At 32.7% G+C, this 52,389-nt stretch overlaps 2 protein-coding genes across 2 annotated transcripts; one reads left to right on the top strand and one right to left on the bottom strand.

Annotated features, from left to right (window-relative positions):
• Positions 1–397: 397 nt before the first annotated feature.
• On the bottom strand, positions 398–22,470 carry LOC134712490 (ecto-NOX disulfide-thiol exchanger 2-like). Its single transcript, XM_063574085.1, has 12 exons — positions 22,337–22,470; positions 20,542–20,664; positions 19,904–20,280; positions 19,018–19,405; positions 8,752–8,985; positions 8,337–8,549; positions 7,013–7,119; positions 5,758–5,908; positions 5,092–5,258; positions 4,511–4,705; positions 1,993–2,101; positions 398–1,371 (listed from the first exon to the last, which is right to left on the bottom strand). Exons 2-12 carry the CDS (start codon positions 20,651–20,653, stop codon positions 1,145–1,147), a joined length of 2,280 nt encoding a protein of 759 aa, XP_063430155.1. The 5' UTR covers positions 20,654–20,664; positions 22,337–22,470; the 3' UTR covers positions 398–1,144.
• Positions 22,471–29,065: 6,595 nt separating this feature from the next.
• Positions 29,066–46,046, top strand: LOC134712489 (centromere protein I-like). Its single transcript, XM_063574084.1, has 18 exons — positions 29,066–29,222; positions 32,143–32,280; positions 34,283–34,401; positions 34,722–34,829; positions 35,212–35,307; positions 35,895–35,984; positions 36,387–36,530; positions 38,053–38,220; positions 38,673–38,793; positions 39,465–39,553; positions 39,755–39,872; positions 40,230–40,294; positions 40,691–40,806; positions 41,516–41,669; positions 42,538–42,662; positions 43,763–44,039; positions 44,631–44,672; positions 45,601–46,046. The coding sequence occupies exons 1-18, from the start codon at positions 29,147–29,149 to the stop codon at positions 45,712–45,714; spliced, it is 2,160 nt and encodes a 719-aa protein (XP_063430154.1). The 5' UTR covers positions 29,066–29,146; the 3' UTR covers positions 45,715–46,046.
• Positions 46,047–52,389: the final 6,343 nt, after the last annotated feature.

The following is a 52,389-nucleotide window of genomic DNA, read 5'->3' as shown; positions in this document are numbered from 1 at the left end:
ATCCATTCAATGTATTTTAAAAGACCTCTTCCATTGAAATAAACTTAAAATGACTTTCTTTTAGACACCAATCTATAGTTGAGATTTTATAGTAGTGCCTTTCCTGGTCCCTGGGTCCAATGTGTGTTTAAATAGAACTGCATTATCAGGCAGAGTTTCAAACCAAATATCCTGATAAATAAATAACAGATATCCTTAATTATAATAATTTATGGATTAACTGTTTTCTGTATGTAAGATAGATCAGCCATGGGATAGTCCAAGTATAAAGTTTAAGACTTATTTACCCTACCTAGAGTGAAAGGCAAGTAAAAGTGATATCTCAGCCCAAGAATATATTTTGGTGTTAGACTACTGGTAGACTTCAATTTTGGATAATAGACAACTACTAATCACAAAATGTTTATGTCATTTAATATCTAATACAAATGACAACAATGTAAAAATCTGTTGTGTTACAGGTTTTCTAATGATAACAATTCAAATGATAAACTGATCAATGACAAAATGATAGATGGACAAAAAATGATAACAAATTAATTAAGAAAATTTACAGGAAAACAAATATAAAATAAAGATCTAACATCATAAAACAACTGACTTCCCAGTAACAACATCCAATAAAAAGTTTATTTCTGAAATCTATTTTAAGATTAAATTCTGAATTTAAAATCATTCTGCATCTAAAGAATGATCAGGTATTTATTGAACAAATAAACACCTCTCAAAGGAATGCCATGTGTGTAAACTTCCTTCCGTTATATGCTAATAATGTCCAAATGTAAACTTCCTTCCGTTATATGCTAATAATGTCCAAATGTAAACTTCCTTCCGTTATATGCTAATAATGTCCAAATTTCAAAACCACTTTCATTCAAACAGGACACTAAATATGGTTAGTTAATATGAAAATCTGTATAGTCATAAATGGAAGTTCATACTAGTACTTCAGTCATCAAATTGTTATTCTAGAACAAACAAAAATTGTACATTTTGTAACCGTTCATACATTGTGACTGATCCATACACTTTTCAAGACAATGTACTTTGTTCATTCACTTTCATACCATTTTTCTCACTCTTTTATTCTTCACAAGGAGTTTATTCACATACAAATAACTACAGCTTATAAAATCATGGTGTTTCACAAAAATCCAAAAACATTCAAGTCTTTATATCCTGAGAATTGCCACTTCCTTTCAATCAAAGCGCCAACACCTGTTGTCTGCATCCTAAACAAGAATGGTAACTTCTCTAATAAATCTTCTAAGTGGCTGGTCTTGGTGGAAATCCCTAACTGGTTTATATAAGACCAGATGTATTCTACACTTGCTCCCATGGGATGAACATGTAAAAAACATGCAACTAAGCCTGAAAAATATATCATACACTTCGAATAATATATGAAAATAAGAAAATGTGGAAAGGTTGCCAACTATCCATCAGAAGTATATATAAGCAATTATAAGCCACTGTATGGCCTTGAACAATGAGAAAAACCCATACAGTATAGTCATCTATAAAATGCCCTCATATGCTTATTACTGCATAAGATGTAACCATATCTAACACATCAGACCTCCAGAATTTATCTGCTGCATAAATGAGCTCTTACAATTTTTTAACTGTTTTTTTCATTAAAGATGTGGCATAAAATGGTGTTTAAATCCTCTATAAAGTTATAGCATATTCCTTGTCCTATGGTAAAGAGTCTTCAAATTGGAAATCATATCAAATCTCTAAATTTTCTTGCGATGTCAAACTTGAAATTTCTTCTTTTATAAAAAAAAAAAAAAAAAAAGGTTTGTCATAAGTCCATTCTCTTTCTTCTTTCATCATTTAAATTTGCTATTTATTGTTTATTCCACTGTGTCAAAATACCCAAGTAAGTCTGACATGACATGTATGTTTTACATGAAACCTTTTATCAATTTACTGTGTTTATCATTTCTTACGAAATCTGATTTTCAATATTCCATAAATATGACATACCAATAAGTTTAGCTTCCTTTTCTGTAATATTTAGACCAGAACTGCTGACACTGCCATCTGATACTAATGATATCTCCTCCACTTTCTCTGCCTCAGCTTCCTCTTTTTCCTGGGTAAAATAAAGATACAATGTTACTCATCTAGCCATAATCTGATGTTTAAACCACCATCCCATCACACTAGAACAAGTACCGTAACGGTATTAAACATTGGTTTTGAAGATGTATTTTTGACAGAGTGTAATATGGAATAGTTTTTTGATTTACAAAATAAAACAACCAGATGCTTCGCAGGGCGTAGCTTTATACGACCGCAGAGGTTGAACCCTGAACGGTTGGGGCAAGTATGGACACAACATTCAAGCTGGATTCAGCTCTAAATTTGGATTGTGATTAAATAGTTGACACAGCATAGGTTTCTGACACAGAATGAATGTGTTCTAATGAACTTAAAATTTTTGTTTTCTCTTAGAGCAATTCACTATGCTGTTCAATATTAATCCTCTCAAAAAATGTTTGAAGAAATTTTCTTTTTATTTATGATATTTCAAATGAGAAAAATTGAACCCAATTTTTTAATCACATACCCCTTTCCCTTATTCCAAAACTAATCTCAATTAAAATATTCTAATGGAGTTTGCAACAATAACTACTCATTTAAATACATCATAAAATATTAAGATGTAAAAAAACTGCTTGTTATCACTGAATGGTAAAGATTATTTAAATTTATCAGTTGGTAGTAAAAAGTGAATATACATTGTATATTGTATATAATAAAGATTTAAGTTGATTCTGGACAAAGAAAGATAACTCCAATTAAAAAAAATCTTGCAATAAGATATTTCTTGCTTACTATTTTGGACAAAGAAAGATAACTCTAATTAAAAAAAAAATTGCTATTTCACAATATTGTGAAATTAGGTATTTCTTGCCATTGCACAATACTGTGCAATTGAAAAGACTTGCTATTCCACAATACTTAATATAATAATTTTAGATCCTGATTTGGATTAACTTGAAAACTAGCCCATAATCAAAAATCTAAGTACATGTTTAGATTCAGCAAATCAAAGAGGCCCAAGAATTTAATTTTTGTTAAAATCAAGCTTAGTTTAATTTTGGACTCTTTGGACCTTAATGTAGGCCAATTTGAAAACGGGACCAAAAATGAAGAATCTACATACACAGTTAGATTTGGCATATCAAAGAACCCCATTTTTTCAATTTTTGATGAAATCAAAAAAGTTTAATTTTGGACCCCGATTTGGGCCAACTTGAAAACTGGGCTCGTAATAAAAAATCTAAGTTCATTTTTAGATTCAGCATATCAAAGAACCCCAAGGATTCAATTTTTGTTAAAATCAAACTAAGTTTAATTTTGGACCCTTTGGACCTTAATGTAGACCAATTTGAAAACGGGACCAAAAGTTAAGAATCTACATACACAGATAGATTCGGCATATCAAAGAACCCGAATTATTCAATTTTGATGAAATCAAAAAAAGTTTAATTTTGGACCCTTTGGGCCCCTTTTTCCTAAACTGTTGGGACCAAAACTCCCAAAATCAATACCAACTTTCCTTTTATGGTCATTAACCTTGTGTTTAAATTTCATAGATTTCTATTTACTTATACTAACGTTATGGTGCGAAAACCAAGAAAAATGCTTATTTGGGTCCATTTTTGGCCCCTAATTCCTAAACTGTTGGGACCTAAACTCCCAAAATCAATACCAATCTTCCTTTTGTGGTCATAAACATTATGTTTAAATTTCATTGATTTCTATAAACTTAAACTAAAGTTATTGTGCGAAAACCAAGAATAATGCTTATTTGGGCCCTTTTTTGGCCCCTAATTCCTAAACTGTTGAAACCAAAACTCCCAGAATCAATCCCAACCTTTCTTTTGTGATCATCAACCTTGTGTCAAAATTTCATAGATTTCTATTAACTTAAACTAAAGTTATAGTGCGAAAACCAAGAAAATGCTTATTTGGGCCCTTTTTGGCCCCTAATTCCTAAAATATTGGGACCAAAACTCCCAAAATCAATACCAACCTTCCTTTTATGGTCATATACCTTGTGTTAAAATTTCATAGATTTCTATTCACTTTTACTAAAGTTAGAGTGCGAAAACTAAAAGTATTCGGACGACGACGACGACGACGCCAACGTGATAGCAATATACGACGAAATTTTTTTCAAAATTTGCGGTCGTATAAAAACTGTTTACAATAATGAAGAAAGAACACCTTTACTACAAATACAAAGTGGATCATTAAGACATATTTTATAGCAATAAGTTTATACCGCAACAAAAAATAAAGAATAACAAATAAATCTTGATAATACATTTCCTGTTCATAGCTTGAAGTCACTTATCCCCATTATAGCTTGTAGTCACTTATCCCCTTGAACACATGCTGTTAAATCCTTTTCTTTTTTTTTTTTTTTAATTCAATACTGATTGAACTTTATTATATGTAAAATAATCAAAATAAAGTGTGTTTAGCATACTTTTTCCTCTTTTTCTGTATCGGTCTCTGTCCCATCTTTATCCTCCTTTGATTCATCAGTTTTTTCTTCACCATTTTCCTCCTTCTTACTTTTTTTCAAGTCTTTGACTTCTTTCTTTGCGGCTATGACTACAAGTTTCAGTTTTTCATTTTCTTTTTCTATTGTCTTAGATTCCTGTTTAGCTTGAATGAGTTGCTACAACATAACATTTCCTTTATTATCTAACAAAATCTAAATGGTAACTGACTGAGTGTATTCATAATAAGTATTTGAAAAAATAAGAAAATGATTGATCTTTGTAATTCTTTAGGATTGATTTCTGAATATTGTTTTAGTCATTTTTATCAAAAAATAAGACATGACTGGCAAATATGACAATGCCTGAGCTTTTTATATTAACTGTCCTCTGATAGCTTTAAATAACTAGGCATTGTCATAGCCAATGAAGATAACAATTTAATACTTAGTATGGCTATACAAACCTTTTCAGCTATAAAATAATACTGCATTTTTATTCTATTTTTAATAGACATTCAAAACTTAATAAATATATCTCCAACTTAGAATCTAATTAAAATTACCTGCTGCATTCCTTGTAATGCTTGTTGTAACATTTTAATCTGATTATCTTTGATAGTTGTATCTGTAACTGCTTTCTGTTCATGTTTAATCATCTCCACCTCATTTTTATAGGCATCAAGCTGACATTTCAGGGAATCATTCTCACTTTTCAAAAAGTTGATGTGTTCTGTAAAGGAAAATATATATTAGTTATAGTATTATTGGCCAACCTACCTACTGTTATCATTCCATGGTTAAATCATTTTTGTTTCTACTGGGGGGAAATTTTAATATAATTTCATGAAATATTTTTAGTTCATATTAAGCAAAAAATAAGATTAAACATAACAAAACTGATACATGATTTGTACCTACTCTGACAATGTGCAATTACCATCCATATTTACCTTATACCTACAAGGACAGCTAAAAGGATGGGAAAACTCATTTTCTGATTCAAATGATTATTATTAGGTCAAATGCAGGTAATCTGAAATAACCCTCATAGAAGACTGGTCTAAATTTAAATAACAAACAAGAAAACTACTTGACAATTGGGATCAAATGAACTGGATTAACTTTTTTTTTAAATATTTACAAAGTGCGTCATACATGTACACAATTAAATCTGTCATGTCTGTGTGTTGAATAGAGTGATTAAGTTTGAAACTTATTTGTATTCCCACCTTGATTTGCATTAGCAACCATTTCATCCACTGTTGTACCGACTTTCTTCTTTTTCTTAGCAGAGGATGGTTCATCTTCATTGTCAGACATCTCCATATCATCTTCCTTACGATCACTGAAGAACTCATCCATTTGTGATTGTCTTGTTTCCTGCAAATATAAGTGTTATTGAATAATTAAAGAGAAATAGATAAAAATTTGAATATATCAACAAAAATTATACATCCAGGATAGTTTACTGTCCTGGTCAATGAAACTTCAAATCTAAATGACACTTGTGTCTTCCCTTAAAAGTGTCAAAAAACATGAATGATGTATTTTCGACTTACACAGAAGTTAGCATCCATACATAAAGGTACTTTCTAATATACAAAAAGAATATCATCAGTTTTAATAAGTTGATATTCTTTCTATTCAATATTCAATCTATGACTTTTTATACATCTTGGTTTAATCAATTTTACATCATTTAAGTTGACGCATCTTTATATTCTTCAATAATTGATTATGTACTTACCTGCAACTATCCCCAAAATAATAATTACCTTTTTTAAGAAAAGGTCCAAAATTGAGTTTTTAAAATATGCATAAAAAGGTATCCATTAAATAAAAGGTTTGATTCCACACAGTTCATTATGCAGTCTATTTTCATCGACACTGATTCTGTGAAGACATAAAGCTTTACTACATATTTTTGTTTCTGATATGATAATTCCAGGAAAAGAATTGTAATTATACTTACTGTGTTTTGCCTACCTGATCCTTTTCTTGTTGAACATGCAACACTATTTCTTTTGATATTGATATGAACTATTAAACCCCTCAAATCATCAACTCTAATTAACTTCAAAGGATTCAAAGTTCACAATATATTTTGTACACTTCTTTTGTTTGTACTAATGTGATGAGAGAGAGTAGAAAACCAATGACTTAAAAAATTTAGGCAAGTTCTTGTTAGTGCTACATTCAAATTGCATAATGAATGAAATATTTGCTTAATTTGACCCTTAAATGTTCTGATCCATATGCTTCTACTAAAATATTAATTGGAAAGAAAAATAGTACATTTAGGGACATAGTAAATTTGATACATAAGAGTATAAAGACATTTGTAAATGGACAAAGAAATTATATAGAGGCTATAGAACATATGCCTTCCCATTTTCCTTCTTATGCTTATAAAATTGTCATTTTTTTCCACATTCCCTACTAGTACTTATTAAATTGCCTATTTGTTACCTGAACCAAACCTACCTTTATCTGTTTGTACCATAGTTCTATATTCTTGCGCTGAGCTTTTGTAAAATGGTCCCAGTTCCTCTGCTTTTGAGTTGCAGCAAAGACTCTTTCAATCAGTTCGTCTTTAGTGAGAAAAATACACCATGTTATATCATACCAATTGCTAAAATTTTCTATTTTACTCCTGGCTCCAGGACTGACTTAGGAATATTCAGTATTTGACTGAAAATGCCTTCTAAAATTCCCTCATAAAGCGAGAACAGTATTTTTGTTTGAGCCCTGGCTTTTTACCATCGACCTGCTTTCCATCAAGCAAAGGATTTTGGAATATATCTGTTTTTCATTTAAGTTTCTGATACATGAACAATGAATAATATCTTATTACTTCGTTCCATTCTCAGTTCCAAAATCCTTTTGTGTCCAACAGAGCAAACATTACCATTCATTGTATATATCAATGACTTCTTCAATAGAAAATATCCCTCATCCAGGAATAAATACCAAAATGCGACTAAACAGGAAAGATTTATTTCAAATGAAATTGGTATTCCTTGTAATTTGTGAACCAAGGACTACTTACAGAAATTTTACCTGTCATTTGTCCCTAGATGAGAGACATTTCAACTGATTCAGTCCAAGTTTAATCCTCCTATTCCAATGTTTTAATACTGTGCATCATACTATTAAATATTCACACTGATTTTTTTTTTACAGTAATACAGTTATAGAAAGAGTGACGTTTTAAGTCTTCCAATGATAAGTGTACTAAGTTGCCTAGATTACTGATAGAACATTAACTATATATGAATTAAATACTTATCTATATCAATATAATTTATATTTTTTATAAAGTTTTCACTAATAAAATATAATGCAGTGTGAATACTTAAGAAACAAATAAGATTTCTTCCTTTTAAAGTTGTGTTACCTTCCACTGAAAATAATTGGAAAATGTCAGCGACTGAATCGTGCTCATGTTATCAATATAATGCTTCACGGGTGAATCCTGTTTTTCTTAAATGTTTTATATGTTTTTTTTCAAACTCTTGTACTCACCATGGCTCTCCCATTATCTATTTTTTTCTATTACAAATTCATTAGACCCTCACGTCTTTCTCAGCAATTACCTAAATACATTCAGAAACAATGCCCTAGAACTGTACTTTTATCAATCTCATTCTAGCTGAATTGGTAACTATCTATCATGAAAGCCACTGCTTCAAGTTTTTTTAATGACAAATATATCGCCAATCCTGTTACTGCATGTGTAACTGCCTTTTGTTTTACATGTCAAAGAGTTATCTCCCTTGCCTTACATAACTTGCTGTTGAGTACTTACATTGCTGTAGAATAGTTTCCAACAACTGTTTATATCTCATTTTAACTCTTTCAATCTCTTCTTCTCCTGTTTGTTTTTCTGACTGTAAGTTACGGATTCGAGCGTTAGCACACTGTATCAACGTGTAAAACTGTGAAACGTTGCGTTTACTACAGTCTCCCCTCTCTAACCAAGTGTTCAATATGTGGACAGCTGTCACAAAGTTTTCTTCAGCTACAAATATAACAAAAGTTTGATTAATCAAGGGACTAAGCTTTTTATTTCAATTCAACATATTATTAAACAAGTTGTAATTAAGTTTGAAACAAAAATAAGGAGAAAAAAAGATATTTTTTCCAATTTCAAATAATTAAATTGTTTTTCCTTTAGATATCTATGTTTTAAAATAAAACCTTCTGTATGAAACAAATATTACATTTAAGTTTGTCCATAAGCATCATAGCCTCATGGTCATTATAGTGGACAATTGGTGGTGGGCTGGGTGGGCGGAGTCTAGCATCCTCCATTCTCTGCATATGCCTCATCTGTCTGGCCATAGCTCTCTCTTTACATTCAAATTCATACTGATCATCCCGAGCATTGGCATAGTCCACATGGAGACGTCCAGTGTTATCTTTATCATCTTTGTCTTCAATTTTCATTCTGTAACCTGGTAACATTAATAAAAGACTAGCTACTCAAATAATGGTTGATATAATTATAAATCTAACAAACAGTTTCTATAGACATTTGCATACGGAACAATATTCATTATGAAAGCAATTGCCAATTGTATTAGATCTGCAATATAGAATAAATACATAATATAAAGTTATCAATTGACCCTAGTTGACAGATTAAAATAAAACAAGTTGCTTTATTTCACTGACAAGTCTTGCATGTTTGGAATTCTTATATTATTTTTTGTGCCAAAGGTCAATATATTGTATCATTTCTTTACAAGATTTTTTATAAATTTCTTCCCTACAGATTAACTTTTTCACCTACAGTACCATTCAAGAGGACCAACTCTCCCACACCCTACACCGAGGAAAATGTCGGAGTCACTCCGAAAATCTGAGATAATCCTCCCAAAATGTTGGGCGGAATTTGGGAGTAATCTCTCCCAAAATCAGGTAAATGTTTATTGTGATAGCGAGCTCACTCTCTACACCGAGGAATTAATTGCCCTTATCCTTCTTTGATCTCTACCGGCATACGACTGATAGGGTAATTGGATTACCTGACAGGTAAAGGTTGAAGTAATAAAGAATTATATTTCCGGTCTACTGTATCATTTTAAGTGTCAAACAGGTGTATAATTTTAAATGTCTTTTATACTAATTAAATTTAATTTGTGGTAATAATAAGTCAAAATATTTTCGTATTTTTTGTTAGCCAATCTAAAAATATCTTTACCTTTTTGTACTTGCTTATAACTAGAGGCTCTCAAGAGCCTGTGTCGCTCACCTGTTACTGTATTTACTGATGTCGGTCATCTTGGTTGGTAGGTGGGGTCATTAGACACTTTTTTAAAATAGATACCCTAGTAATGATTGTGGCATAGTTTGGTTAAATTTGGCCCATTGTTTTAGGAACGAAGATTTTTGTACAAGTTATAAAAATGACGAAAAGTTGTTCAATATTGACTATAAACATGATAAAGGGCAATAACTCCTTAAGGGGTCCTCTAACAATTTGATCATGTTGACTTATTTGTAGATCTTACTTTGCTGAACATTATATTGCTGTTGACAGTTTATCTCTAGCTATAAAAGTATTCAAGATAAATAACCAAAAACTGCAAAATTTCCTTAAAATTACCAATTTTAGGGCAGCAACCCAATAACGAGTTGTTGGATTCATCTGAAAATTTGTGAGGGGATAGATCTTATTCTGATGTACATCTAAATCTTAAAAGATTTGCCTTTAACGTCTTAGTTTCAAAGATATAAATCAAAAACTGCATTTTACAACTATGTTCTAATTTTAGTCATGTCGGCCATTTTGTTTGGAAGGCAGTGTCATCAGACACATTTTTTAAACTATATACCACAATGATAATTGTGGCCAAGTTTGGTTAAATTTAGCCTTGTAGTTTCAGAGAAGAAGATTTTTGTACATGTTACAAAATATAACGAAAAGTTGTTAAAAATTGACTATAAAGGGCAATAACTCCTTAAGGGGTTGACTGACAATTTTGGTCATGTTGACTTATTTGTAGGTCATACTTTGCTGAACATTATTGCTGTTTACAGTTTATCTCTATCTATAATAGTATTCAAGATAATAACCAAAAACTGCAAAATTTCCTTAAAATAACCAATTCAGGGGCAGCAACCCAACAACAGGTTGTCCGATTCGTCTGAAAATTTCAGGGCAGATAGATCTTGACCTGATCAACAATTTTACCCCGTGTCAGATTTGCTCTAAATGTTTTGGTTTCAAAGATATAAGCCAAAATATACATTTTACCCCTATGTTCTATTTTTAGCCATGGCGGCCATCTTGGTTGGATGGCCAGGTCACCGGACACATTTTTTAAACTAGATACCCCAAGGATGATTGTGGCCAAGTTTGGTTAAATTTGGCCAAGTAGTTTCAGAGGAGAAGATTTTTGTAAAAGTTTACGGACGACGAACGACGGACGACAGACGACGGACGACGGACGACGGACGCCAAGTGATGAGAAAAGCTCACTTGACCTTTCAGGTCAGGTGAGCTAAAAAACTAGAGGCTCTCAAGAGCCTGTGTCGCTCACCTTGGTTTATGTGCATATTAAACAATGGACACAGATAAATTCATAACAAAATTATGTTTTGATTTTGGTGATGTGTTTGTAGATCTTACTTTACTGAACATTCTTGTTGTTACAATTATGAACTTGGCCCAGTTATTACAGTGGAAAATATTTTCTAAAAGTCTACAAAAATTTATGAAAAATGTAATAAATTGACTATATAAAAGGGCAAAAACTCCTAAAGGGGTCAACTGACCATATCGGTCGTTTGACTTATTTGTAGATCTTACTTTGCTGAACATTATTGCTGTTTACTGTTTATCTCTATCTATAATATTAAACAAGATAATACCCCAAAACAGCAAAATTTACTTAAAATTACCAATTCAGAGGCAGCAACCTAACAACAGGTTGTTAGATTCATCTGAAATTTACAGGGCAGATAGATCTTGACCTGATAAACAATTTAACTTTGTCAGATTTGCTCTAAATGCTTTGGTTTTTGAGTTATAAGCCAAAAACTGCAATTTACCTCTATGTTCTATTTTTAGCCATGGCCGCCATCTTGGTTGGTTGACCAGGTCACCGGACACAATTTTGGACTAGATACCCCAATGATGATTGTGGCCAAGTTTTGTTTAATTTGGCCCAGAAGTTTTAGAGGAGAAGATTTTTGTGAAAGATTACTAAGATTTACAAAAAATGGTTAAAAATTGACTATAAAGGGCAATAACTCCTAAAGGGGTCAACTGACCATTTCAGTCCTGTTGACTTATTTGTAGATCTTATTTTGCTGATCATTATTGCTGTTTACAGTTTATCTCTATCTATAATATTAAACTAGAGGCTCTCAAGAGCCTGTGTCGCTCACCTGTTACTGTATTTACTGATGTCGGTCATCTTGGTTGGTAGGTTGGGTCATTAGACACTTTTTTAATAGATACCCTAGTTATGATTGTGGCCAAATTTGGTTAAAAATGGCCCATAGTTTTATAAAAGAAATTTTTGTACAAAATACAAAAATGACGAAAAGTTGTTTAATATTGACTATAAAGGGCAATAACTCCTTAAGGGGTCCTCTAACAATTTTGATCATGCTGACTTATTTGTAGATCTTATTTTGCTGAACATTATTGCTGTTTACAGTTTATCTCTATTTATAATAGTATTCAAGATAATAACAAACCAGATGCTCCGCAGGGCGTAGCTTTATACGACCGCAGAGGTTGAACCCTGAACGGTTGGGGCAAGTATGGACACAACATTCAAGCTGGATTCCGCTCTAAATTTGGATTGTGATTAAATAGTTGACACAGCATAGGTTTCTGACACAGAATGAATGTATTCTAATGAACTTAAATTTTTTGTTTTCTCTTAGAGCAATTCACTATGCTGTTTAATATTAATCCTCTCAAAAAAATGTTTGAAGAAATTTTCTTTTTATTTATGAAAATTCAAATGAGAAAAATTGAACCCAATTTTTTAATCACATCCCCCTTTCCCTTATTCCAAAACTAATTTCAATTAAAATATTCTAATGGAGTTTGCAACAATTACTACTCATTTAAATACATCATAAAATATTAAGATGTAAAAAAACTGCTTGTTATCACTGAATGGTAAAGATTATTTAAATTTATCAGTTGGTAGTAAAAAGTGAATATACATTGTATATTGTATATAACAAAGATTTAAGTTGATTCTGGACAAAGAAAGATAATCCAATTAAAAAAAATTCTTGCAGATATTTCTTGCTTACTATACTGGACAAAGAAAGATAACTCTTAATTTAAAAAAAAATGCTATTTCACAATATTGTGAAATTAGATATTTCTTGCCATTGCACAATACTGTGCAATTGAAAAGACTTGCTATTACACAATACTTAATATAATAATTTTAGATCCTGATTTGGACCAACTTGAAAACTGGGCCCATAATCAAAAATCTAAGTACATGTTTGGATTCAGCATATCAAAGAGGCCCAAGAATTTAATTTTTGTTAAAATCAAACTTAGTTTAATTTTGGACCCTTTGCACTTTAATTTAGACCAATTTTAAAACTGGACCAAAAATGAAGAATCTACATACACAGTAAGATTTGGCATATCAAAGAACCCCAATTATTCAATTTTTGATGAAATCAAACAATGTTTAATTTTGGACCTCGATTTGGGCCAACTTGAAAACTGGGCCAATAATCAAAAATCTAAGTACATTTTTAGATTCAGCATATCAAAGAACCCCAAGGTTTCAATTTTTGTTAAAATCAAACTAAGTTTAATTTTGGACCCTTTGGACCTTAATGTAGACCAATTTGAAAACGGGACCAAAAATTAAGAATCTACATACACAGTTAGATTCAGCATATTAAAGAACCCCAATTATTCAATTTTGATGAAATCAAACAAAGTTTAATTTTGGACCCTTTGGGCCCCTTTTTCCTTAACTGTTGGGACCAAAACTCCCAAAATCAATACCAACCTTCCTTTTATAGTCATAAACCTTGTGTTTAAATTTCATAGATTTCTATTTACTTATACTAACGCTATGGTGCGAAAACCAAGAAAAATGCTTATTTGGGTCCCTTTTTGGCCCCTAATTCCTAAACTGTTAGGACTGAAACTCCCAAAATCAATACCAACCTTCCTTTGGTGGTCATAAACATTGTGTTTAAATTTCATTGATTTCTATTTACTTTAACTAAAGTTATTGTGCGAAAACCAAGAATAATGCTTATTTGGGCCCTTTTTTGGCCCCTAATTCCTAAAATGTTGGGACCAAAACTTCCAAAATCAATACCAGCCTTCCTTTTATGGTCATAAACCTTGTGTTAAAATTTCATAGATTTCTATTCACTTTTACTAAAGTTAGAGTGCGAAAACCAAGAAAATGCTTATTTGGGCCCTTTTTGGCCCCTAATTCCTAAAATGTTAGAACCAAAACTCCCAAAATCAATACCAGCCTTCCTTTTATGGTCATAAACCTTGTGTTAAAATTTCATAGATTTCTATTCACTTTTACTAAAGTTAGAGTGCGAAAACTAAAAGTATTCGGACGACGACGACGACGACGACGACGACGCCAACGTGATAGCAATATACGACGAAAATTTTTTCAAAATTTGCGGTCGTATAAAAACTGCAAAATTTCCTTAAAAGTACCAATTTTAGGGCAGCAACCCAACAACGAGTTGTCAGATTCATCTGAAAATTTGTGAGGCAATAGATCTTTTTCTGATGGACATTAACATCTTGTAAGATTTACCCTAAATGTCTTAGTTTCAAATATATAAATAAAAAACTGCATTTTACCACCATGTTCTAATTTTAGCCATGTCGGCCATTTTGTTTGGTAGGCGGGGTCATCGGACACATTTTTTAAACAAGATACCCCAAGGATGATTGTAACCAAGTTTAGTTTAATTTGGCCCAGTAGTTTCAGAGGAAAAGATTTTTGTACAAGTTACAAAAAATGACGAAAAGTGGTTAAAAATTGACTATAAAGGGCAATAACTCCTTAAGTGGTTGACTGACAATTTCGGTCATGTTGACTTATTTGTAGGTCTTTCTTTGCTGAACATTATTGCTGTTTACAGTTTATCTCTATCTATAATAGTATTCAAGATAATAACCAAAAATTGCAAAATTTCCTTAAAATAACCAATTCAGGGCAGCAACCCAACAACAATGTCCTATTCATCTGAAAATTTCAGGGCAGATAGATCTTAACCTGAACAACAATTTTACCCTTTGACAAACTGCTCTAAATGCTTTGGTTTTTGAGTTCTAAGCCAAAAACTGTATTTTACCCCTATGTTCTATTTTTAGCCATGGCGGCCATCTTGGTTAGATGACCAGGTAACCGGACACATTTTTTAAACTAGATACCCAAAGGATGATTGTGGCCAAGTTTGGTCAGTAGTTTCAGAGGAGAAGATTTTTGTAAAAGTTTACGGACGACGGACGACGGACGCAGGACAACGGACGACGGACGCCAAGTGATGAGAAAAGCTCACTTGACCTTTCAGGTTAGGTGAGCTAACAAGATAATAACCCAAAACAGCAAAATTTCCTTAAAATTACCAATTCAGAGGCAGCAACCCAACAACAGGTTGTTCGATTCATCTGAAATTTACAGGGCAGATAGATCTTGACCTGATTAACAATTAATCTCCCTACCAGATTTGTTCTAAATGCTTTTATTTTTGAGTTATAAGCCAAAAACAGCATTTTATCCCAATGATCTATTTTTAGCCATGGCAGCCATCTGGTTGGTTGACCAGGTCACCGTACACATTTTTTAAACTAGATAACCCAATGATGATTGTGGCCAAGTTTTGTTTAATTTGGCCAGTATTTTCAGAGTAGAAGATTTTTGTAAAAGATAACTTAGATTTACGAAAAATGGTTAAAAATTGACTATAAAGGGCAATTACTCCTAAAGGGGTCAACTGACCATTTAGGTCCTGTTGACTTATTTGTAAATCTTATTTTGCTGAACATTATTGCTGTTTACAGTTTATCTCTATCTATAATATTAATTATTCAAGATAATAACCAAAAACAGCAAAATTTCCTTAAAATTACCAATTCAGGGGCAGCAACCCAACAACGGGTTGTTTGATTCATTTGAAATTTTCAGGGCAGATAGATCTTGACTAGATAAACAATTTAAAACATTGTCAGATTTGCTCTAAATGCTTTGGTTTTTGAGTTATAAGCCAAAAACTGCATTTTACCCCTATGTTCCATTTTTAGCCATGGCGGCCATCTTGGAAGGTTGACCAGGTCACCGGACACAATTTTTAAACAAGATACCCCAATGATGATTGTGGCCAAGTTTTGTTAAATTTGGCCCAGTAGTTTCAGAGGAGAAGATTTTTGTAAAAGATTACTAAGATTTACGAAAAATGGTTAAAAATTGACTATAAAGGGCAATAACTCCTAAAAGAGTCATCTGACCATTTCGGTCCTGTTGACTTATTTGTAAATCTTATTTTGCTGAACATTATTGCTGTTTACAGTTTATCTCTATCTATAATATTATTCAAGATAATAACCAAAAACAGCAAAATTTCCTTAAAATTACCAATTCAGGGGCAGCAACCCAACAATGGGTTGTTCTATCCATCTGAAATTTTCAGAGCAAATAGATCTTGACCTGATAAACAATTTAACCCCATGTCAGATTTGCTCTAAATGCTTTGGTTTTTGAGTTATAAGCCAAAAACTGCATTTGACCCCTATGTTCTATTTTTAGCCATGGTGGCCATCTTGGATGGTTGACCGGGTCACCGGACACAATTTTTAAACTAGATACCCAAGTGATGGTTGTGGCCAAGTTTTGTTTTATTTGGCCCAATAGTTTCAGAGAAGAAGATTTTTGTAAAAGTTAACGACGCCGACGGACGCAAAGTGATGGGAAAAGCTCACTTGGCCCTTCGGGCCAGGTGAGCTAAAAAGGATTATAAAATATAGTGGAATATGTTAAAAACCAAATATTCTACTTCAAAGTTAAAGTCTTTATTTAAAAATTGTGTCTAAAAGTTTTCTATATATGCAAGTAAAAAGGTAAATTTATTCACTATTCATTAGGCATAATAATAGCCCCGTAATAATTGTGTAAGTCTACGGCATTTTCTTTTTACGATTATCTAATTGCTGGAATGAATAAATGATTTAAAAGCAAAAGGTTGTTGTCAATTCTTTCAATTGCATTTAAGTTTTATAAAAAAAAATTAAAACTACTTAATTTTGACCTTGATGTCTTCACAAGTAAATTGATATTTTATTTACGAAAAGAAGATGCTTAAATTGTGTAAAAATAACCGGAAACTTTTCGCTAAATTAATGAGAGCAGTTCATAAAAATAACGTGTCTGAAAGTTTTGTATGTTCAACTAAAAAGGGAAATAGTATTTACCATTCGTTATGCTTAATAATTACGGCATTTTCGTTTTACGATTTGTTGGCAGTTCTGTATGATAATAAGTCATTTCGGTTACATCAGGAATACTTCTACAGCTGCAATAATTCGTTGTTGTAAAATATTTATTTTCTCACAATGAATGTAAATTTGTGTAGTTTAAACAGTGATCATATAAAAGATTTTAAAAACAATTATTTGCCGTGCGAAGACAATTCCACGATACACATCTCAGTTGTCAACAGTTTGGGTTGAACTTGAACTTGACCCGAGGAACTTGACTTACTTAACAATGTTAAATGCTATAAATAGTTAACATCAATTTTATCCTCGGCACGAGTTTTTAAAGGGCGGGAAATAATATCGCGTACCAGTAAACTCAGGTGACCTTTCTAGACGACCGTGGGAAAATTCCATTCAAGGTTTCTAAAGTTGCAGAACGACATTTTTGTGCAATCGTATTGAGGCTCCAGAAGGTTCTTTTACAATTGATTAATAGGAATCTATAATATAATTCTTATCCGAATAAACGAGAACAAATCTTTAACTATATGAATCTTAATGTTTATCTTTCAAAAAAGAAAGTAGACCTGAATATTAGTTATACGTCCATGGTTAATAATATAAATTCACGGTTGATGATGTATTAATTGAAATTATGATGGAAATTGTCGGGGGTGATTTTAAATTGTTTTCAAATGACAATAATACGATAAAGAACTGCCAATTTTAGGCGGGGGTTTGAAAAATAAAATGATGACTGCTTTAACTGGAATAATAATTATGATAGGCAATTATGAGGTTTAATAAATTTTATTAATAATTAAAGGATTAGTGACCTATCGGATAGCATACGCGGATTACTTATCATCACAACTTTTAACATCTTATGTAAACGTAAAATGATTGAGCGTCATAAACTTGTCAAACATATGGAGACCGGTAGATTTATAGTACTTTAATGTGAAAATATTTTTACACTTTCCAAATTAAAATGACGAAATTGATTTAAATACTTTCGTAAATTTGAAAACCGTTCCGTAAAATACGAAATTGACGAGTGCTATCAATATCACTTGAAATTATTTCCTTTGTTCAACAGAGTTGTCATTTTACAGTTTCTGTTCGTAATTTGAATTATTCAAGTCTGTATAAATGTACCGAGGTGGTGAAACATAATATTTCACATTGCTCAGTAAACTAAGTTTACTTGATGATCCGAGCGTAAAAACAACATGATTTTATTAGCCAGTTGATTTTTAAATAATGAACAGTTAATGCGCCAATATTGCTTATTGAATAAGTTACAAAAGATACTAATTGTGGCAAAATCGTCCTTGTTGAAAAAACACAATGTATGACCTGATTGGACTGTAATAGAAACACAAAATAACAAGTATTTTCTTCATACTTTTTCGTATGAATGTTTTATTTTAAAGATAATGGCACAAGACAAAAACATATAAGATATTATTCTAAATGATATTGTCACATCTTTATCTGTCAAAGAAAGGAAAACATTTGCTCAATTTATAATACCGTGATTTTAAAGCACACCTGTGCAACCAAGATCGATTAAATGTTCAAAGGTAAATTATCTGGGTAATCCAATTATGTTGTCACGCGTCGTTAATTTTAAGTACATCCGATGGGCAATAAACCAATTAACAGCCACGCGTTGTTGGGAGAGAATCTTTGGAGGATTTTAGGAGTGAAATCCGCGGTACGCGGTGTGATTCCGAGAAACACGGAAATCGGACAAAAAAGATATCGAATCGATATTTTTGGATGGTACTGTATAGCATATTTGATGCACTCAAAATCCAAAGGACTAAATGCAAGGCAAAGACCCTGACTTGAAAAAAAGATATTTCAAACACAACATTCATCTAGCCAAGGATTTTAACAAGGATTTTTTCAAACTTTCGTAACATTTTTCCAAGTTCAAGTTAAAAGTAATATATGGTTTGATTTATTTTGACATCCATTTTGATACCATAACTAAACAAGTGTGAAATCTTTGATAAATACATACCTGACATAAACAAAGCTCTGTCTGCACTCTCATCGTGCTCAAATCGGATGTGAGCAAAGTTTTTCTTTCCTTTTCTGATGCTACAAATAATACCAAAGTTTTCAAATACTTCAGCCAACATGTCTTCTGTACTATTTTCTGGAATGCCCCCAACAAATATGGTTCTGCATCCTGGAGGTCTTTCCCGTACTGAAGGTGGTGGTGCATTCATTGGAGGAGGATAACAGACACTGCTCTTTAATCTCAAGATTTCTTTTGGCATAAATTGTGCAAGCATTGCCAGGTCTAGTCCAGGAATGGTGGAGTTTGTAGTGAAGGACCCTGAACCCATTCCTTGGGATCCATCTGTTCCTGGTCCATTTTGTCCCATTGGTCCATATCCACTGTACTGTAAAACAAAACAAGGTGGCATAGATTTTTAAGTGAGCAGAATACAATATTGCTGTCAGTTTCTCATTGGGACAAAAAAAATAGGTGTGTTTCAGTCACACATCTGACCCTAATTTAGAGCTTTGACCCTAAAAAAAAATTGGTCCTTTTTAGTGTGATTAGGAAAAAGCTCTTCCTTTAGCATGTTCCAAAATTGTCTGTGTTTGTTAAATCATAACAGACAGAGAGAAAAAAAAATGATGATTTTACCATATATTTACGTAAAAAATGATAAAATCGTGCACAGAGGAATAAGTTTATGATATATACATGCATTGGTTCAATAATTGGATTAACATTATTTTTCACCACTCACTCGTTTCATATGACTTTAATGTTTTTGTGACATGGCATTGCAAACAAATTTGCAGTTCTGGTAATGTGGGGTGCATGTAACAGGAAACACCTGTTTCTCATTTCTAAATGTAACATTGATTTATATTAAGACTTTAAATACCTGATTATACATCATCTGCATATTAGCATCACCCATCATTTGTCCTTGCATCATCCCACCACCACCATATCCCATTTGATTACCAAAACCCATTCCACCCATCATATTCATGCCACCTGGTGGACCCTGGTTGCCACCCATCATGTTCATGCCACCTTGTGGTCCCTGGTTGCCACCCATCATATTCATTCCACCTGGTGGTCCCTGGTTGCCACCCATCATGTTCATGCCACCTGGTGGTCCCTGGTTGCCACCCATCATATTCATTCCACCTGGTGGCCCTTGATTCCCACCCATCATATTCATGCCTCCCATTGGTCCTTGGTTTCTGTCCATCATATTCATTCCACCTTGATTTGGCATGCCACCGCTGTTTCCTGAAAATCACAAAAAAAGGATTGATTAGATTTATATCAGTGTTATTTTCCTTAGAAACAACATTAAAGCAAAATTAGTGCAGTATCTCATTTAATTGAATGATAGATTTATAAATCTATTTCTACCATAACAAATGAAATTATATCTCAATTTAGATTTAAATAGCACATTAATTTCTGAACTTTTCATACAGTAATTTTTGTTTTAATTAGTAATATTTCCCTTTACATATGCAATAGTAAGAATTGTACTTTCTTTACCTTCTAATGGCATAGGAGGTTTTCCTTTGCTTCCATCAAACTGGAGAGGAGCATTATTACTGTTTGGGTCAAATCCTCCTCTATTTCTTCCAGGTTTCTGTGGCCCTATCATAGTTTGAGTTTCTAAAATTGAAAAAGAATTAATTAAATTCAATAATAGACATTGTTATTGTCCTATGTAGTTGGTCAATTATTTATAAAGATTTTTTTTGTTGCTGAAAAAAACATTGAATCTTAAGTGGATTTCATTATTTAATCCTCATACATGTACATTGCCTAGTTAGCAGTGTGTACCTTTGACATGAACTTCACTGGAGTAAAGGACTCTGACAAATAAAAGCTCCCAAGAAGAGAAAATTGGAAGCATGACAGAATAGATAAGTGATTGTACATCGTTGTTAATACAAAATTCAACAGAAACGGCCCAATTGTTATATCAGTATGTATGGTCAGAGTTTGTTTCTGTGTGTAAAAGAAAGTTGTCCCTCTTTTGTCAGTATCTTGTATTTATGTTTGTGACGTCATTCTTTATCCGATTAAAATGTAGAAATTGAAGCTGATGTGTTTTTGTGTGTCCGTATTTTTTGGAGTTTCATAGATTTGGGACATTATTACCTTAAAGTTGACCGACCCTTCCTGATGGATCCTGATTTATGTCCCCATGATGCTGAACACTTTACATTGTTTTTAAAAATTTATAGCTGAACGTTTATTATAATACCAACATTTAAATAGATTTTTGGAAAGATGAACAGACCATGTCTCGTCTTGTGTACTGTCTTTGTGATTTGTGATGAATGTCAACTACCTGTATCCAGTTTTAAACCTGAAGCATGTAAGATTTATCTCATTGCATCATACATTATCTAATTTAGATCTGTAACATTTGGATCCTGGTTATATATACATGTGCTATTCTAATAAGACGTGCTTCTTTCGCTTTGTAAACAACACTGTGATAAAATTGTCGATATATCTATACTTAGCGCAGACTCTGTGGTGTACATAATAATGGCTGTTACAATATACTTCCCACGTAAATCCACATTTATTGAAACCTATTTGCAAACCCTTTGCCGATTTTATTGTTTTAAAAATTGCAATTAAAAAAAGGTGAAATCACTTTTATTCTTATTCAGATTGCATTCCAGTATTTCAAAGGAATGTTACTTATGAAATCAATCTCAAGGCTAAGAAATACGGGTGAAATCGGGACATTTTCGGAATTCCCGGGTAATTCAATGACCCGGCGGGTGTCCCAGGTGATCCTTCAGAATTGTCACATCCGCAGAATACAGGTCAGTCGACAGGTATGATAAAGTAAAATTTTGGCCGCATGATACAAAATATCTTGCGCCACAATCATGGAAAAGTGATTCCTATAGGACATCAATAGTTCAACATGTTCCAGCGGGATCAACTGGGACTGATTTCCAAATAACAATAAGGTGTATGTCTCATTGTCTGTAGACAAGTTCATCCACTCCAGAAGCAACAAAGCAGCACCTATCAACTTTTTCTTTAAATTTCACCAAAAACAGCCTCTGGATGTCAAAATAAAAAATCTTACTATGTTTTAAAACGATGAGAAATTGCATTAAAAACAAACAAAGATGAGGGGTCAGTAGAAGTAGTAGCCTTATTAAGGAATTTGAAGATTTATTATCATTTAAGCTATATAATTTTGTGGTATTTCTCCTCATGACCAGTGGCAGTGGATCGCAGTGAGAATAATTTATACAGAGGTAATCAGAGACGATTAACATAACCGGTGTTTAGTGTCGGGAATGTATACCTAGAGTTAAGTTCTGTTACTGTATTGCACTAAAATTTCAGACACAATTTGTATTTAAATTTCAGGCTTTTTCTCCACCCGAGCGTGTTTTACTCCAAAATGAGGCAGTAAATAAAGCATAAATCTGATTCGATTTTGTGTTTGAATGGATGGGTGCGAGCAAACTCGGACCGTCAAATAAGGCCAATTCGGACCGTCTATATAATAAGTCAACTCGGACTGTCTATGAGGGTTTGGATGGGGTTAAATGATTAAAGAATAATGTCCTTAAAAAGTGAAGATTAGAGAAAAAAGGGTTAATTTTTTGAAGATTATATATTTTTATAGAGAAAAGCACTTGAGAAAAAGGGGTTAATTTTTTTTAATGATTAGAGAAAAAAGGGAAGAAAATTACGTCACGTTTACAGAATAACATAGCCACATCCAGACCCTGGTCTATAAGGTATGTGGATAGTAAGTAAGTAAGTAAGTAAATTTTATTTAGAGTCGGCATATATATACATATACATTATAACAGAGAAAACATGAGCTCTGGTGAGCTCTTTAACCGACTATCACATAAAAAATCATGCAGCATCATGCAAATACTACTAAATAAAACATGCAATATAATGAAAGTAAATAAATAAATAAAAATAAGCACTAGCATTTAATGGCAGATATATATTATAAAAATGCATAAGAAGCAGAGCAAAAGGCCATTATAAAAAGAAAGAAAGAAATCTCAGCTTTGAGACAGCACTGGGTGGAAACGACATGAACTGCAGAAGCATTTTTGACCCCCACACCAGGAATTTATGTAATTCCTAAACTGGTCAAAAGAAGTCATGAGTCTAGCCTCATTAGGAAGTGAGTTCCATACTTGTGCTGCCTCAAATCTAAAAGATCTTTTACCATAACTGGAGGTTCTAGGTCTAGGTACATCAGCAGTGTTTACATACCTGAAATTATATGAATTGTTTTTTATTACAACTAAATCTTGAATAAATAAAGGACATTTTTTATTAATTATTTTAAAGGTCTCCAAGGCAATTGAGCGCATTCTACGAGTTTTTAATGATGGAAGGTTCGAAATCTGTAGGAGTGTTTCGTATGAGCTCAGATGGTCTTCATAAATAAATCGAAGCGCTCGCTCTTGTATTTTTTCTATTTTTCTGGTATTTTGTTCCCCACAGAAATGCCAAGTCAAAGGGTAGTAACTAAAATTAGACATAATAAAAGAGAAGTAAATTGTAAGCTTACTCAGTTTGTTTAGATGTTTCCCGATTCTTTTCAAAACATTTAATTGCCTTGCAGCCTTTTTACAAATATTTGAAATGTGTAAATTAAAGTTTAATTTAAAATCAATCGTAACTCCAAGAAGTTTCACCTCATCCTCACATGATATAGAAATACCATTCAAGTCAAACACAATCTGTTTTTTTGCCAAGAGAGATAGCTTGAAATTTCTCTGGGTTGGCCTGCACTTTATTGGAAGAAAAATTAAGGAATTTCCAGGCTTTGACAAAGTATTGTCATCAGCATAGTAATATAAAGAACATTTTTTTACAAAAAAGAACAAATCGTTAATAAAAATATTAAATAGGATGGGTCCAAGGATAGAACCTTGTGGTACCCCTTTAAATATGTCAAGCATACCACTTAAATTTTGCTTTACTTTCACACATTGTTTTCTTTTTGTTAAATAACTATATAACATATCAAGTGCGGATTTGGATAGACCATAAGCTTTTAGTTTCAGTAGCAGTAAGTCATGGGGGAGACAGTCAAATGCTTTGGACAAGTCCATAAGGATAGCTGCAAGGTATTTATTTTGATCTAAGGCTAATTTCCAATCTTCAATCACTCTTAATAAAGTTGACTGACATCCAAAACCAGATCTAAAAGCTGCAAAAAAAGGACTGAAGATTTTATCAAAGTACTGTACTAATTGTACTTCTATGGCATTTTCAAAAATTTTAGAAATAGCCGGTAATACACTTACCGGTCTATAATATTTCCTTTTTCTAAAACACTATTCTTTTTGTGAATAGGTGCAACTTGAGCTTCCTTAAGACGGTCAGGGAAGGTCGATGATGATAATGACAAATTAACAATATCAGTAAGGGGTTTTACAATAAAATTGAGAATGGAAATGGGGAATGTGTCAAAGAGACAACAACCCGACCAAATAAAAAACAACAGCAGAAGGTCACCAACAGGTCTTCAATATAGCAAGAAATTCCCGCACAATAGCAGGTTTAGCAAAATGCAGTTATTTAGGTGAGATGCCATCTATATATACCAGTGGCTTTTTTAACATTAATTTTACGTATACGTTTCTCAACAAAGTCTTGATCAATAGGGGAAAAGGTAAAATTGTTTTGATCAAGATCAGGAATATTATCTTTAATGGTCAAAATACTCGGGTGATCATCATTAACCTTTATTTGACTGCTTCCTATATTCTTTGCAACATTTACAAAATAATCATTAAATACCTCACACACCTCCTCCTGTTTTGTAATTAAAACATTATTTTCAGAGAGGACAGTTTCCTTTTGGTGTACATTTCCCTTATTTGTAAGAAAAGGTTTCACTGTTGGCCAGAAATTTTTCGACTTCGGGCCTCCAGCACACCTCTCTACAAAATATTGGTTAATGGATTTATTTTTTAGTTTTGTTACATAGTTGCGTTGCCGCCTATATGTCTCCCAGTTCTTACTACCACTGAATTTTTGAAATTTATTATACAACATTTTTTTCTTATAAATGGCACTTTTAAGCTCTGCATTCATATATGGTACCTGATTAGGAAACATTTTCCTTTCCTTAAAAGGTGCGTGTTTGTCAGCTACCTCAATGAAACTTTTGCTAAAATTATCATATGCTGTATTTACATTATCAAATTCAGATATATCAAAATGCTGATTTTCTAAATCATTTAAAAAATTTGAAGCATCAAAATTCTTAAAGCTTCTGCATATCTTCTTTTTTGGTAAAATTTTAGGTAAATCACAATTTAACTGCACAGATAATATCTTCTTTTTTGGTAAAATTTTAGGTAAATCACAATTTAACTGCACAGATATAAAGTTGTGCACATCACTAATTCCAGTGCCAAAATTACATATCTTTTTAAAATCACAGTCATGATTCATTAAAATCAAATCTAAAAGGGTTGCTTTAGCAATTTTTGTAAAACATGTAGCTTTCTTAATAATGTGGATGATTCGTTCCACTCCAACCGATGATGCGAGAAATGTATAGCCATTCAAGCCGGTCGTTTAAAACCCCCATCATCATCCAAATCCAATTCGTCCCAAGATTTTTTGGTCAGTTCAACGATTTGTATAGTAATACCTTCGATCTTAATTACTATACAAATCCTTGGTCAGTTCATTCTGAGACTACTGACAATAACACATGTGCCACGTTATACTGAGTAGTCTCACTGGGATGATACAAGAAGTATTAATAACCAAAAAAATAAACTTCTTACATTTTGTTTATTCAAAACAAGTTAATCGTGAACCCTATTTAAATCTGCTAAACTTTGAACAGAGACAGGCATTAATAAAACTCAGAAATGATGGGGACCATCAGCTTGAATTTAAAACAGGGAGACACAAAAACATCGATCCCAGCTCCTGAGCGTATTAGTAAACTTTGTGAGAAGGAGGTGAAAGAAGAGATGCACTTTCTCATTAATGCAAACAATCAGAAACTTATTGATAAACATTTATAAAACAACTATTTCATATCCTAATCTAAAGAAATGTAGCCCGAAAATATGTTTATTTAATTCTTTATTACTTTATATATAATTTATTATGCTACTGGGTTGTGATAATCTAGACTGGGTTCTAAAAGGTCTATATGTAATTAAATCATTTAATAATCAATCGATGGACTGAGAGGGATAATACTATGTCAAAATAAATGAAAAATGTGTCCATAGGGACATAGATGATGCCCCGCCAGCATATAACATTATAAAGGGGCATAACTTAGTAACTATAAAAGTGATGTACGTATGCTACCAAAATTTGAATTTTTAACTTAGATTTCTGATAATGAGCATTATATTTACAGTTCACAACATTTAATTGAGACACCCTTAATTATGTTAGAGAACTGAAACGTAAGGTTCGTTAATTTTTTTCAGTTGTAAAGGAACATAACCAGAGAACGGTAATAATGAGGGGCCCTCAATAATGATGCCACCCAAATCCTAACTTGATCTATATTTTGTGGTATTGGGCATTGTGTTTAAGTTTCATAACATTTGGTTAAATCAAACTAAAGTAAGAGAACGAACGGAGACGGACGGACGGACGGACAGATAAAAAATGGGTAAAACTTAATGCCCCCCTCTGCTACGGCGGGGGAATTAAAAGTAAATGATGCCAGTTTACTGAGTCGTGACCCAGTGAATCATTCATAAGCCAAATTTGAATTGTATGGCACTTAAGGAATAACAGTACTGTAGTTGAAGAGTTGCCACCGTCAATTGTAGATTTGACGGTCGCAAATGCAGTTTTACTGGCGACGCGTAGCGGAGACAGTAAAACGGAGATTTGCGACCGTCAAATCAAAATTGACGGTGGCAACTCTTCAACTACAGTATTGTTATTCCGATTCTAATGCATTACAAAAAGAAAAAATACGATAAAACTTGAAAAAATGTCTAAATTTATCAAATAAAAAAAAAATCCGCGAAACTTTATGAAAGATTTTGGCACAAAGACGTCATGGCTAAACGTGACGTCATACAAATGAAAACTTACAAACTGGAGGTTCTAACGTTACCTGTACGCTTCAAATTCGGATAAAATTACATTGAAACGGCGATTTCGAGGTAGGGGTTGTTTTATTTTCGATTATATAGAAGTAATCGAACATTTGTTGATTCATCAATTCAAAATGGTGGGTCTCTCCTTAGTTACGCCTGGTCAACTGTGGATTTGACGGCAACTTCTAGCCAATAAAAAATGTTGTTACATAAAGATTGCATTAGAATAATGAATTGATAGCCATAGACAGTTGAATGTATGCCTCAACATTTTAAATTATACTGCCCTCTCAGGGCGTCCATGATTGACAAATAAACCATAATATTATTGAAAATTAATTTATATAAATCACTCTGTTAAGTGGATTCCGTCTAACCTCTGAAATAGATTGCAAAAAGTTGAAAATTGAAACAATTGAATAAAGATACAATAATGTAACATTCGGGGTCCCATAAGGTTTCATATTAGGACCTTTATTATTCATAATGTATATAAATGATCTCCCGTTTACATTAAAACACACAGAGTCTGAATGATATGCTGATGACACAAGTTTTCATATATCATCCAAACTAAACTTAAACTCTTGTGTAAATAAAGACTTTGAGAGGGGAGGGTTGAAATCTCATAAACATGTTTAACCCCGTCGCATTTTTGCGCCTGTCCTAATTCAGGAGCCTCTGGCATTTTTTAGTCTTGCATTATTCATAATTTAAGTTTCTTGTGTACAATTTGGAGGTATGGCGCGCGCGTTCATTATCACTGATCTAGTATTCATATTTGTTTAGGGGCAAGCTGAAGGACGCCTCCGCGTGCGGTAGTTTTATTCTCGCTACATTGAAGACCTGTTGGTGACCTTCTGCTGTTTTCTGTTCCATGCATGGTCGGGTTGTTGCTTTTTTACACATTCCCCATTTCCATTCTCAATTTTATTTGAAAACGTATTTGAATGGTGTGCTGAAAACAATATGATGTTAATAACAGGAAGTCCAAATGTTTGCTTATTGGATCTGAAAGAAAACTTGAGATTTGTAACGATGTCATGTGTGTAATATCGCAAAATCAAACTTCATTTCACAGTGTAGAAACAGAAAACATTTTTGGGATTGATAAAAATCTTTCACAATGTAGAAACAGAAAACTTTTTGGGATTGATAAAAATCTTTCACAATCAATTCAAATAGATAGAGTATGTGAGATTTTTTTTAGACGGACATTACACATAGGTGTCAATATTAACACACCCATCACTAAGTTTTCATAAATCATCAGGGGCGGGTCAAAGGAGGGGGAAGGTTCCCGGGGTTGTAATCCAACTTGGCCTTTGTTTTACGGTCAAGGCATTTGAATTGGGACATATGCTTGGATCCTTCCTTTGATCCTCGGTTGGAAACCCCTTTAAAATCACTGGATCCGCCCCAAGTGTAGATGGAGTGGGCATGTGCCCCATGTGCCTGCAAAACAAGTTAATTCTGATCATTATTTTTTTAGTATTTTTACTTAAGTATAATGCTTTTTTTCAGCATGGCAAAATTATTTTGTTATCTTTACTATAGTGCTTCTGCTAATTGTAGTTATTTTGTAACTAATCATATATGTGCTTTTTATGTGCAACCCATTCTATTATTGCTTGTGTGCTTTTATCTAATAAGTGCATGCGTCAGTGTGTGCTTTTATCTCATAAGTGCATGCTCCAGTGTGTGTTTAACTTTTAAGATGCTTAAAATATGTGAACTTTTGTTTTGCATATTTATATGATCGCCATGCAGGCCCCCAATATGAAAAGTTCTGGATCCGCCGCTGGGGAACAATGAAAGCTGTTAGTCCTATAATATTAGACTCTGGAGCGTGGAATGTAAATAATATGAACCTTCAGAGTCTTATATCATAGGACTATGAAAGCTGTATGACATACTGTTATGTTCAGTGCGTGAAGATTAGTGTCGACATCATCGGGGGCGAATTAACGATTATAGACTATGAAAGCATCTAAAGAACACAGATTCAGATTGGCGGAGTTTTCGAAAGTTTTAAAATGAACAAATCACCGATTGCTCCGAATACAGCTAAAAGAAAGAAGTTAGACGATGCCCTGAGTTATTTCACAGAAGGTTTATACATATCAAATACTTAAATTATCCTTTAGTTTAGATCTGTATAATCTCGGCCTGCTCGGGTAATGACCATTATCAGATTATGATAATTTACGATACAAATCCTTATATTTGTAACCAGGACAAGAGACCGACTACTGCTTTATGTTTATCAATTATACACTGACAAAAATGGCTGTGATTTCACAGTAAAATTATCTAACGTGACGGTACCCAAATTGCACCTATTTTGACAGTTTATTCAACTACGTTTTTGTCGAGCCTTCGACTTTACTCAAATTAGCGAGACTAAGCGATCCTACATTCCGTCGGCGTTGGCGGCGGCATCAACAAATATTCACTCTGTGGTTAAAGTTTTTGAAATTTTAATAACTTTCTTAAATTCTTCTTTCTTAAACTATACTGGATTTCTACCAAACTTTGACAGAAGCTTGTTTATGATCATAAGATAATATCCAGAAGTAAATTTTGTAAAAATAAGATTCCATTTTTTCCGTATTTTACTTATAAATGGACTTAGTCTTTTCTGCGGGGAAACATTATATTCACTCTGTGGTTAAAGTTTTTAGAATTTTAATAACTTTCTTAAACTATCCTGGGTTTGTACCAAACTTGGACAGAAGCTTGTTTATGATCATAAGATAGTATCCAGAAGTAAATTTTGTAAATAAATAAATCCATTTTTTCCATATTTTACTTTTAAATGGACTTAGTTTTTCTGCGGGGAACCATTACAATCACTCTGGTTAAAGTTTTTAAAATTTTAATAACTTTCTTAAACTATCCTGGGTTTGTAGATTAAATGAATAAATATATTGATTATCAACTTCAACATAAAAATAATGCGCATAAAAATCTAAAAGTTGGTTAAAGGTTTATATAATTTAATTCATTTTATCGTTTTATTGTATATACTCACAGTTTTTCTTAGTGGTTGGTGGGTCAATTATGTGGTCAGTGTTGAAAAGACCCACCCATTTAAATCACCTTTGTTGTGTTGATTTCTTTTGTATAAATATGTTACAAATCATTACATGTACCTGAGGGGGATTATCTCAAAGACTTTACCAGACTTTTTTTTTAATTTTTACACCACCTACAGCAAGGAAATAAAATGTTTATAAATCTAAATCCACAAAAGTTTTTAACTTTTTAAAACACAAAATGAATACAACTACTAAACATCTAGATCCTGCCAGGTGTTAAAACTTTTTAAACTAAACTGTTTTGTCTGTACTCATGAGAGTGTTAACATAGCCATTTTTGTCAAACCTTTATATTTACAGCTGACAAATATTTACTAATGAAGGGAAGCAACCATGTCACTCTTCCCACACCTCAAGAATCATCATACCATTATGATTCTCAGACACATTCCATAGCAGGAATTCCTCTTAAAACACCATGTTTTTTTTTAGTTGAGCGCCAAATGTAACCTTAAAGATAATGACATTAAAAAAATGCTTTGTCCCATCCGGGATAAAAACCCTGGGAACTCTGTATTACAATGCAGCACCTTATCCTAGTTAGCTAAAGATGGACGCCTCCGGGTGCGGGAATTTCTCGCTACATTGAAGACCTGTTGGTGACCTTCTGCTGTTGTGTTTTTTTTTTATTTTGGTCGGGTTGTTGTCTCTTTGACACATTCCCCATTTCCATTCTCAATTTTATTCTGTAGCGCAGGATTAAAACCATGGGAACTCTGTATTACAAGGCAGCACCTTTTCAGAGTAAGCTAAAGATGTACTTCTGTAGCTCAACCACTAACATCTGACTAAGTATCTACTAATGAAGGGAAGCAATCACATCACATATAAATGTAACATAAAATATTATCTGTCAGAAAAAAAATCTTAAAATAAAAGTCTGTGGAAACTATTTTATAAGGAAATTCAGTTTTTAAAACACAAAATGAATACAACTTGAATACATCTAGGTGCTGCCACAGTGTTAGAATTAACATGAAAAACAGCAACTAACAACAACCAGTAATAATAATGAGTAATAACAGGCTGCTGATTTGGGACAGGATGTGTCTGGGACTCTGGGTTAAACTAGTTTGAAGGCCTCTACCTCCCTTAACATGCTACAGTGGTGTAACAGTACAACAAATGAATCAAACTTGAAAAATTAATTGAAAAGGCATTACTAGGTATCGAAACATTGTAGAGCCATAGATAAATAGTGTAAATGTAGAGTGGGGTGCTCATTTTCGCCACATCTTTTCATGTTTTCTACAGTTTATGTTCAGGTCTAAAAGTTTTTGAAGTATACTGATATTTCTTTATGAAGATAACTTCAAATGCAAAATATTCTTAACTTTAAAACGTGTTTGTTTTGAGTAAAATCATCTGAAAAGTTGGATTAAAGAGTGTTTGAAATTTCCTGATTTTTTGTCAATGGGGGACACATATTCGCCATTTTTACACATCTATTTAAAACCAAATAACCGCAGTTTTAAACAACATTGATCAAATCAATTTCATTATAGATGAAAAGCAGACATTTCAAAGGTGTAAAAGACTGACATTTAGGGCATTCAGTCAAAGAATTACTTAGAAATACTTTTTTGAATTTGTGTTTTTTCTTCAGGAAATTGGCCGAAAATCGTTGTCCGTTTTTTCGCTCCTTTTTAGTAGGTGCCGCAATTTTGTATCAGTTTTGAAAATAAAAAAGTTGTTATATAATATCATAAACCGGTGTATGTCTTCCATTTCAGCCATCCTTTGAAGTTTTTACACCTCAAAATCATAAAACGGAGAAAATGTGTCCCCAGCGAATATGGGCACCCCACTCTATAAGAACATGATATTTAGTTTGATTCTAAATAACAAAATCAATATTAAAACAAAAAAAAAACCGATATTATGTTTATAATTATTGACACAGTGTTCAACTTTTGTATTTTCTTTTTCAGCTAGAGAACCTATTAAAGTAAGGGGCAATCTTCAACTACAGCTATGCTTAGACAGTTTAGAAAACATCTCCACAACAAAAGGCTTACCACCTGAACATATACTGGAGTTGATAGATGTTATTGGTACATGCAAACATGGTATGTACATGAAACTCTTGTCTACTGACAGTGATAGATGTTATTGGTACATGCAAACATGGTATGTACATGAAACTCTGTCCACTGACAGTACATAATCTGTCAATTGAATGCCAACTTGATCTATTTGATAAAATTGTGAAACCAATACTTCTGTATGGGTGCGAAGTTTGGGGTTTTGGAAATAATTCAATAATCGAGAGGGTTCATATTAAATTTTGTAAAATATTACTTGGAGTTAAAAAGTCTACTCCTGATTTTATGATTTATGGTGAATTGGGAAGATATCCATTAGATATTTCAATCAAGTTACGAATGATAAATTATTGGTTCAAGTTGGTAACTGGTAAACCTGACAAATTACCTTTTATTTTGTATAACTTAGCAACTGTCAAATATGGTACAAATATTTTATGGTTAAAACAAGTCAAATCAATTTTAGACACGTGTGGCTTGTCATATGTATGGGAAAATATCTTTTTTGTAAATAAAACATGGCAACATATAACCATCAAACAGAATTTGATAGATCAATTTAAACAAAAATGGCCTACAGGAATCACCAAAAGCATTAAATTATCGTTTATTTAAAGATACTTTGGAGTTTGAGAAATATTTGAATATTTTGGATGACAGGCAGATATCCTTATTTCTTAAATTTCGAACTTTGAACATGAAATTTCCAATAGAAACTGGAAGATGGCAAAATATAGAAAGAGAAAACAGAAAATGTATATTGTGTAATTCAGATGCCATTGGGGATGAATACCATTACTTTTTTAATTGTTCAGCTTTTGATAAATGTAGAAAACAATGTGTTGCATTTTACTATAGAAATAGACCAAACTCATTAAAGTTTTATGAATTAATGAATTCTAAAAAATGTACAGAACTGAACGAACTATGTAAACTTATTAAGGAGATCAATAACAAATTGAACTTTTCTGGGTGAACAATTGTGAACGCCTCTATCTACTTTCGTACATTATTTATTTGTGTAATTGTATTGAAATATGTATAATCTCTATACCTTTGTAATTTGGTTTGTGAGAATAAAGATATATATATATATGACAGTGATAGATGTTATTGGTACATGCAAACATGGTATGTACATGAAACTCTGTCCACTGACAGTGATAGATGTTATTGGTACATGCAAACATGGTATGTACATGAAACTGTGTCCACTGACAGTGATAGATGTTATTGGTACATGCAAACATGGTATGTCCATGAAACTCTGTCCACTGACAGTGATAGATGTTATTGGTACATGCAAACATGGTATGTCCATGAAACTCTGTCCACTGACAGTGATAGATGTTATTGGTACATGCAAACATGGTATGTACATGAAACTCTGTCTACATGCACAAGTCACAATCAACTCTTTGATATGTTTATGTATGTGTACACTATATGCAAAAAGGAGTAAAAACTTATATTGCCATGATTGTATTTTTAATCTGGCATGTCAGATTAAATCCATATTACATTTAAAGTATAAATGCAAGCAATTGAAAAACAAGAAATTTCAGTGATTTGATTATATAGACAATTTGAATAATAAAACGGAAAACAGATAAGAGGAATTTAAATAAATATCATCCAATATGTATAGAACTTTAATCACCAGCACTAGACTTCCTTGGAAAAAAGAAAGACATACAAACAAACAAAGATAACAAATAAAGAAAATTACATATATGGTCCACTAAACCTGATTTAGTAAAACCATGTGGTGGGGTTAAACCAGGCAAGTTTTAAGTTTACACAAACCTTCCAATTTGCCTATCTAGACCATATATCTTAAAACTAAAACACAACAAGAAAACCCTCGAAGTGAAGGTACCAACAAAGATGATCATGGACTTGAACATATAAAGAAGAGTCAAATGAGCTCACTTTTACAGGAAGTTAGCTAAAGCTGTCAATTGAAGCATACAGTAATAAGTATTGTCATGCATATTTGTATAATCGTTTTTATTTTGATTTTTAGCTGAGTCAATTAGTGCCAGATTGATCAAATTCCTAATTCCTGCTACTTTTGTACCTGAGAAGGCTATTGTTAAAACAATATCATATCTATGTACAAATAAACCTTCTACAAATATGCAGGTAAATATATGTACAATGTACTGATGTTCACTTGATAAATTACATCACATAAAAATCCACTATGGACTAAATTTGCATTATCAATCTGTATGTCAGCTAGAATATTCAATTGCAATATACTTTTAAGGCCTGCCATCAAAAGTTAATATTGAATTAAAAAAATTCCAGAGGTCCTCACCTCAGGATACAGGACTTTTAGGACTTAGTAGCTTTTATATTAACTTTTAATAATATATTCTTTAATAACAAAAAGATGCAACACTCAAAATATGCAATATTTTAACTTATTTGATCTTAAACATTTCTGTATCTTTTTACAGTGCCTGTTACTAAGATGGATATTAGTGATCTACGATTACATAGACACCAAAGATGATATACACAAACTGTATGGACTTATATTCTTCTTCCTTGACAACCAGACTATGGTAAGTCTACTTGAAAATTTTAAGTTTGTGGATGAATAAGAATAGTTCAATGAGATATCTGACCTTTGCCAGCAAAACATAGATCATTTACTAGAAGGCATATAATAATTCACAGAATATTTTTGTATAATTTTAACTTGAGGAACCTCTTTAAGTCAATTGGCAAATCCTTAGAAATAAAATATCTACAGAATAACATTTTTTCCTCAATACACAAAAATCGATAAATTGAATATTGTACCCACAAAAAAATTAATCTTCAGTAAATGGATTATGTTCTTGTTGGGGTTAGTATTACAGAAACTAACTTGATAAGGAAAAATATCACCCTTGCCATTAAAAGTATGATTATCAAAATAATACACCCATGTTTTTATTTCAGATGCCTTATGTTTGCCACTTGTTATTTTTGCTGACAAGAAAAGAAGATGTGAGAATGTTCCGAGTCAGGAAGCTCTTGAATCTTCAGAACAGAGTGGTACTCTAACATAAACTATTTATTAAGCATAGGCACTTCTATTCTATTCAAATCACCAGTACTATGTATAACAATTCTATGTTGCCATCTTGAATTCTTTGATAGACTTTAAAAATGGCTATTTAGCTTTAAGAATTTGCCTCTTCACAATCAAAAGAACAATGAGCAATTTCTTTCATGGATTGAGGGTACATGTTTAAAAAATATTACTTAAAATGCATTTGCTTTTCAAACTGTGAATTGAAATGCCAGTTTATCCTGTTCATATAAAAGGAACAGATCTGTCTGGCTGCAACTCTTTTTCTATTGGAATGAAGTAAAAGAAGAAAATCTGTTAACTTTAAACATTACATTCTAATCAATACTTTTCTTTTAAGTTATAAAAATACTGGTATAATTGATTGTTGGATTATTTGACCGAAAGTGCAGTTTATATATTATATGGTAGTCCTTTTGTAATATAAGACATACTATCTGTACCTGTTTTTATCTTATCACATGCTTATTGCATGCAAATACCTGGAAATGTAAATGAATATAACACCAAATGTTGTGTAATTATGATATAAACTTGCTTCTTTTCACAGGGTGCACAGCCATATTTGATTGGATTATTATCTATATATAAACTTTATTATCCAAACCTGGTATCTATGGTTCTTCCAAAGAACAAAAAAGTAAGTCATTAAGATTTAATGGTTATAATAATTTTTAAAACTTTATCTATACTTCAGCAATAACTTTACTTCAACACACTTAAAAATAATCTTTAAACCAACTTAACAAGAAGGATGAATGTATCTCATTTGATTCTGATATTATAAAGAATATGCAACTGGAAGAGATCACCAACTTAAGTTTTCATCATCCAAATATTATGAAACTCATACATAATGCTGAGAACCATAACAAGCAAACAGAGTTCTAATTTGGACAGTGAGTCATTTACCTTTCTAGAGTTGTGTCCCTTCTCAACTTAAAAATTGCAAAGCCTGAGCTGGAACATTGGTGTCCTCAGACACATTTTTTTTTTATTTTCATTTTAATTTACTCAAAGATTTGATTGTTTTTCTATTCAGTTATTTTTCCCTAGTAAAGATGGTAAATGGAAGATTGTTGTAGAGAAAGTTCAACTTAGCAGAGTTAATCAGAATACATTGGATACCACAGTAGCATCAGGAAGACTTCAGCTGGCAGATTCTAGTCAACTTAGAGGGGCTCCGGTAAGTTGTCATCATCTACATATATGTCTGCCTTTCAAAAAAAAGTATTTAATATTGGAAATAATTAATTCTAATGCAATTCGTTTGTAACGATAATTTTCATTGGACGTTGATAAATATTTTGAAGAGGTAAATTCCACCTTGTACAAGTCCGTAACTAAGACAGCCACCATTTTAAATTCTGATTTTATTTTGGTATGTAATTTCTCAAAAAGTAAACATGAAAGTAACATTTTGAGCACATTTTGAGCCTCAAAATGTTCTTTTTGTCAACTTTGAAACCATTTTGAAGCGTATGAAAGGTATAAATACATCTAGAGGTTCATATTTAACATCTTAAGTATACATATGATGTCACATTGTTTAGTTGCTAAAGACAATGCAACTGTTTTGCAGACTTTTTCATTTATGTCATTTTACGCAAAAATATTTGTTAAATGGTATTTATTTCAGTATGCTGCATTAGAATGGGATAACTGTATTGTATTTTAAGCTTTGCCTATGTAAAATTTGATTTTACTGTTGCAAATATCCATTTATCTATCTCCACTACGCATCGCTAGGTAAACTCAATTTGCGACAGTAAAATCTACGTTTTACGAAGGCCAAGCTTTAAATACAATACAGTTATCTCCTAGTTATTGATTTCAGTAAGTTAGTGTTGTAGAATTAGCACAAAAATGATGCATAGCAAAACACATAAAATTGAGAATGGAAATGGGGAATGTGTCAAAGAGACAACAACCCGACCAAATAAAAAAACAACAGCAGAAGGTCACCAACAGGTCTTCAATGTAGTGAGAAATTCCCGCACCAGGAGGTGTCCTTCAGCTGGCCCCTAAACAAATATATACTAGTTCAGTGATAATGAACGCCATACTAATTTATGTTTGTATAATTTACAACATCATGATATGGCAAGGTGTGCTAGAATGCCATGTGTAATTTAATTTACAGCTTTAGGACAGGTACTAGAATTTAATTAATATTTTAGTTTGCAGGAAATTGAGTGAAGTGTTAGGTTGAGTACAGAATAAAATCTAAGATGAAATGTCAGCAAGATTTGAAAATAAAACATCAGACACAACAAGTTATAATTATAATGTCAATAATAAATTTGTTCAACAGATATTCCAAGTTAATAGAGAAAAGTTAAGAATAAAGTGCATCTTAATATTTCATCATAAAGATCATAACAACAAAGATCTGGTAAAAAGAAAAAAACTCAACATTCATTAAGTTTAAATAGAAGTCAACCATCCAGATCATTCTAATCAGAGCAAAAAATCCAGTTGAATGTGAATATACATCAATTGAAAATGGAAGTACATTAAAGGTAGCATTTGAGAATACACAAATAAAAAGGTAACCTTGACCAAGTTGTATATCAATATCAAAAATGCTTGTCTGATGTAAAAGAAAGATATGGGGTTTCCATCCCTGACACAAAAAGCAAAGGAACAGTGCTTTAATTGCTGTTCTTCATGTCTGTTTGCAATAATGTAATATTTTTATCTTTCAGAGATCAAAACGAAGGAAAATAGATCCTGTTCCTATTGTTCACTCAAATGCATCAAGTAATATTGGAAACCCTGGGAAGGATACAGTAGAGGCCATGTTATATAAAAATAAACCATTTGTACAAGTGTCTGACTTGAAAGCTTTGATGCAGCGGCCTGATTACATTGAGGTATACTTTTACAACTTTAAAAAAATGTATCATCCTGTAAATGAGGCCAAATTTTTTTCTTCTTGTAATTTTGAGCTCATGCTTTCTTTTTTGGCAACCAGTTACATCAAGTAACAGTGGATTTTAGGGACAAAGATGGAATTGTTCCTTTCAGATAACTGTAAATTGAGAGAGAGAAAAAAATCATTTTAAAAAAAAAGCAATTTTTCAAGAATGGACCAAAATGCAAGAATATTTATGTATCAGATATCAGAATGAGTGTTCTTATTAATGTGATACTGCAGAAGTTTGATGACATGCCTTTATAGATCAGTTCAGCTTATAAAAATTACCATTTCCATTGTCTGAATGTATAGAAAGTTAAGTGGAAGACCCTCAAACAAAACAAAATGCTTTTAGCTTAAGTGATTTAAATGCAAAAATGTTCAGCAGGTTATATTTTCTTTTTTTAGCCACCAAGTCAGATAGGAGCCGTACTTAGAAATGAGTTATTACAACACTACATGTCTTATTCATTTGATGCTGTGACAGTAACAAGGTTTTCCTATTGGTTACAAGCTGTTCTTTATGAAGGTTAATAAATAATCTTATAATGGATTACATATTTTTTATGGTTGATTGTTTGGTCTCTTTATAATTATGTGTATGTTTTTGACACATTGTCATTTTTGTGTAATGTCTGAAATAGCAATTGAAATGAAACCCAGCTCAAATATGTCAAATACTGCACATTGGAGACACAAATTATAATACTTTTAAATCAATAATACAATTTTTATGTACAATAATATATATGTATTCTATAAATGCAAACTACTATTTTTTTAATTTACAAACTTGTTATTATAGTCGCTGTCAGCTAAAATTTGTAGCGGTTATCAGTTAAAATAATCGAAACTATCAATCGCGTTCACTCGAGATATAGGTTTTATCATTCCATTCATAAATCGCAAAAAGAAAAACCACTACTGACCTACCTTTTAAGTGATCACACTGTAATAATCCCGACCTTCACATTTTCCAGAATGTTTTACATTGTAATTCCGCCATCTTCGTTTCTATGAGGATCATTTGTTTACATGTGAAATTCGTCACTTGCGCAGTTTCCTGAAATGTTCTTTTCGTTGATGTGATGTGGTTTCCCGCGCTTTATGCAAATGTTATGAAATTGAACTCCACGGAAACACTTCCGGGAAAAACAATGGCGGATTCCACCATTCAAAATATTTTCTATTTGTCTACAGAGATACTGGATAGAACAGTAACAGTAGAAGATAAAGAAAGAATTGATGGTTTGCTGACAAAAGTTGTTAATTTTTCAAAATTTCTGCAAGTAAGTATAACTGTAAATATTTCAAGACTGACATGTTTAATTTTTGTGGAAAAAATCAAAAATATTGACAGAATAACCTAATATTTTATCACGATTTTATATAAGTGTGTACCTGTACATTGAAGAATGGCATAACAGTAAAAGACCAATTATCAGCTAGAATTTTATAATTTATTATGTAAGTGTTTTTGTACATTTAAGGAGGGTATACCAGCAGTAGACCAATTTTTAGCTACATTTTTGCATCGATGGAATGGAGAGGATTTTCGTGTTCATATTTTTAGACTGATAACCTACCACAGAATTTGTTCATTCCAAAGTAAGTAGATTATCTGAAATAAAATGTTGGATTAATGTTATAAAACAAAAATCTTATGAAGTACTACTTCCTAAAAAAAAAAATGGGGTATGCATCCATGACACAAAATCAGCACATACCCAGAAACAAAACATACAAAAAGCAAAGAAACAGCGTCAAGTTTCTATTCATTCAATTAATGTTAATATTTATAAAACATACATTTTAATATAATAATGTGCTGTATTATACATCGTAAATGTGAGTAAAAGGAGATTTGAGATATGTATATATGAGAAAACAACCCTACATAACAAAACCCAGAAAAATATGTCCCAGTTTATATGGTTGAAATTGTATACATATATTTCCTTACAGGATTACATGATAACATACTGGAGCCTTTGAGAAAGCTATACTTTTGTTCATCTGTTTACTTCAAGGTTAGTGATGTACCGGTTGTGTTAAAAGTTTTGATTTTATAGTTTTAAATGAATATTGATATTTTGAATTACTAGCTGTAAATTTATAGTAAAGCTCTTTGGTAATGGTAATGCAGTAAAAGAGCTAGCAAAGCTCTCTAATTTGATATTGTATTGCCGTATGATAGAGAGTTTGTTATTACAGCTCTAAAAATCATAAAAGATATCAGGCTTACAATAAGTTTTGCTTGACACATGTTTTGTTCTGTGAGTATATGATTTAGTAAAGTGTTGGTTCAAAAGAGGTATTCCTTGTAACATTGTGAAAGTGTCAAAAATTTCTAATGTCTGCATATAAAGAGATAACTGCTGAAGACAATTTTATCAAAGATCAAGATCTTTTTATGTGAATTTCAGTGTCAAGTGATACACTGCCTAACAGCATTGCTTCGTAATTTGGCTGCCTTTGAATGGCCAAGGGTCCAAGAAAGCAATAAAGCAGATGAAGTAGATGGTCAGACTCCTACAATTTTGTAAGTATTTGTAAATTTATGTAAAATTTTAAGGTGACATGCAAGGTTTTATTGTTTAACTATACAATGTTATAAAAATTTAGTTTGAATTATAACAAACAAACAAAATTTCAAAATGAAAAATTAGTTGCTTGTATATTTTAAAATTTTAAGTTGTATCATTTTTCCAGCTAGTACTTCACTAATACTTAAATGATGCTGATGCCAGGTAATATACTGCAGCTGTGCTATTTGAGCAGTCATATTGCATTGGCCATATATTCATATGTGATATACAGTCACTGACCGTATATCACCTTGTTTATGACGTTGACAGTGTGTTTCCGTAGAGTTTTATTTATGACGTATATAAAGAATAATCATACATTGTCCCGAAATATCAATGTTATTTGTACTTGGCTCGAAACAGGTAGAAATGCTCTGCACAGCCTCGCCTTTTTCTAAGCCTTGTACAAATAACATTGATAATTCGAAACAATGAATGATTAATCTATATACATACTTGGATCTGTAGAAAGATTGTGTTTTTTTTAGACAAAGCCTCATTGTCGGTGTACAAGACCAGATTAGATAAAGATGGTTAAAATTGTTTTACAGATTATTCTCATTTTGAAACCAGTACTGTGCATTTGTTTACAAGCATATACATAAATATATATGCAAATATATTGATTATCATTTCAAAGTGATTATTTTGAATTTTTGACAGATCCTGTTTATTTCATGAAGATACAGAAGAGTATGAAGGTGTTGTGACTTTACTAGAATTAGTGCGGTACATCAGTGATATGTGTGTATTAGGTCAACAAATGGATGATAGTCATAATCTACTCATACACATCAACTTAAACTTTATGGAATTAGTAAGTCTATACAAAAAGCTATGAAAAAAGGATAGATCAAAGTTAAATTCATTACAACTTTTGATTTGGGATGAGAAATGAATATTTGAATTTATGGAAATTAGAAGATGAAAAATGTGTAGGATATATATTAAAAGCATTGATAATACATGAAAAAAATAACAGAAATCACAAAAAGAAATCATACCGAACCCTCAGTCAAAATATCTGACACATAAAGACAAACAACAACCTACATGATAGGCTGACTAGGTTTTGGCACAATATGGGGTCGAATTCCATCAGTTTTACATGCACTCTCACCCTCCAGAGGCGGATTAAGAGAGGGCCCAAGCCCCCCTTTTCTGGGAAAATTTTGGTTGATTATATAGGGAATCACTGAAGCATGACCAGAGCGGGCCCCCTCTTAGGCAGTCAGTGGGCCCCAACTTATGAAAACTTCTGAATCCACCACTTCCCTGACCCTGTTCTTAGCTCACCTGGCCTAAAGGGTGCGAGTGGGGCGTCTGTGTACTGGGAACTCATTTTTGTTTTAGTTTTAGCTTATTAAATATGCTTTTGTTATATTTCAGGTAGCCAGTCTGTTTTCACAATACAATATACCTGTTGTACCGTTCCCTGTCAAAGATCTTTTGTTATATTTCAGGTAGCAAGTCTGTTTTCACAATACAATATACCTGTAGTACTGTTCCCTGTCAAAGATCTTTTGTTATATTTCAGGTAGCCAGTCTGTTTTCACAATGCAATATTCCTGTAGTACCGTTCCCTGTCAAAGATCTTGTGTTATATTTCAGGTAGCCAGTCTGTTTTCACAATACAATATTCCTGTAGTACCGTTCCCTGTCAAAGATCTTTTGTTATATTTCAGGTAGCCAGTCTGTTTTCACAATACAATATTCCTGTTGTACCGTTCCCTGTCAAAGATATATTTATGAGACCATTCTTACTAGAGAATGCAATGGGACCAGCTCGTGTTTGTTCTATCATTACCATGTAAGACAATTATTAGATAACACTGAATTTGATCCAGCCATCATTTTGTTAGTGCATAAAAATTCTTCAAACTGTAGAAAATTCTTTTTGAGAAATGAATAGAATGTCATAATATGGTGACTGAACTGCAGAAAACACATTTTCAATGCAGTTGTGATGTCATTTAAAAATATCAAAACAAACCTATTTGACTGTTTTTATCGCTATGATTTTATGATGTTGAGAAACATTCCAACAAACTAATACATTCCCAGTATATGGTACATTTTTTTCTGTAGCAATTTAGTCCTCATGATCTTAATTTGTTTTTAGACAATACAAGGTCTAATTATAACTGGTTTTGCTCTTGAGAAATACTTGAATATGTGTCTGTTTGCCATTACTACTATTACTTTGGTCACAATAAAGTACTGTGATTTCCTAGTGAAATAAAAATCAATAATTTTACTCCTCATACATGACTACATCAAAATAATTGAGAATGCTGTAGAAAAAAACATAGATCCTTTCATATCATACTTTATTGCAATAAATATAAGTCCATGGTCTATATAATAAAAAGAATAACTAATTAACGAATTGAAGTTTAAAATAAAAATTTGCCATGCCCATTCATGAAGTAATGTGTTGTTTGATTACTTAATGTATATTTTCCGGTCCCAAGTCAGGAGCCTCTGGTCTTTGTTAGTCTTGTATTATTTTAATTTTAGTTTCTTGTTTACAATTTGGATATTAGTATGGCGTTCATTATCACTGAACTAGTATATATTTGTTTAAGGGCCAGCTGTAGGACACCTCAGGGTGATAGATTTTCTTGTTACATTGAAGACCTGTTGGTAACCTTCTGCTGTTGTTTTTTCTATGGTCAGGTTGTTGTCTCTTTGATACATTCTCCATTTCCATTCTCAATTTTATATATGAAATCTTGGATTAGTAGTTCTACAAGTTATTTTAGATTTTTCATTAGTTACAATTATGGAAGCTTTTTAATTGGTTGTCAGTTATATAGTTTTCAGAATCATTGTGGTAAAATGATGAACAGTAGATTTGAAGGTGAAAATTTAATGTCTTTTTTTCCTTTTCCTTTATTATTTAAACAGGTACAAGAATTCATTAGAACTACAGAAACGGCAGACAATAGGAACAGAATATGATGAAGTTATCAATAAGAAAGCAATAATCAGGAAATGTAATGACCTTATCTTAGATGTGTCTGATGCTTTGTTAAGGAATAGAGCTTTCACAAGGAAAGTTGATGGAAGTTTTTTCAACTTTAATCCTCAGGACTACGGTGAATCTCTGAAGGTCAAAGAAGATGTATTCACTGTTTATTTACACCAAGCTTTTCTGGGTTTTGCTATGAAATTTTTGAAAGAGGTAATTTACTGATAGGTTAAGTAAAAGCAGTTCATGCATTTATTTATGATCTTGTTGAAGGCATTTATAAAAATTATTATTTAAATTAAAAAACAAGCATTATAGTCATCCCTACTGTTGACAAAAAATGTGCAGAAATTCAAATTAATTTATAAATTACCAAGTTCTACATCAAAGTTTGCATCTCCATTATAAAAGAGGTAAATAGATTCTATTAAATTCAATCATAAGGAAATAAGAAGTTTATACATTTTACCAGGACCAACAAATAAAGCTATATTAAAGGGGGGAGGAAAGAAAGGATTGTTTGTTTGCATTTTGATTAATACTCAGATTTTGAAACAAAATACATTTTGAAATCTTAAAATAACTTCTCCTCCAGAATTAAATGCATGGTGGGCATGAGATATATTTTTTCAAATACCCCAACCACCCATGAAATAAAAATGTCAAAATTCAACAACCCCATTAATGCATATAAGTTTTGAAACAACCCTATATGTTAACATATTTAAAGTAGAAATTTGAAATGCATGTTTATTATCAGGATTTAAACGAGATATGTTTTTTCTTCTTTTGCTCTCGTTACAGACCCAGCCAATAGAACAGTTTGGACATCCTAGAGGAATCAAGGTAAGTTATATGATGAGCCTGTTGATAAAAATAATGGATCCTTCAAGCCCATTAGAATATAACAAAATTAATGAAAAATGGAGGAGTAACTTTTGGTCATTGGTAGTGTATATCAATTTATTCAGTTGAAATTCTTGTATATTTTATTAAAATATACATTTAATTAATAAATAGTGTTAGCACAGTGAAGATGACAACAAAATGCATAAAAACATAGAAAGGTCCATGAAAAACTTCAAAATGTTCAAGATAGACCACAACAAAAAGACAAATTCAGTCCATGAAGCACCTGACAGTAACTAAACATTAAGCAACATGAATTCCCCCCAAGACAGGTGTTGCCTAAGATGCAAGCTGTTTCTAAGTTTTTAAGTTATTGGATCTTCTGAATTACTAGTATTAGCTGCGGTATCGTAGCTCTAAGGTCCATATGATTTTTTTTATTATTTGTGGACCACAAATAGTCAAAAAATAACATAAGGACCTAAGAGCTACGATACCACAGCTACTTAATTATATACCCATACAGTTTCTTAACTTAACTCAGAGTAAATAATTGTTTCTATACACTATGATAAAAAATAACTTTCAGGGATATAAAGTGGAACACACAGAAACTGATTTTACGCTTAGTATCTATTTTATTGATATATTTCTTTTTATTCATCATACTATAGTTGGGTTGTTTTCTTCAAAGCCTTACCCAGTAATTGTATGTCTTTGGAAGACTTAGCTGGCTCAAAAATGGCACTTTGGTAAGGGATAGAGGATCCTTTTTATTAGGTGGGGTGAGTGGAGTCAGTGTTATATGTATATATAATGTGTAATCTAATATAATAAGAAATGTCTAACTAAGAAATTGAAAAAAAATCATGTTTCATATTTCAATATTTTGTTGTATAAAGTAATTTCTTAACCATTTTTACAGGGAGTTAAAGAGACATACTTTGATTTTTTGGAACGTGAACATTTGGATGATATTCCAAAGTATAACAAAGTTTTCATTAGGAAAGGGAATCAATCAACAACTTCTGCTGGTTAACAAGAATGATATTTCCAAATAAACAGTTTTTATTAGGAATGGGAGTAAATCAACAATTTTTGCTGTCTGACTAGAAAGATTTTCACAAATATAAAAAAAGTTTTTTCATATGGAAATAATAGAGTCTACAGACACATATTCCTGGCTGACTGCAACGGTATTCCAGTATGTAACAAATTTTTCATAAAGAAGGGGATTTAATGGACATCTACTGCTGGCTGACTAGAAGGATGTTCTCAAATATAAGTTTTTATAAATAGAAGAAGTGAAGAGATAGATATGAATACATAGAAACATTATCGTAAAAATCAAACAATAATATTAATAAAAATAAATTTTACACATACAATGGATTCTATTTCATTAAAATTAGATCACAGTAATATATATTTATCATTTTTAACCGGATTTTTGTGACAAAAATGTTGGTTATTGATTTGGGGATGAATGGCGGCCGGGCAGTCGGGCGGGCGGCAACTAAATGTTGTGCATACATTTACTCATGAACTGTACAACCAAAGCTTTTAAAATTTTAATATGTTGTTACTGACAACAAAAAGAAGGTCAAGTTCAATAATGACGATTTTGACTTTTACCGTTCAGGAGTTATGGTTCTTGGAAGATTGAAAAATTGCATTTCCAGTAGTGTCCGTGCATTTACGCATGAACTGTTCAACCAAAGCTTCCCAAATTTTAATATATTGTTACTGATGACAAAATGGAGATCAAGTTCATTAATGACGATTTTGACTTTTACCGTTCAGGAGTTATGGTTCTTGAAAGATTGAAAAATGACTATTCCAGTTGTGTTCGTGTATTAACTCATGAACTGTTCAACCAAAGCTTTTCAAAGTTTAATATGTTGTTACTGATGACAAAATGGAGGTCAAGTTCAATTATGAGGATTTTGACTTTTCCAGTTTAGAAGTTATGGTTCTTGGTAGATTGAAAAATGGCATTTCCAGTCGTGTCATTGCATTAACGCATGAACTGTTCAACCAAAGCTTCCCAAATTTTAATATGTTGTTACTGATGACAAAATGGAGATCAAGTTCATTAATGACGATTTTGAATTTTACCGTTCAGGAGTTATGGTTCTTGAAAGATTGAAAAGTGACTATTCCAGTTGTGTCTGTGCATTTACTCATGAACTGTTCAACCAAAGCTTTTCAAATTTTAATATGTTGTTACTGATGACAAAATGGAGGTCAAGTTCAATAATGACGATTTTGACTTTTCACCGTTTAGAAGTTATGGTATTTGGAAGATTGAAAAATGGCATTTCCAGTAGTGTCCGTGCATTTACGCATGAACTGTTCAAACAAAGCTTCCCAAATTTTAATATGTTGTTACTGATGACAAAATGGAGGTCAAGTTCAATAATGACGATTTTGACTTTTACCGTTCAGGAGTTATGGTTCTTGAAAGATTGAAAAATGACTATTCCAGTTGTGTCCGTGTATTTACTCATGAACTGTTCAACCAAAGCTTTTCAAATTTTAATATGTTGTTACTGATGACAAAATGGAGGTCAAGTTCAATAATGACAATTTTGACTTTTACCGTTCAAGAGTTATGGTTCTTGTGATATTGGCAAGACACAAATAAATGTTAATAAATCCGGTTTGCTGTCGTTGTGACAGCCTCTTGTTGTAACATCATGTCATGTAGTTATTTAATGGGATAGGGGAAACAACATTAGAGAATTAATTCATCTAAGCCTGTTTGGTTACTGTCCTTGCCTTGCCAATTACCCTTCAGTGATCCCTCTATTTACAATATTAGTATTTCTTGCTCACAGAAATATTAAACTACAATTTATTCTACTTTCACATTATTTACATGTATTGAGAAGGTGCATTTTTCGGGCTTATCTGGCTCAATTAATTAAATGAAAACAAAACATTGAAATGGGACAATACCCCTAATGCGCCTTGAAATGAGGAACACAAAAGTCACGTGTAAACAAAAAATCTCTGTGTAGTGATATTTGACACATTTCTATGATAAACAAATGACTGAGCTGAACCATTAGTGTTAATTTAAAAAGTAAGGGAACACAGAATAAATGTGTAAAAACCATGGAGCTATTAAATGTGTTCAAAGAATTAAAATTTCAAAGAACTTATTGTGTTAAAAATGGGATTTTTTACCATGAGGAGCCACATCGCAAAAGGATACTCGGGGTTTGCTAAATTACGGAAAAATGAATCACACTTCGTGCCCCGAAAATTTAACCACATATGTAAAAATGTCTCAGCTTCAATACAAGCCATCATACATTATACAAGTTTACGATATGGGCTGAGCAACAGAAGAAAACGTTACCATTACGGCCTATGGAGAAACAATTGCCCCAACTATACCATTGCTGGTCTTTTTTAGCATCAGAAGAAAAGTTTACATAAATTGTGTATGATAGCTTAGCCTTGATAACACAATTTGACTGTAATGTCATTATGAGCTAGTTGTTCAGAATATTTGCCAAAAATGGCAAATTTTCAGAAAATTCAGGCTAAATATAAAGTGACTAGAAGTGTCCCCAGTATAATTTTATTCCAAAGGGGCTATGGTTGTGCTCTGTATTATTTTAGATTATGTACAATTCAAATAGTTGTTGGTTTTGGTGCAACTTTGTCATTTTACTGAATTCCCTTTTATTTTAAATTTTTGGCTGTAAAACCAATATCTGTACTACTAAAAAAAGAGAATGAATTCATTGAGCAGCAAGCAACTCTTCTGAAACCATACATAGTCAGAAATATTTGTGAAATGATGTATAAATGTAGTGTTTTGTACTTTTAAATTTGTCTTTCAAGCAATCTTTTTGAGAAAATATATCGAAATTTACAAACCTTATTGATCCGTGTCTTATACACTTTTGTACATGCTCAGTCGACATATTGCCCGCAAAATCCTTGGGTATTTACTATTTATTCTTTTCCAACCAAAATTCAAAGACAAATAGTATTAACCCACAGCCATACAGAGACAGCACATTAGACATGCCACAATAGGTTGATCCAGGGGAGGGGGCCCAGGGCACCCCTTGCCTGTGAAAAATTTGGTTGATTATAAAGGGGAGCGCCCCGGCCCCCCCCTACAAAAAGTTCTGGATCCGTCACTGGCCACTACCTGTACTTGCCATTGTTCTATGATATTGTAATTATTGTGTAAACCCTCAGCCATGCTGAGACAACACAGTAGACAATGTCACTACCTGTACTTGTCATTGTTCTATGACATTGTCATGCTAGTACAACCCACAGCCATGCAGAGACAGCACACTAGACAATGTAACTACCTGTACTTGTCATTGTTCTATGACATTGTCATGCTAGTACAACCCACAACCATGCAGAGACAGCACACTAGAGTGACTAGACAATGTCACTACCTGTACTTGTCATTGTTCTATGATATTGTAATTATTGTGTAAACCCTCAGCCATGCTGAGACAACACAGTAGACAATGTCACTACCTGTACTTGTCATTGTTCTATGATATTGTCATGCTAGTACAACCCACAGCCATGCAGAGACAACACAGTAGACAATGTCACTACCTGTACTTGTCATTGTTCTATGACATTGTCATGCTAGTACAACCCACAGCCATGCAGAGACAGCACACTAGACAATGTCACTACCTGTACTTGTCATTGTTCTATGACATTGTCATTCTAGTACAACCCACAGCCATGCAGAGACAACACAGTAGACAATGCCGCTACCTGTACTTGTCATTGTTCTATGACATTGTCATGCTAGTACAACCCACAGCCATGCAGAGACAGCACACTAGACAATGTCACTACCTGTACTTGTCATTGTTCTATGATATTGTAATTATTGTGTAAACCCTCAGCCATGCTGAGACAACACAGTAGACAATGTCACTACCTGTACTTGTCATTGTTCTATGATATTGTCATGCTAGTACAACCCAAAGCCATGCAGAGACAACACAGTAGACAATGTCACTACCTGTACTTGTCATTGTTCTATGATATTGTAATTATTGTGTAAACCCTCAGCCATGCTGAGACAACACAGTAGACAATGTCACTACCTGTACTTGTCATTGTTCTATGACATTTTCATGCTAGTACAGCCCACAGCCATGCAGAGACAACACAGTAGACAATGTCACTACCTGTACTTGTCATTGTTCTATGACATTGTCATGCTAGTACAACCCACAGCCATGCAGAGACAGCACAGTAGACAATGCCGCTACCTGTACTTGTCATTGTTCTATGACATTGTCATGCTAGTACAGCCCACAGCCATGCAGAGACAACACAGTAGACAATGTCACTACCTGTACTTGTCATTGTTCTATGATATTGTCATGCTAGTACAGCCCACAGCCATGCAGAGACAGCACACTAGACAATGTCACTACCTGTACTTGTCATTGTTCTATGATATTGTAATTATTGTGTAAACCCACAGCTATGCAGTTACAGAACACTAGATAATGTCCCTACCTGTACTTGTCATTGTTCTATGATATTGTAATTATTGTGTAAACCCACAGCCATACAGAGACAGCAAACTAGACAATGTCACTACCTGTACTTATTGTTGTTCTATGATTTTGTCATTGAAACCCACAGCCATACAGAGACAGCAAACTAGACAATGTCACTACCTGTACTTGTCATTGTTCTATGATATTGTAATTATTGTGTAAACCCACAGCCATGCAGTTACAGAACACTAGATAATGTCCCTACCTGTACTTGTCATTGTTCTATGATATTGTAATTATTGTGTAAACCCACAGCCATGCAGAGACAGCAAACTAGACAATATCACTACCTGTACCTGTCATTGTTCTATGATATTGTAATTATTGTGTAAACCCACAGCCATGCAGAGACAGCAAACTAGACAATGTCACTACCTGTACTTGTCATTGTTCTATGATATTGTAATTATTGTGTAAACCCACAGCCATACAGAGACAGCAAACTAGACAATGTCCCTACCTGTACTTGTCACTGTTCTTTGATATTGTCATTATTGTGTAAACCACAGCCATTCAGAGACAGAACACTAGACAATGTCACTACCTGTACTTGTCATTGTTCTATGATATTGTAATTATTGTGAAAACCCACAGCCATACAGAGACAGCAAACTAGACAATGTCACTACCTGTACCTGTCATTGTTCTATGATATTGTAATTATTGTGTAAACCCTCAGCCATACAGAGACAGCAACTAGACAATGTCACTACCTGTACTTGTCATTGTTCTATGATATTGTAATTATTGTGTAAACCCTCAGCCATACAGAGACAGCAAACTAGACAATGTCACTACCTGTACTTGTCATTGTTCTATGATATTGTAATTATTGTGTAAACCCACAGCCATACAGAGACAGCAAACTAGACAATGTCACTACCTGTACTTATTGTTGTTCAATGATTTTGTCATTGTGTAAACCCACAGCCATACAGAGACAGCAAACTAGACAATGTCACTACCTGTACTTGTCATTGTTCTATGATATTGTAATTATGGTGTAAACCCTCAGCCATACAGAGACAGCAAACTAGACAATGTCAATACCTGTACCTGTCATTGTTCTATGATATTGTAATTATTGTGTAAACCCTCAGCCATACAGAGACAGCAACTAGACAATGTCACTACCTGTACTTGTCATTGTTCTATGATATTGTAATTATTGTGTAAACCCACAGCCATACAGAGACAGCAAACTAGACAATGTCACTACCTGTACCTGTCATTGTTCTATGATATTGTAATTATTGTGTAAACCCACAGCCATACAGAGACAGCAAACTAGACAATGTCACTACCTGTACCTGTCATTGTTCTATGATATTGTAATTATTGTGTAAACCCTCAGCCATACAGAGACAGAACACTAGACAATGTCACTACCTGTACTTGTCATTGTTCTATGATATTGTAATTATTGTGTAAACCCTCAGCCATACATAGACAGCAACTAGACAATGTCACTACCTGTACCTGTCATTGTTCTATGATATTGTAATTATTGTGTAAACTCACAGCCATACAGAGACAGCAAACTAGACAATGTCACTACCTGTACCTGTCATTGTTCTATGATTTTGTAATTATTGTGTAAACCCACAGCCATACAGAGACAGCAAACTAGACAATGTCACTACCTGTACCTGTCATTGTTCTATGATATTGTAATTATTGTGTAAACCCTCAGCCATACAGAGACAGAACACTAGACAATGTCACTACCTGTACTTGTCATTGTTCTATGATATTGTAATTATTGTGTAAACCCACAGCCATACAGAGACAGCAAACTAGACAATGTCACTACCTGTACTTGTCATTGTTCTATGATATTGTAATTATTGTGTAAACCCACAGCCATACAGAGACAGCAAACTGGACAATGTCACTACCTGTACTTGTCATTGTTCTATGATATTGTAATTATTGTGTAAACCCTCAGCCATACAGAGACAGAACACTAGACAATGTCACTACCTGTACTTATTGTTGTTCTATGATTTTGTCATTGTGTAAACCCTCAGCCATACAGAGACAGAACACTAGACAATGTCCCTACCTGTACTTGTCACTGTTCATTGATATTGTCATTATTGTGTAAACCACAGCCATTCAGAGATAACATACAAGAC

The sequence above is a fragment of the Mytilus trossulus genome, chromosome 3 (genome assembly GCF_036588685.1).
Source record: "Mytilus trossulus isolate FHL-02 chromosome 3, PNRI_Mtr1.1.1.hap1, whole genome shotgun sequence".
In the NCBI taxonomy this organism is placed as follows: Eukaryota; Metazoa; Mollusca; class Bivalvia; order Mytilida; family Mytilidae; genus Mytilus; species Mytilus trossulus.
This window is presented reverse-complemented; position numbering and strand designations above follow the sequence as displayed.

Coding starts and splice junctions, on each gene's coding strand:
- LOC134712489 (XM_063574084.1), top strand. CDS start 29,147: ATGAACAAATCACCGATTGCTCCGAATACAGCTAAAAGAAAGAAGTTA. Junction 29,223..32,142: donor CCTGAGTTATTTCACAGAAG/GTTTATACATAT, acceptor TTTCTTTTTCAG/CTAGAGAACCTATTAAAGTA. Junction 36,531..38,052: donor GTCAACTTAGAGGGGCTCCG/GTAAGTTGTCAT, acceptor TTTATCTTTCAG/AGATCAAAACGAAGGAAAAT.
- LOC134712490 (XM_063574085.1), bottom strand. CDS start 20,653: ATGATAGGGCCACAGAAACCTGGAAGAAATAGAGGAGGATTTGACCCA. Junction 7,120..8,336: donor GGAAACTATTCTACAGCAAT/GTAAGTACTCAA, acceptor TTCTCACTAAAG/ACGAACTGATTGAAAGAGTC. Junction 5,259..5,757: donor GGTTGCTAATGCAAATCAAG/GTGGGAATACAA, acceptor TTTCCTTTACAG/AACACATCAACTTTTTGAAA.